The following is a 72,089-nucleotide window of genomic DNA, read 5'->3' on the forward strand; positions in this document are numbered from 1 at the left end:
TTGCAGAATGAATGTAGCAAGTTGTCATTTTAATATGTTTACAAAGAATGAGCATGGTTCTTTAGTTTCAAACATTGATGATGATTCCTTGAATTGGAGATGCATTTGCACAATTCAAGTGATTCAAGAGAATACTGAGGTCATGTTTTATTCTTCTGTATGCACCATATAATGTTAATGCAATCTTTTTAAATGAATGTAAGTTCTTTGCAAACTTAAAAGGTTTATTCTTTGTTGTAGCTAAAGTAAAAGAAATCTTTGGTGGTGCTAATTGGTGGCTGTTTTCATGTGTTTGTGGACATAGTCTTGATCAAGTGGATAATGTTTTCCATTGTCAAGTTTGTGACAGAGATGTTGACAATGCTATTGCAAAGTAATTATTTTTAGAAGTTAAAATATATCATTTCTTTCTTCGTTGATTTGATTTTCTATTATCAATTCAAACTTCTTTTTTTTCTCTTATATTAGTGATATTTTTTATTTTTAAAAATTTATCTTTACAGGTATAGAGTTAGGATTGTTGTTGAAGATAGAAATGCAACTGCTGTCTTTGTTCTTATGGATTCTGCTGCAACTAAATTGTTTGGAAAGACATGTTCTTCTGCATTGATGGATCATGAGAAAGAACTGAATGTGATTTAGATTCATTTTGTTTTTAAATATTATTTCTGTCTTTGTTCTCATTTAACATTTATTTGTTAACTCTTTTTCTAAAAACATTCCAGGATTTCAGTTATGCATTGTATCCTACCTTTTTTGATCTTTTTATTGGGAAAGAGCTAATTTTCAAAATTGACTGCAAAAAAGTAAGCAACGAGCCATACACTGGGACATTCAAAGTTATTTCAATCTTGAATGACAATCTACCACATGTTGAGTTGAAGCTTGATCCAAATATAAATGTATGTTTAAATGGTTTTGTTGATTTTATAGCACATCTTTTATATATATTAATTTTTTCACTTTTCCAAACTGAACTTAGTTTTTATTCAAGGTTATATTCATCTATTGAGTATAACATTTTGATTTATAATGTAGAGTGGTATTCAAGCACCTATCTATACTCCCATGTGTGAAGATTATCATCACTATGCAGAAGTTGAAAAATATAAAAGTCGAATTGCATGCGATGCTTTTATTCATGCTTGCAATGTTGATGACATGCTGCTTGATCCTTTTGCTGTGCGTTACTATCGTTCTACTCCAGAGCCAGTATGTAATTATATTTTAGTTTTTTTTTTTATATTTTTAGGATCAAATTAAGTTTAATTTTCATACGAAACTTTTTGGAAAATAATTTTTTTCTCCATTTTGGGTTCTTTTTCATTCTCTATTTTCTTCCTTTTGATATTGCCTTATTACTTATTTGACTTACAAAAAAAATCCATGTAGGATGTTTTCTGCTTAGTGCTTGGAAAGATCACATCTGTGTTAAAGGAGCAAAAATGGTGGTATTCTTCATGTCTTTGTGGTGCAGTTATTTATCCACAGAATGGACAATTTTTTTGTAGTATGTGTCAGCTTGAGTGTGTTAACGCTATTCCAAGGTTTAAAAAAAATTGGTTGCATTCTTATTATATTAACAAAATTAACTGTGATTACTTTTTTTATTTGCGAAATTCATCGTTCTGCATAGGTTTTTAGTTATTTCAATAATGTTTATTTTCTTTTGAATTTTTTAAAAAGCTATCGATTAAAGGTGGTGATTTCTCATGCAAGTGGTAGCAATGTATTCATTCTGCATGATCGTGAAGTTAGGCATATTATCAAGAAAGATTGTGGTGATTTGTTGAATGAAAAATCAAATTTCAAAGAGGTTTGTTTATTCTTTTTATTGTTTTTGCTGGATTTCCTCATGCATAGAAATCTTACCCTTATTATTTATTTCTCCATCTCATTCTTACTAGTTAAATTGTTTTTTGTGACTTACTTTTTCTGTATTTTTCTTTGAATTATATAGACTATTTATGAGCATAGAGTCCCGCCAACCATGTCTGACTGTTTAATTGGGAAGAAGATGGTTTTAATGATAGATCCTAGACCTGTTGGTTATGAGTATAAGACAACTGTGTATATAGTGCATCGTATTTGTGATGATGTTTCATTGGTCAATCTCTTTGAACATGCTTCTCCAATGCATGATAAAAAGGTTTGGTTGCAATGATAACATTTTGCTCATATTCTATCTTGTGTTTTTAAATTTAATTATGTTCTCATTCTTTATTGCAATTATATTATTGTCCTCTGTTAATCCTATTTAAATTTTTGAAATTCATTCATGTTTTATTCCAGTCAAGTAGTTTTCAAATTGAATTATCGGATTCTGTTCATGGTGCCAAAGTTGTTAGACCTTCAACCTCAGGAAGGTTAATAGCTGATTCATTCCAACCACGAAATCAGAAATTATATGATAAGGTTTAGCTAATTCTTCATTCACTCAAACGGTTTCAAAACTCAATTCTTGTGTCTCATGGTGTTGTATTTAATTATTTATCAGTGTATTATTAATTTTTCTTTTTCTTTCGGTTCATTTATGCAGCAATACTCCATGGATTTTGGTTGCACAACAGAGGCTACAGTTAATATGCAACAAAAGGTTTGCATTAAATTATACTATTAAATCATTTACTTTAAGTGATTTCCTTTAGTATTCATTAGCCTTTATTGATGATTTTTTATTTCTTTTGTTCTTACTCTGATGAGTGTTTTGTATTTTGTGATTTTTTGTAGCCTTGTGAATTTTCTGTTAACCAAGAGGTCAATTCTACTACCAGCGAGGTAAATTTGGCACATGAATTTTCTTCTGTTACAACTACAAATCAACTTCAAGATGCTTTCAAATTGTGTATCCACCGTCAATCAGAGTCCAATATCTGGCATTGAAGTGAAGAATTGGAAAGAGTCTTATATTTTGTTCGTGTTACATGTATTGTATTCAAGTATCTTTCTTGCTATTATACAATGATGAAGATGTTAGTGTTTAAGAGTTTTCTCAAACTGGTGTAGAATATTAGTAATATGTTGTGAACTTTGTAATGCTTTATGTTTAACTGTTGTTTCATCTTCTTTTGTATGGGTTTCTATATTTGAAGTTAATATTATGCTATTTCAGCCATTATGTCTTCACTTTTAATTTATTCTTCAATTTTTTAATAGTATACATCAGTAATAAGACTTTAATAATATTTAATTCATGTAACAGGTTAATCATGTTTTTGTTTGAGTCCAGAATTAGGATCGCTTTGTATTAGCGCTTTTTCTTTTTCTTTTTTATTCATTTTTGAATCAAAAATAGAATTCCAGTATTAAAGTATTTTTAAGATTATAGATAGATTTAAATTATAATATGGAATTAATTTATATTTATTTATATCTTCTCTTATAACTCATCACTAAAATTATAATGTTTAATTCATTATTTAAACTTGAATTTGATGTAGTTATTGCACTATACTTTTGTGCAGCGTTAATTATTCATATTGAGGGGTGTATTTGTAATTGTCTTTAACTTTTTTTTTTAATTACCTTTGTTACATTTGGGCCCAGATTCATTGTATCACTTTTTTACCAAATCTTCAAAGGGGTTTCTTTCTATGAGTCAAAATACCTAACGAAAACGGAGAAGAAGTTTTGATTAAATAAATTATTGAAATTCCTTTTGGATGGTGGAGTAGATTTAATGCAGTTTTGGAGTGTTCAAAAGAAGACTTCAGCAGTAGCATCTCCTCATTCGGTCTTGCACCATACCTTCTCCTTTCTCATCTCTTCCGCTCTTCTTCTTGCTGCCTCGCGTTGGGATAGCAACATCTCCTCCAATAATCTCGCAGTTACAATTTGTCTAAAATGTACTCCAAACTTGGACCAAAATGTTTGGCAGAAAATTTCTCATATTTGGTTAGTTGTTTTTTCTCTTTTTAAAAGATATATTTTAAACAAATGTTAGAAATTATGTTGGATCATTTATCAAGAGTAAGAGAGAAAAAATGAGTTTATTTCTTTCTTTATTAGTTTATAAAATGAGGAATTATTAAGTAATCTAAAGTTTTTTTTAAATTAAACTATCTTAACTTGTGTTTTCAATCCATGTGTAACTTCAAATCATTAAAATAATTCAAGTGAAAAAAATATAAGGAAAAAAAGTTATCGTTATTTTTTTCTAAATAATGGTTGTGTTTATGAGGATGTTGTGTCTTATCATATAAATTTCTTTCAGTTGTGAATATTATATTTTTTATTATTATTTATTTTTTTCTCTAGAAAATAAGTTAGGTCTTTCTTTTTTAATAAGTTATCTGATGTTTATAGGATTTGATTGCCTAATGACTATAATTTGTACACAAAAATTTATGTACTCAATCATGTATTCAACAGTCTTCTTAGAAAATAAAATAAAAGAATGGTATGTCAGATGTTAGGTATTAAGAGTTTAGACTAGCTATCATGTAACTTCTTATGGTAGGAATACATATTCATGAACACGCTGCTACAGTGTTGCATGAACGTGCTTTTGAAGCCTATTTTGGAGGTATCAATTCGAATTTCAAAAAATTGAAAACTTTCTGTGTTCTTCTCTTGATCTTTTATATATACCTATTATTTTTCTATCTTACCTGCCTCAAAGCCAAAGTTCATTTTCATCCGTCTTACTAGAAGTTGTTCCTCTTTTTCCTTTTTTCTCAATTTGTCAATATGAATCTTTTAATTGATCCAGTTAAAAACCTTTCTCCATGGAGAGAAGACTGGAACATTAAAGTTAAGGTTATTAGAATATGGGAAACATCATCTTTAATTCATAAGAAGAAACAAAGGGTTGTATAGATGCTTCTCATGGATGAGAATGTAAGTGTATTCATAATATAAGTGTTGTATTTTTCTAATCTCTGTAGAAGAAGTATTATTTTTGCAGTTGCTTGAATTTTTTCTAATATACATTATGTGTTTCTATCAAAAGATTAAAACAAGTTAATATCTTTACATTGCTTTATTGTAGCGTGATAAAATTCAAGCTACCATCAAAGATCATCTCATATCAAGTTTCAGTGGAAGGCTCAAAGAAGGAAATATGTATATCATTTCTAACTTAACAGTTTTACCAAATACTGGAGCAAGGAGAGTAACCAAACATCGATTTGAGCTTATCTTTCAGTATCAAACTTCTGTTGTGGAAAGCCTATCTTTTAGTATATCTGATTCTGGTTTCAGTTTGTATTCTATAGAAGAAATTCTTCAACAGTCTAATGATCATGAATTTCTGATAGGTAAATTTGCTTTTTGTTCTTTTTTATTCTAGATACATTTTTCAGGTCATTCTTGCGCAATGTCCAACTTTATTTTTATTCCTACGTCTTTTAGCTTCAATACACTGTGGTTGTGTATTATGCAGATTTTATTGGGATTCTCACATGTGTAGAAAGGCAAAAAGATGTAGAATGCGATGGGAAGATGATCAAAGTTGTTATTATTGAGCTTTATGCCGATAGGTTGTTCATTTAATTTTCTTGTCTTTATTTTCTATCTGGATAATTTTGTGCTGATTACTGTTATTTTGTGTTTATAAGATGTTATATTTTTATTATATTGTTATTCTCATTTGAATAATGTATTCTAATATAGGAAAAAATTCAATGCAACATTTTTGGTGATTCTTGTGAAGTTTTTAATATCCTTTCATTAAGGAAATATGAGAGAGCTCCTGTTGTTATTCTCCAATCTTTTGCGATAAAAACGAGAGGGGGTTAGTGCTGATTTATATTATGTGATATTTTTTTTGCTGCTATGTATGGTTTGGATTTCTAATTGTGTTATTTGCTTTTCATTTTGAATGCATTTTTTTTTTCAGAAAAAAATAGCTTATAAAATGTTATTGAGGTATCAAGAGTTTCAATCAATCCAGATATTCAGGAAACAGTTGACTTTCTCAATCGGTTTGTTGCATCTTCCTTTCATCTATTTACTTTTCTGTTAAGCTTATTTGTTTCGTATAAGAATTTTTAGTGTAGTATTGAAGAATCTACTTTTTTTAGATATAATATTGCGAAGTGCCACTTTCCAACCTTGACTCCTACTGAAACTGGATATCTCATTTGAAGGATTGATAATGAAGAGTGTGATTGGAAATTAATTAGAAATATCAAGAATTTGAAAGCTAATTCTGAGGTTTGTTGGCCTTGATTTTTCTTTGATTGTAGTCTTATTTTTTGTTGTTTATATATGTTATATGATGACATCATTATAAATAGGATGGTGAGTTTTTTGTTATTGGCAAAATTAAAGCGGTAATAGATGATCCGGATTGGTGGTTCTTTTCTTACATATGTGGTCATCCAGTTGTAGGAGATGATGGTGTATTTCATTGTCAGTTGTGTTCTCGAGATGTTGATCACATCATTGTAAGGTTAATATCATCTTTAAAATAATAAAATCCAAATAAATTTTATTAAAATTATGAATTTTCTTTCTATACTGATCTTCCATGCTTTTCTAGATATAGGATGAAATTGGTTATTGAAGATGGAACTTCTGCTGCCATCTTTGTTCTAATGGATAATGTTGCAACAAAACTATTTGGGAAAACTTGCTCTGATTGTTTCTTGCAATTAGAACAAGAGATTGAGGTTAATTTCTTCACAATATTATTATCTTATTTTTTGTATGATATATCTAATTACATCTAAAATTGTGCTAATTAATATTGTATTTTTTTCTATGTATATTAGAGAATTGATCCTCCATGCTATCAACACTTGTTCTATGATATTGTCGGGAAAGAAAAAATTTTCAAGATTCACACAAAGATAATTGGCAGTGAATAGTATTGTGGAACTTTTAAAGTTATTAATGTCTTGGGTGATATTCTTCTTTTGGAAAATAAGCAGCTTGATAATTCTATCAATGTAAGTTAACTATCAATTTTATATAATTAAGAAGGAAGTAAAAAGTGTGATATTCATAGTTAATGTTGAGTTAAGGTATTTTCAATTCTTTTTTTTTATGCTTAATATTTAGTTATAGGAAATTTAATGCATTGGTTACACAAAATTAAGTAATTTCATTAATATTACACATATTTTTGTAGAAAATTATCCGTGGTCAAGTATTCAGTCCAATATTTGAAGACTACTCACGCTATGAACAACTTGGTGATTATAAGAATCAAATCGTATCTGATCCTTCTATACAGTCAGAAAATATTGAGCGAATACTTACGGACCTTGTTTCAGCCAACTTATATCCTTTTACATCAAAATCTATACGAGTTAATATTATCTATATTTTTTTAAAAAATTATTTTTTAAATCGTTCTTCTTAAATATATATAAATTAATTTTATACTTGCTATCAGGAGACAAATTGCTTCCTTCTTGGAAACATAATATCTGTGGTGAAACATCAAAAGTGGTGGTTCTTACGGTGTCTTTGTGGTGCATCTATTAGTCATGTGAACAATGTATTTTATTGTAATATGTGTAGAGTTGAGTGTGTAGATGCGATCTCAAGGTATGTCTTCGTATTTAAAAGCTTGGAATTTTTTTTACTCCTTGTGCTTAATTTTTTTAATGTGTTTCTAATCTAATTCTTTTATTGGTTGATTTTAGTTATCATATCAAAGTTGTTGTTTCTCACGGAAATGGGCATAATATTTTTATACTCAATGATCGTGAGGTTGAACAAATACTCAAGAAAAGTTGCTCTGATCTTTTTAAAGAATATCCTGCTCTCTCACAAGTAATGTATTCCATGTATCTTATTGAATTTTTACTTCTATATATTGTGAAACTTTGCTTCTAGAATTTCATTCTCATGCCCTTTATTCTTTTTGTTTTCCTCATTTTCATACATCCTTGCAGGCTCTTTATGATTATACTATCCCAGTTCGAATTGTTTCTGAATTTATCAACAAGAAACTACTGTTTGTTGTTGATGCAAGAATTGTTGGATATGAGTTAAACACATCACTACATGTTGTTAATAGTGTTTGTGATGATATCTCATTTGTCAATTTTCTCGAGGATGCTGCTGCTATTTATGATCACAAGGTTTGTGTGTGTGATTTTTGTGCTATTTATGCTACTACTATTATTCTCTCATTTACGAACTATCATTGTAGTTATTCAACTTGGATGGTGAAACTCCTCACATTCCTTTAGAAAAAAGTTATGGTGTGCACATGTATTCTGATTCTCTGAACAATGCCATCTCAAATTCAAGTTATATCTCCTGTAATGGTTCACCAATTTCTGTTCTCAAATCAAATGTTTGGGTATATCAATCTTTAAAAATTTGTTCTCTTGATTTTGTATTGAAAGGAAAGAAGCATTTAATTTCTTTAGTTTTAGCCTAACTTTACTTTGTTTTTGTATTTTGAGTTTGAACATATGCAGAATTTGTCATAATTCAAGAATGGAGCATTAAGTAGTGAAGAATAAAACACAAGGTATCTTATTTAAATTGGTAAAATAAATCATATGATTTTTATTGTATTAATTCATTCAATTCTTTCAGCTTGATGAAGACAACAATTACTGTAACATCAAAATTTCAAATGACTCAGATAAAGTTGAAGACACAACCCTAGGATCATTATGCCTCAGCTAGATCTTTATGTTTGGAAAATCTTTGAATTGTCATTTTAACGAGTACATGGATGAATGCAGTGGTTAAAGTATGTGGTCTATTTTGATTAATTGTGTAATGTTCTAAAATTGTTTGAACTTTTTGACAAACTGTCTCATAATAGAGGTTAACCACTTCTCTCTGATAATTTTGTACTAACTTTGTTTTTTAATAGATATCAGCGACTTCTCTTTAATAATTATGTACTCAATGTTTGATTTGTGACCAGAAATAATTTTTACATGGATAATAAAAATAAAATTCAAACAAAAGATTGTTTTTTAATAATATTATAGCTTAATAATATTTAGACATGGAAAGATTTAGTTTTTTTTGTGGTAATAACTTAAAAATAAAAAGATTTAGTTTTTTCTTTCTAAATCTAAACAATAATATATGTTGCCGTGCGAATGCATGGGTTGCTCTGCTAGTAAAATAATAGAAAGAAATAGTGGTTGTGTTTTATTGGCTTCAATTATAAATAGAGCACAATATGTTGGAATTTTTATAATTTCTTAATTCAAGATCATCTATATTAAATTATCAAAAAAATACTTAAAATGTGAAAGTATATTTTAATTTATGAACATTATTGAGAGAATTTGACTCTTGTGGTTCTTTAATTTTTTCAAATAGAACTGAATCACAACTCTCGCAGTTTTGATGTGTTAAAAGATCAAAACCTTAAAGTCATTATTTATATTTGAGTGTGACACCCATTAAATCCTAAAATCCAAAATAGTATTTCTGATTTTATTTTTATTTAATTTTAAATCAAAATAATAATGATTTATTTAATTAAACATCTATAACAATAAATAAGATCACCATTATATAAGTTACTTGATGTGAAATAGCTTAATTTACGTATAATTAATATATGTATTACCCATAAATAGATTAGAAAATAATAATTTTCTAACAATATCCCACTTGAGCTATACATATATATTTTCTTAAGATAATCATCTTATAAACTTTATACGTGCATCTGAATGCTATTTCCTTAAGTATTTTAACAATTTGGTCTATCTCATATATACCAGTTATGAAATTATCGCAGTTTCTTTTATATTAGTGTCGCGATGAAACTACGATGATTACTATACTAATATACTCAATGACATAGATCAAATTAGATGGGAAAATTTAGAAATTATATGCGAAAATGATCTCATGCATGCCTATTTTCAACTAGTCAAACTTTAATAAACTATATGAGATCACAAGTCAAAGTGAAAACGAAACTGAATACTTTATTTCTGCAAAAAATATATATCTTTGTAAATTTGTCTAAACCATATGAACATCCAAATGCATACTCCTACTGAAACAATATATCATAAAATGATATGACATCCATATGAATAGTATCCACACGAAAGATCTTGGGTGTTTGTTTTTTATATATTGATAAAATATATGCATATATTTATGGAAGTTGTGCTAATTTGCTCATTACACACTTAACCATAGTTATTAAAACTGAACCGATAATCGACCCGGTGAAGCTATTGGGTTATTGGATTAGTGGTTCAACCAATGAATCAGTAGTCGAACTGTTTGACCCGAAAATAATTAAATAAATATATAAAACTATAATACAATATTTATTGAAAAATAAAAAGTAGTGTTTAATATTTCATATTATTTAAATTTAAATAAATTATATATAAATTTCATTAACTCATTGCTTTAATGTGATATATATAATTTATATAAATTATTAACCTTTAATTTAATGGGTCTAATGAAAAAAAATTAAAAAAAGTTACATATAAATAAAATTAAAAGTAAAAATAATTTGTTGATAAAAAAAGAAACAATAAAAATTTCAAAAGAGAAATAAACATGTATAAGTTGAATTACATGAGTAAACATGTGAGGTTAAAATTATTCTAATAAAATTTTATTTACACATATGAACTAGTATAAGGTTGCACCCTTAGAGCATTACTCATGTGAACTTGGTTATTATATATTCTATTATTAACCTACAATAGAATAAGGAATATGTCTGATTTAGTGGCAACAGAGTTTCACCTTTACACAAGGTTCACAGTTTAAGTAACATTTACTCCATTTTTGTAAATTAATTCACAAGGTGTCTTCTACTGTGATTTAGCATCTCCGCTGGTGCACTGTAGAGACAATGTGCTGGTCATGCCCCCTAATCGCACCGGTTCGTGTTGAACCGTTCGATTTTCAACAGATTTGATTATTATTGACCGGATTAATTGCAAAAGCAGTCTGATTTTTAAACCGAATCAGTCATACTATTGATTTATTAGTTTTATGGTTCGATTCGATTTTAATAACTATGACTTAAATACTCTGAACTCTCTTATTTAATAACAATTTAAAATATATACATGACATTAATATATCAAGAATTATTATATATGATAAATAATTTTTTAATAATCATTATATAGTTAATTTATGTGTAAATCATCTTTATAACATATGATTTATTGTACAATTTTTTTCTCTTAATATTTAATGAATTTAAGATACAAGATATTATTTATATTATTTAACATATAAAATAAGCAACTTAAGTTATCATCTAGGATAATAAGTATAATAGTACAAATATTTACTTGCTTATTATGACACATCATATTATCTTCCTAGTATGGGAGGTTAAAGAAAATACTCTTCTTCTTCTAATTTGAGTCACCCAAGTTGACATCTTTACCTGTTCTATCACGTCTGTCATCTTTTTGAATGAGACGTGAATATTTGATTGTTGCCTCAAGACATTCGTTTTAGACAACATCTTTGGAGATCCCTGTTCTATTTGCCCGTCAAATCTTAACTGGTCCAGCTTAAATTTATGTTCCTGACTTAGAAAATACCATTTTTGACTAAACGTGAGTTGTACCTTAGCATCCAAATTACAGGTAGGACATGCTAATTCACTGTGTGTATTTCACCCAGATAAGTTTTTCAATTCTAGAAAATCACTAATAGTCCACATCAATGCCGCAAACATCTTGAAAGTGCTTTTTTTTATTAGCATCATTAGTTTCAATACTATCCCATAATTGCCCAAAATTACAAGTAAATATCTATGTTATTACTTGGTCTTTTAGGTCCAGGAATAATCATAAATAGAATAAAATTAAAGATGTTTAATTCATACAAAGTCATGGAAAAAAAGTTGTACAGGATAAGAATCACAGGTTAAATGGAATACTTTGTACTCATATTCCCGAAAAGATTAAATTCATCGCTAGCTAAGGCTAAGCAAATACTGTGCGGATTTGATGAAAAAAAAGTATTATTCGCATTAAATTTTTCCATGCTTTAGCGTCCCTTGAATGCCTCAGAAAACCGTCGTTGTTGTGACCCTCTTTATGTCATAACATGTCTTTAGATGTTTTACTGCACATGAATAACTGTTGCTATCACAGAATGAGAGAAAGGTACCAAAGAGTCTTTGCTGGTATTGGTTCCCATTTCTCTTGACATGAGCTTTTAGCTTGAGAATAGAACCCTTCCGCGTCTTTTTCTTCCATCTTAAAGTCCCACATCGTTTGTACTTAATCAAGCCTTTATCATTATCCTGGTATAACATGCAATCATTTGACATACATCTATTTCCTTGTATTCAATTTCCAGTTTCCTAATCATCTTTTTGCCCTCATAGAATATCCTAGGAAGTTTAGCATGCTCAAATGCCTCTCACAACAAATCTAGGATCATTGACATTGCCTTGTCACTAATACCACGCATACACTTTATATGATAAAGCTTCATTAGAAATGATAGCTTTGAATATTTTGAGCATCCGAAATATAGTTGCTGCTCTCCATCTGCAAGTAAATTAGTAAAATCCCTCGCTGCGCGCCTTAGCCCGTCATATAAACTCGGAAATTCTTGTTCATCATCGTCAATATGTTCATCCATTGTGGTGTCATCGTTCCCGTGTTACATTAAGAAATCAAATGCCTCATTAACCATTTGCGTCATTGAATTTGGTTGGGATATTGGATTATCAGTTACGCGCTTGAACCTTGTGCCCTCGTCACAAGGTTTCTCACCATGACGAATCCAGACAGTGTACCTAGGAGAAAAGGGCCTCATCAACAGGTGGTCGTACGCGTCTTTTCTTGTTTGCATAAGTTGAAACCCATACTTTGGATATGGACATTTTGTCATTCTATCTGACAATGCATTAGCAAATGCAAAGTCTAAGAAATTATTCAATCTTTGCTCATATTTTACACTACCTCGTGGCTCTAAAATTCAACTTTTATCCATATCTAATATAAGTAAAAATATTTTACAATAATTAACAATTACATACCAATTATTGGAAAATTAAATATTTAAATAAATAATAATACATTATACATACACCTAATGCTTTTCAACTAATTTATAAGTCTTGTTTACATATTTAGTTTGTTTGGGTGTATTAGTAGTCAAAGTCTTTGTTGTGTATGTCATGAAATTGTTAGTTGATTTTACATAGATTGTAAACAAGAAATTTTATCCAATTGTTAGTTGATTGGTTTAAAATAACTTTGTTGGATTTAATCTCTTTAACTTTTTATGTTATTTTAACTTCTGAAATTTTGTTGAATACTTGAATAGTATTGAGGACACAAATATAATAGAACAATATTCGGTTCAACAAAGAGTGAAAGAAGAGTTGGTAGACTCTTGATTAGTTAGTTATTATGATTCAGGCCAATAGTTTCCGTATACATAGTGTAGACCATGTAGTTGGAAGTGTGATTCAGTTTTAACTTCAAAATAATATGATTAGTATGTATTGATTTTCAATGATTATGTTTTCAATTCTAAGTCTTTGAATTCATTTTTTTGTTTCTTTTATCACAATAATTTCTCTTTTTGAGTTATCACTATAGTTGTTAAAATCAGACCAAATTGACCGGTCGAATCGAAAAACTGGTGAACCGGTCATATATTTGATCCAGTGATGCATACAAATGGATAAGGAAGAAAACTGGTGGAATTGGTTTGAATTGGCCGGTTTGGTGAAAAACTGACAAATTGGTTGGATTTTAAAATCCAGAGCGATTCAAATTGAAAAAAATAAGTAAAAAAAGAGAACCCCATCCCCAAACGAAACCTTAGCACTACTCACTCTATTCTCCTTCCCTTTAGAGCTCATAGAGATTGAGACTCTCCCCCATCCTTGTCTCCTTCAAGTTTCAGCTTCACCTTGCTACTCTCTCCCATTCTCCTTCTTGACTTCGTTCTTCTTGGCCTCCTGAAGAATCGAACGGCTGAACCTTCCTTCCAAAATGGTAGCCACCCTAGCTCCATCTTTGTTACCTCAGTTCACTACCATGGCGCCACCGCACGCTCACATCCGCTTGCATATTGTGTCTCTTCTTCCGGCCGCCTACGTCTCACTCACGTCTTTGTTTCTGTCTCGAGCCGTGCTTCTTGCAGCCGTGATGAGCTGTTCTTTCCTAGTGTGCTCCACTTTTCCATTCTCTTTTCTACTGTGAGCGTATCCTTGTTTTTTCAGTTTTTTCCCCTGAAATTTCTTGTGTTACTTATGGGATTTTTTTTGTTGATTGGTTGATGAGATTATTAGAAATAAATATGACATGGTTGAATTGAAATGTTGAATTAGTTTTGAATTGTTGGATTAGTTGAATTGGTTTTGGATTCGTTTTGAATCAACTCTGAATTAGTGTATAAATCGCTGAATTGCTAAATTTCTGAGTATGTTGAATTGCTAAAATTTTGTTTTATTATTGTGAATTTTATTGTTATTTGGTTTATGAATTAATTAGAAATAATAAAGGTTATTAATTATGTTAATTACATAATAAAAAATTATGAATAATTTTTAAATATTAACAAAAAATAAGATTATTATTTTCACATACTACAAAATTTTTTAAAAATCAACTCTTAATAAATTATAGATTAGCCCTATCAAAAAAAATTAACAATTATAATTAGGTATTATTATTTATGTACTAATATATATTATATATTGATTATTAAGTTATAATTAATTTTTGATCTAATTTTTGGTGATTAAAATTGAAATAATTGACATCACTAAATGTTAAATATTTTGCACCTAACTAAATTTATTTTTGTTATTGAAATTAAAAAATCATGAATTGTTAATTAATTTTGAATTCAAATATAAATTTTGCGTAAAAAATAAAAAATAATTTTAAATTTTATCTCACTAACTAAAATAATTACTTTGCTGTCCTTTAATTATTGTAGGATAATGTGATCATTTGATATTTTTTAATGGTAAATATTGTCAAATAAAATGGTATAAGAAATTGAAAGAAAATATATTTACCAATCTAAGAAATAATATTTTATTTTTTAATAGAATAAATTATATATTGAATAACAAAGTTGTTATTGGTCTCTTCCCACAAACTAATACTCAATGATGATGTTCTGGTAATATTACTAAAAAATATTAATCAATCTAATAGCTTTTGTAATGGCATAAGTCTATAAATTTGAGAATTTGAAAATCACGTCATAAAATGTTAAGTTTTAATAGATAATAGCATTGACCGTATTGTTTTGACTTCAAGAATAAATATGTTATATATTAACAAATAAAACTGCCATAGGTAAATTTTAACAAAGACACATTTTCATATGTATTGTTTCAATGAAAAATTGTTCTACTTTAAAGGCAAATACTATTTTTTTATGGTATTTTCTAATTATGCAGGTCGAAAACTAATCCATCACGTATTGATGCCCTATTTATTAAGGAGTCTACCGCTAACCAATGAATTGCTATGCACACAAAGCGGGATTCGAACCCCTAATACTTGCTTAAGTGGACGAGTGAGATAAACCATTCAACCAATTCAAATTGGTTAAAACATAATATTTTTAATATTAAAAATTCTTAGAGTTTGATTTTAATTATAACTTTGTAAATATTTCTAGTAATAATTACCACATCATAATAATTTTTTATTTTAATTTTTGTAATAAAAAATTTTATATAATTTTATGTATTATCTCGTGCAAGACACAAAAACATACACTAATTCTATTATATAAAAAATTGAATTTTTATATTTAAAGATGGAGCTGAGAGTATTTTTCAATTTATTTCTTTTAACTCATTAAATTTAATTCATTATGATAAATTAATTATATCAACTATTAATTTATTAGATATTTAAATATCATACAATTTATTATAATTTATATCAATTAATTAATTATAATAAATAAATTATACAACTAATTGATTTAATTAATGCATATATCATATAGAACCCTAAATCAATTATAATCCATCATAATTAATGAGAAAACTGATAAATGTAGTTTCATCTTGAGAATATTTTTATTTTATTTAATTGATTAAACCAAATCAACTATAATTAATTATAATTAATTATTATTATATCAAGTATATAATTTAATGTGAATAATTTTTTTTTTACTAAAGATAGAAGACTCAAACCCACGACTTCTTAATTAAGTATGGAGAGACTATGCCATTTGAACTATAATTTATTGGTTGATGTGAATAATCTTTATAATAATCTTTATGCCTTTCATTTTTTTAGGATGATTCTTTTATTTTTCTTTCATTCTTTTAGAATATTCAAATAATATTTTATATTCTATCTTCTATCATTTTTTTTCTATTTTATAATTTCTCTATCATCTATCATTTTTCAATTTGATTAGTCAAAGTATTACATTTTCTTATTTCGAACTAGATTTTGAATTGATTAATGGATCCTTCCCCTTTCCCTAATTGATATTCTCTAATATTTTATTATAAATACTATTATATATTAGAGGTGTTTAAATCTAAATAAAATAATTTTTTAATCTAATTTAAATTAAAAATCGATTAAAATCACACTAATTTAAATTAGATTGAACTATATTCTTAACAAATTGCATAGAATGAATCACATTTTAAATCTACTTTTCAAAAGTGAACTATTCCAATCTTAATCGTACTATTATTATTTTATTATTAAATTTAATTACACATACATAATATATTATTTAATTTATTACATGGTTTGATCCTATTTATGTGTTATTATTATGGTTATTTAGTAAGAATTTTATAAATATAAAGCGATATTTATTTGTTAAAATTTTATTTGTTAAAAAATGAATAAACCAAATATGGATCATATTTAACAGTAAAATCAAATTGATACTATCCAAACTATAACAAATTATATACTTCAGGTCGGGTTGATTTTTTCTTTAATATCAATCCAAATCGCACCGTCCTATTATGTAAGAACTACTAATCCTTTATATATTGCAACTGCTTCTTATTAGACTATTTTAATTTTTTATGAAAAGAATTATTTGTGTCTTACATTCTTTACAAGTATTTTCAAATAACGTTAATATTGATTCTATTTTAGTCATTTTTAATGTGATATCACTTTTAATGTAAATATTATCTCCGCTAAAACAATAATATAATTTTCATTATAATCAATGAGGATTGTAAACACTAATTTTAAGATCGATATTCATACTCTTTTAAACCATTAAAATTATCTCAACAAACTTAATAATTTATTTAAGTGCTAACTCAATCTAATTAAGAAGAACTAAATGTACTCTAATTTCAGCACACTTTAAAAAGCAAAACACTTAAACAAAATATTAAAAATACTTTTATGTGTACTATCTTTTTTGTCTTTTGAATCTCTGAAAATAAGCTTGAATTAAAATAATTATAGAAATAAGAACACACTCAAGGAACAAGGAATAAGGATTGTGTGCTATGATACATAGACACTGACATGGACATGGGACACGACACGACATGACACGAAACACGCCGACACACGAATTTTAAAATCTTATAAGACACGGAAAACATGCATGCATATAAAATATAAAGTATTTTTTAAATAAATCTTAATGATATTTTGATATTTTATTGATATTAAATATATTTTAATTTTTTAAATTATTTTTGAAGGTTCTAGAAGGCTTAGAGAAGGGGGTTGAATCTATGGTCTTCTTTAACTTTGATTAAATAAGCCTTAAACACATAACTTTGAACTTGATTTTTGTTAGGTTTGCGCAGCGGATAATTTAGGAGACAATTTTGTTTTGTCTCGTAAAAACCAGAAAATAAAACTAAAGCAGAGAGGAAGAAGATGACACAGCCATGTATCCTGATTCAGTTGCCTTGTGCAATGCAACCTACATTCAGTCTCCACTACAATGTTGGTGGAATTTTCATTATAATCCAAGTATTACATACACCAATTTTCTAGGACACAATGTAATTCTATCTGGGGACACAAGCTTCAACTTGAACTTGACTTGGTTATGCTAATACCTAGACTCACCATACTAAGTGCTTACCCAACTTAGCAAGGATACTTCCCAGGAACATGACACAAGATAGAAAATACAATCAAAAGAAATCTGAAATCACTCTTAACTTTTCTCTCAAGCATTTCTCTCAGCCTTTTTCACTCTATGACTTTTTCTCAATGCCTCTCTTTCGTACCTTTTACCTCTCAAAGAAAACTAAAAATGATATACATTGAAACTAAAATACAAAATAGTAAAATATGAAGGAGATGATGAATAACAGCTTTGAATCTATGCACTAAATCCAGCATTTGAACTCATAACCTTGTTCTTTATCTTGGCGGAGTGCTCCCTTTAGCGTAGGTGCAATGCTTCCAAGACTTCAAACTTAGTAGTGAGGATTCATTTTTTGTTCTCTTTCTCGGGTTCTCCTCCTTTAGCTCTAATGAGATTCAACTTTTCTTTTGTACTTTAGTCAGAGGCACGATTAGAGTTTCTCCAAAATCAATTTCTTGAATCTTGGGCATTCAGAAATCATCCCTTCTCTTTCTTCAATCAACTCCAAAATTAGGGATTTCAAATCTAGTTTTATTTGACCAAAGAGTGTAGAGCAGCAGAGATGAGTTTACTTAGTGATAATCCTAAATCCAAACCTTTGAAAATGTGCTTTGACTCCAAACAATAACTTTAACCATTGATTTATAGCAGAGATTATCAACCACCATTTTTTTCATTTTTCTTTAAATGGCGCTCCTGAGCATAGGAGATGAAGTGAAAAAATCAACTTGTATGAAAATGGAAGGCGATTGAACTTTTGCTTTATTGATTAACCTTTCTCTTTCTTTCTTCTCTGGTGTATGTGAGTTTGAAGATGAAGCTCTCTTTCTCTCTCTCTCGTGGTTTTAACCAAAGTGTACTTGTAAGCTTTAACTTAGGTTTAATTCACTTACGGTTGGATGGCTTTAGAATTTGTTTGTGGAACAAAAATTCCTTTAGCAACGTAATTTCTTTGTTCCAATGGTTTGGGTTGCAACAATATACATTTTGGGCCTGCATCACTAAATAAAGCAATCAAATTCAATTGGGTGTTTAACCCAATAAATCAATATTTATCATCATTATTAAATTAATTATGTTTTTAATTCAACAATCTCTCTCTTGATAACAAATATAATTTCAAGGAATAGAATCAAAAGAATTGAAATAAATAATATTAAGGCACTTTCCTTTGATGACATCTAATAGTTTTGATGTGCTCCTCCTTTTTTCTCAATGATTGCTCCCCTGACTTTGTGCTCATCTTTTTTTTTCCAATTCAAATATTCATATTGAGAATACAACTATACAACATACAAATAGCACAATTTTCACAATATACACAAGCTTGTACAAACAAAATTTGATCCAACATTTTCAACCAATGTAACCAAACACCTGATTATGGTCCAAGTGTATCATCAACACTTGTTTAAAAAGAAACGCAACAATTATCAAGGAATAGAGCAATCATAAATAATTTCAAACCATACTACACGAAAATTAATCATTTCAAAACCTAGCATTAAGCCAAAACAGAGCATGAAAAAATATTTTAAAATAGGATATGCCATATTACTTGCAACAACATAAAATTTATGAAACCCAAAAATTATAAGCTATTCATTTCATTCAATTCTACTTCTATTTCTACTAAACTATTCAATTCATTCAATTCTACTTCTACTTCTACTACTCCCCTTTTGTCATCAAGGGAGAAGCCAGAAGCAATGTGAGCCTGCAAAAATGGTTAGCGTTCCAAGTTTATAGAAACTTGATTAAAACTAAAAGTAAAATATAATAGTTTTTAAAGTTTACATTCATCTAAAATAAAACATAGTCTAAAACAAACTACAATAGTTTCAAGAGACAAAAGTCCAAATAACCGAGATCAACAACAAAAGACATTCTCAAGCATCCGAACCATCCTCTTCAAAATCAAGTCGTTCTTCTTGGCTAGTGACCATGATTTTATCCTCTTGAATGTTGTCAACATACTTCATAAGGACATCCACTCTATCTGTTGACTTTTTGAGGGCATTTTCATGTTTGATCACAAGCTTTCTTTCTTGTTTGCTTGTAGAGAATAGATGGTTGGATAGGTTCATAAACTCTTGCAGAACATCCTTCACAATTCTAAAGAGGAATGATTTGTGACCAGTTGAGCCTGAAGTTCCTAAGGTAGAGGGAGGATGAATGTCATCGAGTTCATTATCATCAATATCGCCAAAGACCACCTTTTCAGTTCTCGTAAGTCCCTTTTTGTGTTGTTTTACTGAACTACCTCTTTTTAGATATAAGTGTCTATTTTTATATGATTCATTTGAAAGTTCAATACCAAATTGTTCAAATATGCAAGTTAAAAATATGCCATAAGGAAGAGCCACATTTTTGTCACTCTTTATGCAGTTAAACATATGCCTCACCATTAAATATATAAAAAAATTTCATTTTTAATGATGATAGCATATAAAATCAAAGTATCACTGAAAGTCACCCTCTGATATGAACCGCTTTGAGGTAGAATAATATGGTTCACTATACGATGCAACTGCACACGAAGAGAGCCGAGGGCTTTGTGAGTAGGTGTAAGGCAATCAATCAGAAAAATGTTCTCACACACATGAGCCAGAGCTTCTTTATATGATACACCCAAGCCCTCTTCCCACTTACCCGCAGTATAAGCATAGACACCAACATCAATGTATTCTAATGAGTCACTAATGGATTTACTATTCAAAATAATTTCATGACCTTTAACATAAGAGTGAATGCTTCCCTTATGGTAGGTCAGAATTGCATAAAACTCTCGAACTAAAATAGAATAAATAGGCTTTTTAATTTTGAAAAATTGATTTCAGTTCAGAAATTTAAGATTTTTAAAAAATGTAAAACCTTTCTTTTTCAGATTTGGTAAGTCAGCTAAAAAAGTGGAACATATAGGATGATAAACAATAACACCTTCATAAAAGTCATGGTTCATGGCTAAGCGAAAATGGTGAGGATTGTAGTTGGAGTGGGAGGTCATAAACTGAGATTTGTGTTCAAAAGGATCAATATTGTGAGGCTTCTTAACCGATTTAAGAGGGACACAGAGATTACCTCTTTGTGAACGTTGAGGGATTGACCTAGACTTAGATCTCGAGGGTTCATGGTTAACCTTTCTTTTTCTTTCTTATCTGGTGTATGAATTTGAGGATGAAGTTCTCTTTCTCTCTCTCTTTCGTGTGTTTACCCGAAGTGCATTTATGAACTCTTGCTGAGATTTGATTCAATGATGCTTGGTTATGATTGGGCTTGGTTTGTGGATCAATATTCCATTTAGCATACTTGAGTCCGTTAAGCTTCATTATTTTGGGCTGCTATATAATCATTTAGGCCTGTATCACTCAAATAAAACAATCCAAACTCAATTGGGTGTTTAACTCAATAACTCGATGTTTGTCATCATCATTAAATTAATTGTATTCTAAACTCAACAGTTTTTTTTCAATTATTTGGAATATTTGGCTAAAAAAGAATGGACGAATCTTTCATAACAAAGAATCATGTAGATTTTTTTTATTTTTTTATTTGTCACGGCATTTTCAAACCTGGAAGGTCAAGAACTAATGTGATTTTTTTTAACGGTTTATCGTCAGTCAATAAATTATTACATGTATAAAATAAAATTTAAATTCCGACATTTATTTAAGCAGATAATTAAATATGATCAATTCAAGTTAAGTTTTAAAATATTTTTTATTTATCTCTTTTGTATATTTTTTATGATATAAAAGACATAATTTTTTATTTAAATTAAATAATATAATATTTATTAAAATGCGTAACATATGAATAACTTACAATTTTAAATATGCGTACACATCTTGAGTACCGTACAAAAAAATCTTTAAAAATTCAAATTGGGTACACAGTATTCGAAATATAATAGAAGTTTAAAAAAATATATCTTAAGTGCATCTTAGAAATATGACACAACTAGAAAGTTGTGCATAAATTGATATTGAGTACTCGAAATATGTGCATAACGAATTTAATAACGTATTCAGAATATGTGTATTGTTGTAATAATTTAATTACAATATTAGATACTTCACATACTTGTATTATTATACTTATATGGTTAATTAAATATTTAATTTTAAAAAATTAACAATTTTATTTCAATTTTATTTATATGATTAATTGTAGGGTTGTCAAAAGAGTTAACTCAGTCTATTTAGGTTTAGTTCATTAAATTTGTGGGTTAAATGGGCTGATCCGTTTAAGTCCGTTTTATTTGTGGACTAGAATTTTCTAACTCAGACCATTTATGGTCAGCTCAATGGGTTAAATGGGTTGCGGGTCAGCTCGTTTATTATTTAATTTTATTTTTTGAAAAATATTTTGATAAAAAATATTACTTTTAAGTAAAAAAAACCTTTAAAAATATTTTTTTTAGTTGATGAGTCGAATTTTTGAGTCGGATCGGAATAAATATCGACTAAAAATACTGTTTTTTTTTTAAATGTAAAGAAAATAAACGGACTACCTATTTAGCTCGTGGATTGCCCATTTAACCCGTCATTTTTTTCGGGTTAATCGAGTTCAGCCCGTTTACCTCGAAATTTAAACGAATTTAATTTTAGAAACAAAATCTGTCTATTTAAATGAGTAAATAGACTAACCTGATAAGTTTAACCCATTTTAACGTCTTAGTTAATTATATTTGTATTATTATACTGTATATGTCAAACCTTTTAACACGTAGATATAAAGTGTTGATTTGATTTTTATTTTTTTATTTTATCCAATTTTATTCAAATAATTTAAAATTACAAAATATTTAATTCAAATAAATTCGTTATACCCATGGCTCATATACTCATCATCTGATTTATGTACAACTTTCCAATGTCATATGCCCGACACCCAAAATATTTTGTTTTTTAAACTTCTATTATATCCCGGATATCCAATTTGTATCTTTAAAGATTTCTTTGCCACAGTATATTTGCGTATTTAAAATTATAAATTATTTTCGCATTAGGTATTTATTTAAAAAAAATCTAAAGACCAATAATTTTATAAATTTTAATTACAAAAATGAGTAATTTTATATTATTAGATAAAATCTCACACCAATAAAAATATTATTGATAACTACTTAATGACTACAAATCACAAAAATTACTGATCCTGTTACTTCTTATTATTTATTTAAAATTTAAATAAGAAATCCCTATAAAAGACAACCTTATTATCTTCTCTCATTTATTATCAATTATTTTTAATACTAAAAGCAGAAATACAAGGTTAGCTAGGATAAAAAAAGGCATTGTATTTAACTTTATTAATATATGCTAGTATATATATATATATATATATATATATATATATATATATATATATATATATATATATATATATATTGCTTATATGATGGGAGAATTCTAATCAACCTGTTCGGAGAACAAATTATTATGACTCATTATTCTCATCCCCAATATATAATTCAGCCATTAATACAAGCTTATCATTATAAAAACATGCTTCTGTTAAGTTCTATGGATAGATCTCAATGAGAGACATTAATCCATGAATCGGAGTTATTTTATAGCGAGTAAAACCAGCAGAAAAAATTAAGTTAGTCCATTCTATTCTATTTCTCTCTTTTCCAGAGAACAACACCATCATAAGCATGTCAGAGAAGAGCTGACTTTCAAGTGATCGGTCATAATCTTTCTTGTTATCATCCTCCACCACCATGTCTATAATAACGACCTTTCCTCCTTTGTCTTCGTGCATGATTGCCTCCTTGCATCTCTTTAATATTTTCACACATTCCTCATCGTTCCAGTCATGTAAAATCCACTACATCGTATTCAAAGCAAAATAAAATTACTTGTCTAAACTTAATTCATATATTTGTATAAGTTTTGAAAAGGAAGAATAGTTTGAATTAAAATATATTTTTTGTATTTTTTTACAAATAAAAACTCAATTTAATTCTTCTCTATATAACTTTACGAAATACAAAAGAGCCCATACTTTTTTTAAGGAGACCACTTTAATAAAGACACTAAAAATATTTTTTTAAAAACATTTACATATGACATAATATTATTGGACATTTTTATTAAACTGGTTAATAATTTATTTTTTAATAAATCAGAACAAAATCGGTTTATTATAGTAACAATAATAAATCCAATTGTCCGCATTATAATTATTAGACCCGATTTGATCTGATCGATTTACACAATCTAAACTGAATCATGTTTAAATTTTTGATAAAAAAAACAAATATATCCCTGATTTTTGTTAAAAAAACCATAGTCCAATAAATTTTGTAAATTGATCGGTTCGACCGAATTTAATAACAATTGGGTTTATTATTATTATTATAAAATAATCGATTTTATTCTGATTTATTAAAAAATTCAAAAATAACCAATTCATTAATACATCCAATAATAATATAACACATAAATATCTTTACAAAAAACGTTTTACGCGTCTTCTCGGAACATCCTCCTTTTCACAAACAATGTTATTTTAGATTAAAAAAAATCAGTATATTTCAAAAAGTAAACCATTAAGTATTTCTTTGCCATTCTTTTTATATATAGAGTGGATAGTATTTGAAATAACCAACAGATATCGGTGGTGGAGTATTTATTCGTTTTTTACCTTCAACAAAATTGCATGAGAAGGAGGAATAGGATCAACAAACATGTCGCCTGCAATGTATTTAAGGTTGTCAGTTCCTTGCAAACCATCAACAACACATGGGAGATCAAATACAGAGCACTTCAAGTTTGGGAATGATTCGGCGATGGCCTTTGCAACAGTTCCAGTGCCTCCACCAACATCAACCACCGATTCCAATCCCTCAAACACTCCCTTCCACTTATCATCAAGTAACAGACTACTAACAACTCGAGCATCACTTGCCATGCCGTCAATGAAGGATTTGCGATATTCAGGCTCGCGGTCAATATACTCCCAGAACGTCATTCCATGTGCAGTCTCAAATGGTGTGAGATCGTCGTTCTTGAACCAATCAGACAAATGATGCCATGCCTTTGTCCCGGTGGGACCAAGGTTCATCAGAATCAAAGTTGTCACACTGAAGGGGTTGTTCTTAAGTAGGAAAATACATGAATCAGTCAGAACATACCCAATTTCAACCTCGTTATTTTTATTGGTGACATCTTCGGTAACGAATATGCCGGAATGGATCAAGATTCTCATCAAGCGATGGATGAAGGAGGTTTTTGACGGATGAATTGGCAATGAAGCAATGAGTTGTGAGAGGGGCATGGGTTTGCCGTAATTGTGTATTGCATCGGGTATGCCTAATTCAACAGCACATTTCAGTGACATAGAGTTTATGAAACTGAAAGTATGATTCCAAATGTGGCTTTGAGCTTTAACAAGTTTGGCATTATCAGATTGTTCTCCACCTTGGAATTCCATAATAAAGTTTGTGTATAAAATGATCGATTAATAATTTTTCCAAAAAAACTGAACAACTAGATCATTTCTCCATGAAACCATATACTATCTAGTTGGATCTATTTATAAAGCAATTCAGTGAGCACTGTTTCTCCCAATCTATAATTTTTTAGAAAACGGTGAAATTGTTCTTAAAAGATTATTTGTTTTTTAAATTATTTTTCAAAAATTTTTAATTAAATTTATCGTTTAAAATTTTGAAATTGGTCATATTAATCAACGTCACTTTCATTACTCATGCAGTCGACTTCACATGAAGTTAATACTTAAGAGCTATTAGATGAAAATTTAGTCCGTCAAATTATCTAACGATTTTCAAGTATCAACTTTAAGTAAAGTCGACTGCACCTGAGTTTTTACTGAATTTGTTAATATATCAGGTTAATAAGTGACATTAGTACATACTTAAAAATCTTAATTAGCTATTTATATATATATATATATATATATATATATATATATATATAATTATAAAAATAAAAAATATTTTTATATTTTTAATTAATCGAAAACTTATTTACGATAAAAAATTAAAAATTTATTTATCGTTTACTGAAAATTATATTAAGAGTAATCACATGCTACATATGTCAAGGGTCAATTAGTTAGGTATTTAGTTATTTATTATCCCTTTAGGCAGGTTCATTAATTATATATGACTAGATGTGTCGGTGATTAACATCATATATATGACAAAGAGGATCTAGCTTACCAAAAGAAACATCATCTACCAAATTATGCCTAATTTTAAATTTCCATTTTTAACATATTTAACGCATGCTTATAATTATTCTTACGGGCCTGCTACACATACAAGCAACCAAGTTGGCCCAACCCAAACACGAATCACGCGCATGAAAGAGAGATAAGATGCCGCGTCCAAATCACGCGCTCAGCATTCGAACAGTTACGTATGGGAGACTCTTCCACTTCTTCCACTTCTTCCATTTCTCAAGGCACTTTCAAAACAACGAAACCCTTTCATTTTCGAGCGAAAATCAAGTTTCAAAATATAGAAATCGTAGTTCGAAAACTGCATCAAAACACCATCAACCTCTCTGTGAAGAATCTGAAGAAAAAACAATCCAAGAATACTCAACGTAAGTCCATTAAAATACTGTATATTTTACTTTTCTTCTACGTCGTTCTGCTAGGGTTTACTATTACTGTTGCTTCTTTGTTATACGTCGTTCTTCTAAGTTATACGTCGTTCTTCTAAGTTCTACGTCGTTCTACATTGTTATTCTAAGTTCTCCTGCTATTTTTGTTGATTTTTGGGGATTTATTCGGTAGATTCGGGGGTGTAAACTGCTTAACCTTGTAATGTGGCTTTATATTGAAGCATGGTTGAGTGATATCTGTCTGATATTTATATGGATGTATCTGAATAATATCTATGGGTGTATCTCACTGTAATCAATGGGTGTATCTTGTTTGACATCTTTGGGTGTATCTGAATAATATCTATGGGTGTATCTCACTGTTATGAATGGGTGTATCTTGCGAATATCTGGCTGTATCTGACTCATATATATGGGTGTATCTTACTGTTATCAATGGGTGTATCTTAATTGTTATCAATGGGTGTATCTGAGTCATATATATATGGGTGTATATTACTGATATCTTTGGGTGTATTTTTAGTTTCAGAGAAAATGGCAGCAAGAAACCAAACCAAAGACATGAAATGTGCCACACACCTCCTGAATGATAAGTTCAGAAACATGACTGAGGAGAAGAAGGCAATTGTCAGGGATCTTGGATTCGGTGGGTTGATGCACATCCCACCACTGAGGGTGGATCACCAACTCTTAAGGGAGCTGGCAAAAAACTTCAAACTTGGGGAGAACAAACTGAAGACAGGATATGGTTCTTTCCATATAACACCAAAAAAAAATGGTGATGCGCTTGGCATCAATGCAACAGGTAATTATCTCAAAATTATAGATGTATATTAAGTTGTTGCTTGGGTGTATATTAACCTGATGCTTGGGTGTATTTTAACCGACTTGGGTGCTTTGTTGTCTTCCTTTTTGTAGGAGATCTATTTCCTGAGAAAGTTGACTATAAGAAACTTTCTGATGATGACAAAATAATTTATAGAAGATTCCAGGGTAAGACCCTCAAAAGTCTTACCGATGAAATGATGGAAATCGGCGTTGGCAACGAAGAGGAACGCCTGATGTTCAAGAGGATATTCATCCTCTACATACAGATGGCGTTCCTTTTGCCAACGACGATAAACAAAATATTGCCCGTGCACCTGGTCCCGATTTTTAAGATGGATGGCATAGAGGAGAGAAACTGGGGGGGGCATGTTTTGACCTTCATGATCAGGGGCATAACAGACTACCAGGAGAAGAAGAAGAAGGCAATCAATGGCTGCCTCTTCGCCCTGATGATAATCTACTTTCACCTTTCAAAAAACAAACGCAAGAACAGAGTTGAAAGACCACCAAAGCCATGGATTGCCAACTGGACTAAGGAGCAGTTGGTGAAAAGAATGAATGAAGAGAGAGAGGAAATTTTGGTGAGTAATCATAATAAGTTGGTGTACTTTATTTACCCGAATGGTGCTAACTAAAATATCTCATGTTTCAGGGGATTTTGAATTTGGCAGAGACAAAAGAAAAAATGAGAAAAAAAGAAAAAAAACAAAAAGAAGAAGAAATAAAAAAAACAAAAAAAAAGGAAGGCGAGCTCAACATCGTCTTCGGAGACAGAAACTACCGATAGTGACACTTCTACCTCTGAGTCTGAGGCTCAAGAAGACTCGGAGGATTCGGGAATTAAACACCCCGGTAAAAAGGGGAAAAAGTAAGTACCATACTTGGGTGTAATTTCTTTTTCGAGTTGGGTGTATTTTATTTGATCACGTTGGGTGTATGTAGTTTATTAAGCAGGGTGCGTTTCGTTTGCTGCGTTGGGTGTATATTGTATACTCAGTTGGGTGTATCTCGTGAATTCATTTGGGTGTATTTTTAATATGTTGTAAATGATGATTGTTTGCCTGCAGAATGGACTCAAGAAAAAGAAAGCAGAGGGAAGAGGAGTCAGATTCTGATTCAGAATCTGAATCTGAACCAAGTGATGAGTAATGTCCTGAAATTATTACTCCTTTCTTTTGACTTCTTTATAAAGATTTCGTGTATTAACTGAAGTGTCTATTATTAACTTATAGGAGCGAAGAATCATCACCTGGGAAGAAGGAGAAGAAAAAGAAAGAAACAAAAACAACACCAAAAGAGTAAGCACTTCTTTCATTAATATTCTGTGATAAAATTAATTTTTTATTTCTGATTGGTACTGTTTTTTTTTTCACCCAGAACACCACAAAAAAAGAAAAAAGTAGTTGTGGAGGATTCACCTCCTGAAGAAGATCAATACTTTGACGGGTACAGTACCTCGTAAGCTATACTACGGTCTATCATCGTAATTATTTTTGTTAACGTCTTATTTTATGAATGTAGTGAGAGATATGAAATATCGAGTGACGAACTCGATGAATGGCTAGGGGAAAACGTTCATAAATCTGCTGCAGAGGGGTATGTCTTGCTGGGCTGTGTATTTCAGATTTTGGTGTCTTTTGTTTGCTAATAATTGTATCTTGTTTCGCAGGGACAACCAGGCTGACCTGCGATCGACAGAAGGTCGCTATGTGTCCTCTGAAACGTAAGAAGCTTTATTATTTAATAAAATCTTGTTTACTAAGTTGGATGTATCTTGTTTACTAAGTTGGATGTATATTTCGTTTGAATAACATGAAATCTGTTTAGACTACCGGCTGTGAACTTGGGAAGTGATGATCCTTCCTCTCAAGGACGCACAGAACAGAGTAGTGTAAACCAGCCGTCTCAAAGCATGTAATTTCTCTTTCAAATAACCGTTACTTTTGTTCTTCTAATAACTTCTACTTCTAATTCTGTATGTATTTTTTTTAGAAAAAAAAGCCCTTTATTATTTTATTCAAGAAAAAAAAGGCAGCAAAAAAAAGCAAAAACTGCAATTATGTAAGTTCTCAAAAAACAAAGCCCGTCTTCTTTTTGAATTGTTCGGGTGTATTTTTTGACCTTCTTTGGGTGTATTTTAGGTTGACTCCGGATGATTCGAATGTGATGGTTGTTAGGGAACAAACGCCGTCGGAAGCGCTTGCAATGTGAGTTATCCAAGAATATTTCAACCTTATAACCTTATTATTTTCAAATACGTTGTTAACCTTTCATTTTTATTCTTGTTTAGAGTCCCGATCCAGTTTTTTGTGCCGCCATCCCAGCAAACAACCACTGAGGCAGATTCCGAACCAACCCCTATGCTACAGATTGAAGGGGCTAGAGAAACGTAAGAAAATAGTATTGGGTGTATATTTGTTTAGGGTTTGGGTGTATATTTGCTAACAGTTTGGGTGTATACTCTTCCTGATCGATTTTTTGTCACTGTGCAGCACTCTTGAAACCCGCAAACAACATCAAGAAACAACACCCAAGCTTCCCCCAGCTCCAACAAAAATGTAAGTTAATTAGACTAGAATCAATCTTTGCTTGTCATCCGTATATTCTTATTCTTACTCTTATTCTTATACATAATGATGCAGTCATCCAGACGCCGAGGAAGCTGCTGCCCTGTTGATGATGGCACGGACAGCAAGCTATGTTCCTAAAACAGATCTGCCGATGCCATCATTCAGCCTCGGATTGACAGATTCAAGCCAGGAGGGGGCGTCGACGCAGGAGACAGAAAGGGAAAAATCTCCAGAAGCTGCAACAATGCTGGAACAATTGGACAGTTTGGTCCAAAAGTTAGCAAGCAGTGCGTCAAAGGGAAAAGACGAAAGTCCACAAATTCGGAGGGAGACTGGGGGAGAAAGTTCTGCTAAGTTTGAAACACCGGGGGGAATAAATCAAATTCCGGATGATATGAAAGAAAAGTGCTACATCTGGGGGACGAGACTGAAGGAAGATGCAAAGGGCGATACTAACGAGTTTGAGGAGATATGCACTCTGACTGGCCAAGGAGAATACATTTTGATGAGAACGCACCTTGCATCCCTCCAGGCAAACAGTGATATAGAATGTCAGGTAATTTTAGACTAACATTAATGTTTTTACACCAAAGTCAACTGCAATGTTTAATAATTTAAAATTGATTTCTAGGTTGTATCTGCCATCTGCCTCATCCTAAACCACAAAAAGGAAAAGAGGTTTCATGCACAAATATACTGTCTCCCCCCCCCGATATTGTGGTAAGTGTTACTTCTATGAACTTTGGGTGTATTTTATGCATTGGTTTGGGTGTATTTTTTAGCTTAGATTGGGTGTAAGTTGTTTATTTTCATGTTTTCATTTCTTGTATTGCAATTCTTGCAGAGCATGGCACTTTCGGATCACCCAAGGGGGGAATTCATATCTCCGAAAACAAACAGAGAATTCAGGGTGGAAGCCTACCCCAATTTCATTCCCTTCATAGATAGAAGAAAATTAAGTTCGCATCCATATGTAAGTTTTTGTTTCGTAAATTTGTTAGTACGCTTATTTACTTATATGCCAAATAAAATAACAGACTGTTGAAATGTGGCAATCCTTCAGATTTTTGCTCCTGTTTCCCACTCGGGACATTGGTGGTTATGGCTAATAAATACAAGAACGCGGAAATGTCAAATACTTGACCCGCTACACAAAAAAGCTCCAAGCCCTGAGAGAAAGGAAATTAATAAATTCACTGTAAGTTTCCTCTGTCTTCTTTATTTTAATAGATAGGTCTATTTTGAAATTTGAGTTGGGTGTATATTCTATATTAAGTTGGGTGTGTCTTGTCAATTGATTCGGGTGTATTACTGACTTGTTTTGGTATTTAAGGGATATGTATTTTCAAGATTGATAGCATATGCCGGCGGGAAACCTCTCGAGAAAGGCGAGAAGGAGAAGGAAATTAAAGCGCCATATGTTAAAATTTCAGGCCAAAAAACAAGGTACAGATTTGTGACTCTGAACCTTAAACTTTCCTAAATGAGATTTGTAATTTTTTTTCTTCGTTTTCAGCTATGACTGCGCTATTTACGTAATGAAGTGGCTTGAGTTAATAGAGCCGGAAAACATTAAAAAGGGGAAGTATGAATGGGATAATTGGACACAGGTAACTGTCTTTAGAACTATATAACTCTGTATTACTTATCTGAATTAATATTTCTGTTTAAACATAACATACTTTTTAATTGTAGGAGGAGGTGGACCACTATAGAGTGGAGTATGCTTCCCGGATACTATTCAGTGAGTTGAATAGACAGAGAGATCGGGCAATTAAAGAGAGTAGTGCTATAAGACTGTCGAAGCCATCCTCTGTATTATTGAGTCCGTTTTGTCAGATTAATTCTGCTGATATAGAAACTGGGTAGTTTGTAAATTGAACAAATGATGTAAATGTTTGTGATGTATATTTTTTCCATGTATATTTTTTCCCATACTTAAACTATCTGTGCTGATAAACTGTCTGTGAAGTATTCAAAAACTGTATTACAGGTGGTAAAACATAAAGCAAAAAATCAAAGCATACGCATATTATAAATTGTTACACCCAACGCTAGTCTAATAATACACCCGAGGTTGAGTAAAAATATACACCCAATTGTTTGTCCTGTGTTCAAAATGAATGAATTACATCTACTAAAATATGAAAAAAAACATCAACTGAAATATACGCCCATAACCTGTGAATTTTTACAGCTTTTGTTCTATATGTATCTATATATGTGTCTATGTAAATTGTCTATTAACAAAAATACACCCAAGGGTAACAGGGATTTTACACCCATACTCCCTATAACTATACACCCAAAGAGTTATCCCCTGCTGCTGGTACCCTGAACTGATAATTTATAACTTGTCCCTGGTATTGGCTGCAACTTGAATGCGCCGCTGATGCAGCATCAAACAGGTTTATCTGAATATAACACTCACGCATTAGCTAAACAATTAACTAGAAAAATAAACTCAATCGCCACAGATTTAAAGAACATTACATTTACCTCGCTTAAAACTTTTGTCTTCTTCTTCTTTGTGGCATTTGCAATCTGTTTCTCCAGCTTTGAACCTAGCCTATTTTTTAGACGTCCTCTTGTTCGAATCCTTGGCGGGCTTTGAAGCTCGTTAACGGATTCCAAGTTGGCGTCTTCGTGGGATAAAGAAGATGTCCCCTTCCTTTTGGCTTTTACTGCTTCCATCTCGGCCATGACGTTATCGTACGCACGGTGCAGAATTGCAGTCAGCTCCTCCGATTCGGAGGCAAATTCGCAAATATTTTGCGAACGAAAAACCAATTGGTCGAACCTCTTGCTTCTTGGCTCCATTAGTGGCTCGTCGTGGCTGCTCTTGATGTGTGTGTGTCGCCTCTTTACCTTCTTGCTCCATCGTTCCAGTATGTATCTAGGGGACACTTGGCTTACCTGTTCGAAGCTTAACACGCTTAGTGCGTGACGGCACAGTATCCCTCTCGACTCGAATAATAAGCATTGGCATTTTACCTCGGCTGCAACTGAGTCGTAGGTAACCGCGAACTTGTCCAATATTGAGATGGAAACTTGTTCTCCGACTTCGTATACTGAATAGCCTAGAGCAGAATTCTTTAATCTGGTGATGCAATTCGCCTTTCCTCTGAATTGGGCTTGGACTTCCCTAAACTTTGCTTGGGTGTACTCATCTTGAAACTGAGTTTCGATGGAGGATTTGGTTGCACATGGTATGACCGTATGAAAATCTGCAGCATCTGATTCTCTCTCTGCTTGCTCCCTGCTTCCGAGGCAATTATCGTACTGTTTGACGAACTGAATGAGCGAGCTGTTACGTGTGATGTACTTGTTAAAAAATGAATGCATGCTCTCGCTCCTTTGTGTGCTTCTCATCCCTGCCCAGAAGTGGTGGTCCAGATAGATAGGAACCCATATGTGACGGTCTTCGTACAGATCTGCATAATACACCCAATCACACACAGTAAAATACACCCGAGAGATCGTACAATTTACACCTCTGCTGCAGAATTTAAAAACACATTACCTGAGAGCCACTTGTTGTCCGCAAGACCAAAATTCACCAGAAAATCGTTCCAATTCCTATCGAATGAGTCTTTGCTGTGAGAGTTCCAAACAACATGGCTCATTTGTTGTTCGATATCGGCGTGTCCCTTGTACCCGTTTAATTTGCTTGGAATCTTCTTCATGATGTGCCAAATACACCAGCGGTGAACTGTTGTTGGCATACAGGCCTCTAAAGCCCTTTTCATTGATGCGCACTGATCGGTGAGAAACCCTTTCGGAGCGTTTCCTCCCACGCAACGAAGCCAGCATTGAAATAACCATTTGAATGATTCAATTTCTTCGTTCTTCATCAAAGAGCATCCGAGAAGTGTTGACTGACCGTGGTGATTCACCCCGACAAAAGAACCACAGACCAAATTATACCTGAAACGAATTACCATGGTCCAGAATGCAAAATCATTAGGTACACCCCAACAAATGCTTAGAATACACCCAATGGCACTGCCAATATACACCTCTGCTGCGGATTAGTAAAAATAAATTAATTTAGCATCATAAAAAGGGACAGTTTGTTACCTGTTTGTATTGTAGGTGGTGTCGAATGAAATGACGTCTCCGAAATACTCACAGGCAGCTCTACTTCTTGCGTCGGCCCAAAAGGCCAGCTTAATCGATTGATCCTCCTCGAGTTCGAGCTCAAAAAAGAAATTCGGATTCTTCTCTTTCATCCTTAAGAAATATTTCCCGAATTCCTTTGCATCTTCTTGTTCGAAAACATTCCGCACTTCCCTGGTAATGTAATTCCTCACGTCCTTTTCGATGAAATTTAACTCGCGGTGACCCCCGGCAGCCGCAACAAATGATTGGTAGGTTTTGCTTGGTCTGATGCTGGCCTCGTCGTTATTCTCTATCGTACGACGAATGGACATGCTTAGTTCCCTGTGCTGTTTGAGCATCTCTGCTTTGCTTGGACAGCAGGGGTGTGAATGATCCAGCACAACCTTTGAAATGATCCAAGCACCGACATCCTTCAATGTGTGTATATAAATTCTTGCAGGACAGTTTAAACCGGCTGTCGGATTGGTCTTCTCGGTTGGAGATATTTTAGATTTCTATTTTCCCTCTCTGCTACATGTAATCAGTTGATTCTTAATCTCGTTTCCCTTCCTATTTGTGCACCGAACTCTTGTAGAGAAACCTGCAGCCTTGGCGTAATTCCTGTAAAATTTTTCGGCATCTTCAAGGGTCGTAAAGGTCATTCCGACCTTCGGAACAAGCTCGTCATCAACAACAGAGAGAGGCTGCACAATAAACCGTGTCAGAACTGTGAATACACCCATAGATATGATACAAATACACCCAATCATGTCTTATATGATACACCCGAACCGAAACAACTCAACTACAGAATGACCTTTAAAGCCATAAACTGTGAATACACAGACTGCAGAATACACCATGTCAAAAACTAAAAACACACACAATCATGTCTGATATAATACAACTGAACAACAACAACTCAATTAAAAATAACAAAAAACCAGTAAAGTGTATATACACCCACACTTATAGCTAAAATACACCCAAAGAAGAAATTGATCTACACCCGAGCGTCTGCTATAAATTCCAGGTAATTAAGCAATGTTCAGCAATTTTTAAACTACACAATGCTGTACAAATTACTGTAAATCAAACCTCAGGAACTTCGTTAGATTCAAATTCATAATCCACATCGCCTGGATTCAGCGCAGAATCTGAGCTTGAAGGATCCATTATCTTCAAAACGAGTTGGAACTTTGATTTCAGAAAACAACAAATCAACAGAGAAAACGAAGCTCGAGTTGCAGAGAGAGAAAAAGAGAACGTAGACGAAGAACATACCAGTGAGAAAAGAAGAGGAAAAGATCGATGGAGAAGAATGAGGGAAAACGCGCGAGAAGAAGAACAACCAAATCTCAAAATAACGAAAACGAAGAAGGAAACAAATATTTTAAATTTGGAAGTTAGATATACGCGGCATATTATATAGCGCGTGTAATCAACGTAGCTGGAGGAGCGAGTATTTTAAATTTATTATTTAATAAACTTGTAAAGCATACAAGCCCTAATGGCTTGTATGCAGAGCTTTTCCGTTATTCTTATTAGTAATTTATTATTACATGCCATTTTTAGTTGTTTTCTTAACAATTGAATAAAGTCCAGTTTAGGTAAACAATTTAAATAAATTTTTTTAGAAAAAAATTTAAAGTATAAGGATTTTTATTAGGTGGATTTTATGGTGTAGAAAGGAAATTGTTTCTATATGTGTAGAATGATAGGTGTCAATGCATTAGTAGTTTATGTTGATGGCTCTTGGATGGGGAAGAATTAATTAGAGTACACAATTGTTGATTCATTAGACCCACAAAAAAAAGAGAGTGTGTGACATTATATCTGTGTCATAGAGACAACTTATTAGGTTTTTTTATTTTAATAAATTAAATAAATATTTTATTTATTAAAATAAAAAATTTAAAAAATTATTACCATGTAGACGATATATATGTATTTATAAATATAAAAATATATTTTATAAAAATAATAAAAATATTAATAATTTAAATTAGACTAAATTCTTAAAAATAGAACATTTCAATTAATATGGAAGGTGGACGATCTTAACCGTACTACTTCTATCCACCGGCGTTTTTTATTATAATTTACACTAAATCAATTCAAATAATAACAAGGCGGGATTCGAATCCCCAACACTTGCTTAAGCAAACTAGTGAGCTAACCACTAGACCAAGTTCATTAATTAGTTAGTTAAAACCGCCTATTTCTTATATTATTTTGAAACTACTCATCTTTTCTATTATTTGAAACTGCTTATCTTTCTTATTATTTAAAATATTCTATTTTTAAGAGTTTGATTTAATTTAAATTATTAATATTTTTTATTATTTTTAAAAATTATATTTTTATATTTAGAAATACACATATCTCGTTTACAGTAAGGAGATATATAAAAATTGAAAAAATACACATATCTCGACATGGATAAAATTATCTCGTTTACAGTATAAACAAGATAAGAGATGCTGATGTATTTTTCTAATAATTTTTAAAATTATTTATTTCAGAAAATAAAACATTTATTTAATTTATTAAAATAAAAAATTCCCACATATTATTTGATTTATTGTTAATAAATATGTATATCACTAATCAAATTAGAATTAAGTCCATTAGATGAAAAAATTTTTGAAAAAAATAATATTTTTTTAATATTAACCAAAATATTTTTCATAGAATTTAAAAAAGAAAAAGATTTGGAAACTAATTTACTTTCACTCTTAAAATTATTACTATTAAAAACGAAAAAATGTATAATTTAAGTAATAGGTAATTACTATTTATTTACTGTGGTTAACAAATTTAATTTGTTTTTATAATTATATGTCCTAAATATATTACTAATTATTTTTATATTTTTAATATTTTACATGTTTTAATTTATAAATTAAATTGATATTTTACTATTATTAAAGGTATCCATTTTTTAGAAGAAAATATTTAACTTTGAACAAAAGACTAAATTAGAACGATATAAAATGTTTTAGAACTTAGTTCCAATATTATGGACCAAAACAATATTTTTTCAATTGTAAATTGTTATTTATTTTCAAATATTTAATAATAGGGTAAAATATACTTTTGTCCTTAATGTCTTTAATGTTTTCGATTCATTCAATTACAATTGAAAAAATATTTTATTTTTGTCTAAAACATTTTATATCATTCTAATTTAGTCTTTTGTTCAAAGTTAAATATTTTCTTCTAAAAAAATGAGATACCTTTAAATATAGTAAATTATCAATTCAATTTATAAATTAAAACATGTAAAATATTAAAAATATAAAAATAATTAGTAATATATTTAGGACATATAATTATAAAAATAAATTAAATTTGTTAACCACGGTAAATGAATAGTAATTACCTATTACTTAAATTATACATTCTTTCGTTTTTAATAGTAATAATTTTAAGAGTGAAAGTAAGTTAGTCTCCAAATCTTTTTCTTTTTTAATTTCTATGAAAAATATTTTGGTTGATATTAAAAAAATATTATTTTTTTCAAAATTTTTTTCATCTAATGGACTTAATTCTAATTTGATTAGTGATATACATATTTATTAACAATAAATCAAATAATATGTGGGAATTTTTTATTTTAATAAATTAAATAAATATTTTATTTTTTGAAATAAATAATTTTAAAAATTATTAGGAAAATATATCAGCATCTCTTATCTTGTTTATACTGTAAACGAGATAATTTTATCCGTATCGAGATATGTGTATTTTTTCAATTTTCATATATCTCCTTACTGTAAACGAGATATGTATATTTGTAAATATAAAAATATAATTTTTGAAAATAATAAAAAATATTAATAATTTAAATTAAATCAAACTCTTAAAATAGAATATTTCAAATAATAAGAAAGATAAGCAGTTTTAAATAATAGAAAAGATGAGCAGTTTCAAAATAATAGAAGAAATAGGTGGTTTTAACTAACTAATTAATGAACTTGGTCTAGTGGTTAGCTCACTAGTTTACTTAAGCAAGTGTTGGGGATTCGAATCCCGCCTTGTTATTATTTGAATTGATTTAGTGTAAATTCTAATAAAAAACGCCGGTGGATGGAAGTAGTACGATTAAGATCGTCCACCTTCCATATTAATTGAAATGTTATATTTTTAAGAGTTTGGTCTAATTTAAATTATTAATATTTTTATTATTTTTATAAAATATATTTTTATATTTATAAATACATATATATCGTCTACATGGTAATAATTTTTAAAATTATTTAATTTAATAAATAAAATATTTATTTAATTTATTAAAATAAAAAAACCTAATAAGTTGTCTCAGACACAGATATAATGTCACACACTCTCTTTTTTTGTGGGTTCAATGAATCAACAATTGTGTACTCTAATTAATTCTTTCTCATCCAAGAGCCATCAACATAAACTACTAATTTATTGACACCTATCCTTCTACACATGTAGAAACAATTTTCTTTCTATACCATAGAATCCACCTTTTTATTAATAGTAACTTATAAATAAGTTATTTTGTATTTAAATTTTTAGTTGTAGAAGTACTTATTTTAAAATTGTAGCGTTTGGATAAATAACTCAAAAATATAATTTTTTTTTTACAAAAAATAGATATTAAAACAACAATAGTAACAAATACTTTTTAATATTGAATGTTGATTTTCTATAACCTAATTACTAAAATTACAATTGTTTAAGCAATTAATTCTTTGTTTGCTCCCTTATTACTTCTATTTTTTGGGTGGAAACTGGTTCTTCTACTTCATCTCTACCCATAATGGTGTTCTTATATGTGGTAAATAGTAATAAAATTTTAATTCACAATAATCTTGATGGCAATGCCAAAGAAATTATTGTGTAGTTAGTGTTTGCTGTTTTATTGTGTATGATATGGTAGATAAAAATAAAAAATAAATGTGAAATGTATCTCAATGTATATTTTGTTGTTGTTTTTATTTTTTTTTATTTCTATTAGAATTCTCTCCTCTTTTTTTGGGGTCAAAAACTTGCTATAACTAACTATAAAAATAATAGTAGCTATATAAAAATAAAATGACATGGGAAAAAAATAAAATTAAAACTGAGATTTTATACCACACGCAATGTTAAACACAAATTTAATAATAAAAATAAAGTGGTAAAATGATAAGAAAAAAACTAGAAAGAATATATGCAATAGGTGGTTCAGATGGAACATTGTTTTAAAATGTTGGTGGATGATCAATATTTTCAGCAGATAAATCATTACGTGAAAATGATGGTAGAAGGCCAATGCTTCTAGTAGATGGAACCTTAGGTGAAAATGGTGGTGGGGCTAGTATTTTCAGTATTTTTTTACAGAGCCAATAATGAAAGTAGATTTTTTTTATTTTGAGGTCATTTTTTTTATGGAAATGAAAGAATGACTTATCAAGGAGGAGAAGTCATATATTTCTATTTTTTCAAAAAGCTATGAATTAACTTTCAACAATGCTAGGGAACCAAAAGGGTATTAGCAAAAAACTAGCCAAATACTTTTCATATTAAATGGATGTTCTTTTATATATTTTTTGAATTTTTTTGTATTACAAATTTGAATGTCTTTATTTCTTTAAAAATTTCATAATTTTTTTAAATTTTATAGATATTTAATTATTTTGCTAAAATATAACTGCATATTTTTTTTGTTAAGTATTAGATATTTTTTTTCATATTAAATGAATATTTTTTTATATTTCTGTAATTGTTCAAGGACTCCTTTTGGCTAAGATCAAGTGCGTAGTTTGCAATCTCTTTAATCATCAAGTGTCCATGCTTCTTCCATCTTTGTTTTGGTGTGGCTCATAGATGTTTCCCCAAATACGCGGAACAATCGGAATGAGCAATCATGATTCCGTCAACAGGCCTGTAATCATCAAGAAACGAATTTATGGTGGTCTCCCAATACACAGCATCTTCTCCATTGTTCTGAATCCGAGTGAGATGAGAGTCTTCCAAGTGTACAAGAAGTCATGTTTTCTGACTGAAGTAACCAAACAAAACATGCCTTATTATCCCAGCTGGACCTTCGCTCCTGGCTTTTAGTGTGGAGGGATCTGCACAAACTTGAGAATAAAACAGTCATCTCCATTGATATTCTTCTCCCTGATACATCTTGCATTGATAAATATTCTAGCAGTTGTTCTTGGATCAAGACCCTGTTAACAAATTGAATTAGAATGGGAAGTGTGTAATGAGAAAAAAGAAACTGAATTGTTCTTGTCGACGGTGGTGAATCCGACAAGTCAGATGTTGGTGATAGAAGAGGAGTCAGTCGCGGTAGGGAGGCGGAGAGGGCCTGACGGTGAGAGAGAGGGGTTTGTGTGTGTGATTGTTAGAGGTGGGTAGGTTAATGTGAGAGAGAAGATGAAGATTTTTATAGGTTTTAATTAGGTTTACTTAATCAATTTTAAATTTTTTAAATTTTGAATTTAAAAAATTTAAAATTAATCAATTATTAATATAAATTAATGTGATTTTGTTTAGTTTTTTGCTGGTAACCTCTTGGTTCCATATATTTTTTCATTAACTTTTCGGAAACTTAAAAGTTCTTTTTAAAATATTACCAAACACGCATACGGTGACTTTTCATAATTCAAAAGTAAAAAAAAATAGCTTCTGTTACTTCCCAAACGGGGCTCTAAAAACTCAATATTTGATATAGATGAAACAAATGATACAGCACATTTAAAATCTATTAAAGAATACATAAAATCTAAAATAAAAACAAAAAATTTATCAAATTTAACAATACTTAATTTAAATGAGTTTTTTCTTACTTAAAAAATCTATTATACAAAAAATTAACAGAAAAAATAAAAAATACACCAAATTCTAAAATTTATAGGGAAATAGATTACAAAACACATTAAAGAATGTAAAAACGATACAGCGTATTATGTATTACACAAGAATAAATTACCATTTGTATCTATAAATTTTACTTACGCTAACAAAAGTACCCATCAAACAAGAAAACTAATGTTTTACTCATGAAAGATGGTTCCTGCGACAATAATACACAAACCCTGATTTTTCGTTGACTTTTTAATAAAATTTCCAAATTACCTCACCTATTTTTTTCTCCAAATTTCAAATTTCACAACTCTTACCCTTCGTCTTCTTTTGCCACCGCCAGTCACCATTCCCTCGAGACCCTAGCACCTGATGTCATCCTCCAACCTTTATCCTCAACCTCCATCTCTCTTTATTCCAATCCTAATTTGTTCTCCAAATCTAAATCCAAATCAACTTTAACATCATTACCCTTGTTGTTTCTTTTTTCTTTGGATGCAACAACAACACTCAGAAAGCATACCCTTTTCAACCTCTTCAACTTGAATATTGTTGTTCTTCTTATTCCAAAGCAATAAGTAGCAGAGTTCAGCAACCACAGCCAACAAGATGCCAGTGTCCATGGTCTCTTTCCAACAGTGACTCCAAACACTGCTCAGCACCGTCGATCTGTAGAAAAAGTGGCTGCTGTTAGAGTATCTTTATGCCATTTGGTGGATTGATATTCGCATCGCAGCCACCGTCGCTGCTCAAGCTAGGCTTCCGAGGCCACCGTATAACCCTCTAGAAGGTTGTGGTGGTAATAACGTTATTGTTGAATGATCTTATTTCACTTTGAGTACTGAAGAACAAGGATGGATGATGGTGGTGGAGTACATTGATGAGGATGAGCTTCTGAACATACCGAGTATGATCGAAGACATGGCCAGGGAAATGCAGGGTGAAGAAGGACCCACACTCCCAAGTCCGCCTTCAACGATGACATCATCAGAGTCTGCTCCTTCGATGAGTTCCCAGCGAAGCTTCTCCTCTGCAACAAATGCGACCGAGGCTATCACATCTTCTGTCTCGAACCTATCCTTCCTTTTGTTCCCAAATGCTCTTGGTTCTGTCCCTCTTGTTCCTACAGTGACACCAAGAAACCAAAATGTATATTTTTTTATTAATTTCAAACTTCTTTTTCTTTTTCTGCACCAGATCTACAAATCCATAATATTTGAACAATAACCTTAGATAATTGATAATCCACCATTTTTAATTTTTTTTTTAATTTTTTGGTGGATGTCAGCGGCAGAGGAAGACGAAGGGTGAGGATAGTGAATGTTTGAAATTTGGGAAAGAAGATAAAAGGGATAATTTGGGAATTTTATTAAAAAGTCAACAAAAAATCAGAGTTTGAGTACTATTGTCACAGGAAACCAATCTTTTATGGACACAACGTTAATTTTTTCGTTTGATGAATATTTTTGTCAACATTCGCAAAATTTATGGATACAAATAATAATTTATTCATTACAGTTTTAAAAAATATCGCACTCAAATGATAATATAATATATACATTCTAACTGATGCTCACACAGTTTGGATCCATAACTACTTTAAAATTATACAAAAACATTTAATTATATTAAAAATGGAAACAAGTAATACTATTTTATTACTGCTAGTCATCAAGATTTGATTTATTATCCAATGATGAGAAACATAATAAATAACTTTTTATTATACTTATTTTTCTTATGAGTATTATAGGTAGGGAAGTTTTATGATGGCATAGAAAGTAGTGACTAAAAGTGACTAAAGTTGACTAACTTATAAGAAGAAGATATATGATGATATAATGAGTTGAAGACAAATGTATGATGCTCCAGCTCTCTATCTTGTTTCATATTGTTTCATATGCTCTGGCAACTTTCATATGCTCCAGCACTAAAGATTCGAACCTTTGTTTTAATGGATATAAGGAAGGTGACTGTACCACTGTACTAAAATGTTTCTTATTATTTCATAGACAAATTATAATATATATAACAATTTTTTATTTTACTTATATTCAATTTATTTTAATTTTAAAGTCACTCATTTTAAAATTAATTATATTTTATTTAAATATAAATTTTATTAAATATATACAAATTAAAAAGATAAACAAAAAAATTTATTAATCACAATTTATTTTTTTGTGATTATATGATACTATTAATATTATTTTTTCAATAAATGCTTGTAGTATATAATAATAGATAAAGACTCACATGCAGTTGTCTTCATAAGAAGTTAATAGTTGAAAAATTTTAGATGATATTTAGTCAAACTTGTTAAATCATCTAACAGTTCTTAAATATCAACTTCACATGAACATAACTGTATGTGAGTTTTTACCTATAACAATATAATAATACAATAAATATAAACTAATTAATAAAATATTAAAATTTGAAAATGATAGTTATTTTTATAAAAACAAAATAAAAGTACTTATAATAAAAAAATAATTAAATTTTATATAATTATTTAATTATACCAGGTTAACCGGTTTGAACAGTAACTCATCGATTGAACCAATAACCGAGTGACCCAGTAGACTTACACTGGTTCGGTTCTGACGTCCATTAGGCTGGTGTGGAGCACAATAATTTGCATGAGTTTAAATATTATCTAAAATTTTTCAACTATTAACTTCATATGAAGACAACTGCATGTGAGCATTTACCTATTATTATATACTACAAGTATTTATTGAAAAAATAATATCAATAGATATTATATAGTCATAAAAAAATAAATTGTGATTAATAAATTTTTTGTTTATCTTTTTAATTTGTATATATTTAATAAAATTTATAGTTAAATAAAATATAATTAATTTTAAAATGAGTGACTTTAAAATTAAAATAGATTGAATATAAATAAAATAAAAGATTGTTATATATATTATAATTTATCTATATAATAATAAGATGCATTCCAGCATAGTGGTATGTTCACCTTCCTTGTATCCTTAAGTGCATGGGTTCGAATCTCTTTAAAAAAAATTTCTCCAAATAAGTTTGGACTTTGGATTTTAGACACACCTAAATACTAAGACGTATCATGGGTTCGAATCTCTTTAAAAAAAATTTCTCCAAATAAGTTTGGACTTTGGATTTTAGACACACCTAAATACTAAGACGTATCAGCGTGTCCAATCTTATTATTAACATATATTTTTGAAATAAATTTAGATATAGTATATATTATTATTCATTAAAACAAAAAATATTTTAAATACTTGATATAATTAAAATAAGACATTAAAAATTGATGGGTTCGAATCTCTTTAAAAAAATTTTCTCCAAATAAGTTTGGACTTTGGATTTTAGACACACCTAAATACTAAGATGTATCAGCGTGTCCAATCTTATTATTAACATATATTCTTGAAATAAATTTAGATATAGTATATATTATTATTCATTAAAACAAAAAATATTTTAAATACTTGATATAATTAAAATAAGACATTAAAAATTGTTGAGTTGAGAATATAATTAATTTAATAATGATGACAAATATTAATTTATTGGGTTAAACACCCAATTGGATTTGATTACTTTGTTTAATGATGCAGGCCAAAATGTATATTGTTGCAGCCTAAACCATTGGAACAAAAAATTAATGCTGTTAAAGGAATTTTTGTTACACAAACAAAGTCCAAAGCCATCCAACCGTAAGTGAATCAAACTTAAGCTGATAAAATGTGTGAGAAGTGTGTGAGTATGTTGTGTACCTAGGATTAGGGGTTGTCCAATCCATTGGAGTACCTAGGATTGGGGGTTGTCCAATCCACCGACCAAAAAAAAAACTTAAGCTAAAGCTGCAGCCGAGGCCTGGGTCAGATGGCAACTTTGTTTGTCTCACATAGAGCTGCATCGGATTCAAATCCCCTTGGAGGAATATAGAACCATGCTAATAGTGTGTACCCATGTAGTGTGTGTGAGTGTGTTATGTGAATGTGTAGTGCATGGGTGTAATGCCTAAGATTGGGGGTTGTCTAATCTACTTGACCAAAAAAAAAAGCTAAAGCTCACAAGTACACTTCGCTTAAAATATAAGAGAAAGCGAAAGAGAGCTTCATCTTCAAGCTCGCATGCACCAGAGAAGAAAGAAAGAGAAAGGTTAATCAATAAAGCAAAAGTCCAATTGCCCAAATCAAACCATGTTAAGCTAAGTCAAAGGTTAAAGGTAAATAATTTTCATTTGTATACAAGTTTATTTCTTCACTTCAACTGCTATGCTCTGAACGCCATTTAAAAGAAAATAAAGAAAATGGTGGTTGATAATCTTTGCTATGAATCAACGGTTAAAGTTATTACTTAGAGTCAAAGCACATTTTCAAGTGTTTGGATTTGGGATTATCACTGAGCAAACTCATCTCTGCTGCTCTACACTCCTCGGTCAAACAAGAACCATAGTTGAAATTTCTAACTTTGGGGGTTGATTGAAAAAAGAGAAGGGATAATTTTTGAAAGCCCAATATTCAAGAAGTTGACTCTGGAGGAACCCTAATGGTGACTCTGACTAAAGTACAAAAGAAAAGTTGAATCTCATTAGAGCTAAAGGAGAGAGAACCCGAGAAAGAGAGTAAAGAGTGAATCCTCATAATGAGTTTGCAGTCTTGGAAGAATTGCACCTACGCTAAAGGGAGCACTCCGCCAAGATGAAGAGCAAGGTTATGAGTTCAAATGCTAGGTTCAGTTCATAGATTCAAAGTTGTTATTTATCATTTTCTTCATGTTTTACTATTTTGTATTTCAGTTTCAATGTATATCTTTCTTTGTTTTCTTTAAGAGATAAAAGGCAAGAAAAGAGAGGCATTGAGAAAAAGCCATAGAGTGAAAAAGGATGAGAGAAACACTTGAGAAAAAAGCCAAGATTTATTTCAGATTTTTTTGTTGTATTTTTCGTCTTGTGTTATGTACTTGAGAAGTATCCTTTGCTAAGTTGGATAAGCATTTAGTGTGGTGAGTCTAGGTATTAGCATAACCAAGTCAAGTTTATGTTGAAACTTGTGCGCCCAGATAGGATTGTGATGAGTTCTAGGGAATTGGTGTATGTAATACTTGGATTATAATAAAAATTCACCAACCTTGTGGTAGAGCCTGGATGCAGGTTGCATTGCATAAGGCAACTGAACCAGGATATATGGCTGTGTCATCTTCTTCCTCTCTAATTAAGTTTGGTTTTCTGGTTTTTATAAGACAAAACGAAATTGTCTCCTGAATTATTCGTTCCACAAACTTAACAGAAATCAAGTTCAAAGATTTGTGATTAAGGCTTAATTATTCAAAGTTAAAAAAGGTAATAGATTCAACCCCCCTTCTCTAAGCCTTTTGGAACCTTCAATTGGTATCAAGAATCAAACTTAACAGATTGGAGCAAAGGTCCAATGGCGAACAACTTGGACACAATCACCGTGGCCTACACGTTAACAGAGGGTCAATCAAACAACAGGCTTCCTTTCTTCAAGGGAAGAACTATACTTACTGAAAAAAGAGGATGAGGATCTTCATTCAATCAATAAACTACAATATATGAAAGATAGTGGTGAATGGTCCCAAAATTCCAACAAAGACTAGTGCTGATGGAGTGGTGACTCCAAAAGAGGAAGCTGAATGGAACGATGACGACAAAAAAAGGTAGAATTGAATGCTAAAGTTATTAACCTGCTACATTGTGCTATCAGCTTCGAGGAGTACCAAAAGGTGATTAGATGCAAGATCGCCAAAGAAATCTAGGAGAAATTCTAGGTTACATACGAAAGCACCAAACAAGTCAAAGAAACAAGAATTTATATGCTGCAAAAAGAGTATGAGATGTTTACCATGAAAGATGGAGAAAGCATTGATGAGATGTTTGAGAGATTCTCAATCATCATCAACAGCCTTGATGCTATGGGCTTAATACACACTGAACAAATTCTAGTGAAAAAAGTTCTTAGAAGCCTCACAAAAGAGTGAAAAACAAAAGTCACAGTCCTAGTTGAGAGTAACAACCTGAGTCCTATAACCTTTGATGAGCTAAGAGAAAAACTTATTGCTTATGAAACCACACACACAAGTCAAGACTAAAAGAAAAAGGGAATAGCCCATAAAATCAAAAGTAGAACTAAATGAAAGTGAATCTAGTGATAGTTTTTCAGATGACGAACTTGTATTTTTTGCTAGGAGGTTAAGGAGGCTAATAAGGAACAAAGGCAGGTACAAGGGCTCAATCTCAAAAGAATACAAGAAGGATTTGAGCAAAGTGATGATATGTCCCTACAAGGAAGCTGGACATTTTAAGTACAACTGCCCAAAACTCAAGAAAGAAGAAAAAGGGAAGAAAGAAAAGAAAAGAGTGCTCATGCCATATTGGGAGAATCTTGAGAACGATTCGGATGAGGAAGAGGACTCCGAATACAAAGCTCAAGTCTGCTTCATGACTGGTGAAGATCAACTGGATGAAATAAATTACTGTGACTTATCCATGGATGATTTACATATTATTATTGATGATCTCACCCACCACTCTGACAAATTGCTAAAAAAAAATTAAACTAAAACAAAGAAAGTCTTTAAAAAGATCAAATATCATGAATAAAATAAAATATACTAACTAATTCAACAAAAAATTTCTTAATTTAAATCAGGAAAAACATATACTCTAGATATCAATCACTCATGTTGTTATCACTAAAGCCTGTTCCAACTCATCTTTCACAAGAATAGACAATGTTGAAAGATCTATCATTGAATCATACCTAATTGAGGAGATTTCTCACTTTTGTGAGTACTATTCTAACCATACTAGCATCGACACAAAGTAAAATAATGAGGGATGATGATTCAATGCAACCAACTTTGTCTATTTTGAATTTGCCTGGTTGTTTGGCTAGTGAATGCAAAACTCGTTATTTAGATGACAAAGAATTCAGTACAGCCATGTATCATATACTAATAAATTGTGATGAAATTAAGCCATATATTGAGTGAGTATTTATCTTTCTATATATATTTTTACATGCTAATAATATTTTCTTATATTAATAATTTTAATTTCTTTGAGATTCATATACTATAGGATCTTTGTGGACTTCATACGCAAAGATCATATTACTTTAAGTGATGAACAAGTTGATCAATTTATTGAAGTGGATTTTGCAAAGTGGTTTAAAAATTATGTAAGTCAACATGATATGGTAATCTTATTGTACACACAATTTTTGGTAGATGACATATTGTATTCTAACTTATTGGTTCTTATTTAATATAGGTTCATGATCCTTTAAATGATGTGATAGATTTGAATATTCATTCCTTGGTATGGGGTTCTTTAAGAATTATTAAATATTTGCCTATCTACAAAGTCAATGGCTTTAAGTTTCACACAAGATCTCACTCAAGTAAAAAGTCAACTCAAAATTATGGAATATGTGTCAAAGACACAGGTTATGATGAATATAAAAATGATTTCTATGGCCAGCTTGATGAAATTATTTAAGATGAGTATACTGGATTACCACTAAAAAGAGTTGTACTATTTAAATGTGAATGGTTTGATCCCATGATTGGCAAAGGAACAAAGATAAACAAAGAGTATGAAAACATACAGATTTAAAAGAATTGACGATATGGTAAATATGATCTATTTATCATTGCACATAAAGTAATCTAAGTATATTTTGCACCTCATCCAATAAGCAACACCAGAAAAAAAAAGCAAAATAGTGATTTGTATTCAAAACTAAAGTAGGAGGTGAGATTAAAATTGAAACAATAAAGAATTCTGCATATCAAAAAAATGTCAAAAATTAATCTAATAATCATATCTCAAATGATATTGACATTATTGTTGATTTGTTGGATACTAATAGTATAATATATGAAGAAGATGATGATAATAGTAATGATGAAACACTTGGGGATGAGGACCAAGATATGGACGAGGATGAGGATGAGAAAAAAAACAATGAGGATGAAGATCAAAATGAATAGTATGAAAAAGTGCACTATGAATGTATTCATTTGTATTTTTTTAATTTTCAATATACCTTAATCTTATAAAATAGTATATAATTTTTTTATTTTACGTAATTTTTTATTATATTTTATTTTTACTATATTTTTAGAAGATTGGATATAATTTATTTTTAAGTTTTTATATACATGATTCTTTTAAATACACTTTATCTTAAATTTGTTACAAAATTAAATTTTAAATTATTTTAACGTAAATAATTAAAAGAATAAATAAAAAAATAATATGTGGTAACTAAAAAAATAAAAATTAAATATAACATGGAATATAACAATTTGTATTATAAATTTAATATTAAATATAATAAAAATAAAAGAATAGAAAATGTTCATAAATATGATTAAATCTAACAAAAAAAATAAAGAATAAATTGAAAAAAAATAATGTTTTTGAAAATAACAAAAAATATGAGTGTTATCTATGTATATGTATTCTATCAAATTTTGTTTAGTTTTATTTTTATTTTATTTTATTCTATATTTTTATGTGAATTAAAAAATAATGTTACTAACATATGAATAATGTTAAAACATATTAAACTAATTTTGTAAAGAAAAAATTAGTTGCTATAAAAGATGGGTGCATAAATAAGCATTAACATATTTATTAATCCAATTTTTGAAAATATGTATAATAATAAATGAGATGTTAATTAGTATGATGATTATTTTATATTTTGATCAAGAAGTTTTGAAATTGAATCTTAGAAACAAAAAAGTACCTTTTTATAAGTTATATATAATTAAGGTTATTTTAGAAAAAAGAAATTTTATTTTAAAATAGTAAAAATATTTGGGATAAATCATAGACTAATTTAAAATATAAACAATATTTTTATACTAAATGTTAAAATTTTTTAATAAACATTTAAAATTCGTTTGAAAACTTATGCACTTTCAAATAGAATTTACAAATGATATTATTTTCGTCCCAAATTTGTGGGCAAAAACTTTAGCTACTTCAAAAGGTTAGCTATAGTAAAAATATTTAAGACTAATTATATAGACAAATTTGGGATAATTAACATTTTTTAAAATGCGTTCCAAATCTGTCTGAAGTTATTACGCATATTCAGATGGAATACGGACAAATTATAGTTTTTGTTCAAAATGTATTGCTAATCTATATGAAAATTTTGGCGCTATCCAAAAAAAAATTTGGCGCCAAAATTTGGGACAAAATTTAGACAAATTTAGGACAAAATACCTTATTCGAATGTCTCTACTAAAAGTTGTTCAACACTTGTCTCAAATTTGTCCGAAATTAAAAAGTCATTCAGGCAGAATAAATTTTGTCTGAAACTTTTGTCCGAAAAAGTCCTATTTCTAGTAGTGATTCCTATTTGCAAGTATTTTTTTACTTTGATGGTATTCCCTTCTCTAATGGAAACTGAGTACGATATTCTCACTCCCCTATAGAACTTCTTTTTTAGTGACAGGTTCAGAAAGTTTTGACGCGAAGTCGTGACCGAACTACGGATCTTTAGGTATATACATGTTTTCATTTTCTGTATTTGTTTTAGTCTTAGATTTTAATTTTTCCTCTTCGTTTATTGTTTTGAATTTTAGAGGGGTAGGACTTGTATTTGAGGAATATTATATAAGTCTATGTATTTAATATTATGTAAATATAATTGTGTGATTAAGTGGTTTAAAGTGAAGGCTTTTCGAGTTCTTAAGTAAAAATCTGGTTTATATTCGCGAAAGTTCAATATTAAATAAATATAGTATGAAATTAAGGGAGTTTAAAGGTAAGTAACACTTAAATTATTAGTACGATAACGAAGTGCTAAAAATTAGAATGATATAAAATACATATGCATGCCAAAAGTAATTACTGTGTTCTAAGATAGCTTTCTAGAAGACAAAAAATACTAGAAGAAACAAGCACATTTGATTGGAATGTCATTAAAAACAAACATCCTATCACACACAGCATGGTGTATGAAGATTCTGACAGCAACCGAAACATTGAAAGAGTCTACCATTTTATTCATCAGAATACTACAATGCAAATCTGACAACTCCAAAGCCTATTCGCTAATGCCCCTGTAATGATAAGAATATAGCTAATGTTGAGTATGCACAAATTGTGGACACAAGGAAGAAAAAACTATTTAACACTTAAAATTAGTGTGACATTAGCAGAGATTCCCTAATTACTGACAGGTGCATTAAACTCATAGTTGCATCTTTTATTAATTTTTCATCGTTCAAAAATATTGTTGGTTACGTATACTTTTTTTTTGTTCAATGGCATCAAAATGAACACAACCAACTTCATTAACAAGGCATCTGTGAGGAAAAAAAAAAGAGATAAAAAGAAAGGAAATTATACCATTAAATCATAAAAACAAAATCTAATATTTTTAAACAAAACATCTATTAAATCATAAAAAAATTTAAAATCTCTGCTACAAACATTTAAACATAGCTAAATAAACATAAAAAAATAACCCCATCCATAAAAAAAATCCAATATAAATAAATTAAACATCCAACTTTATGAAAAAAAACTCCAAAACATCAAAAAAATACAAAATATCTAACACACCTTCATTTGAACCTAGAAAATTAATATAACGAGAAACATAAAATTAAAATAGCACTGCAGAGAAGAGATTATTGTGTTGGTGGGCGTCCGTTGGGGGAGTAGGGTCGCAAGCCCGGTGGCGAGTAAGAGAGAAGTCGTTGAGCAGCATGAGGTGGCAAACGTGCCTTTGATGAAGGGGCGGCATGACGATGCTGCGGCAGTGGGCTTCAATGGTGATGGGGCCTCGCGAACGATGGTCGGTGCCGCGGCGGCGTGGTTGAGTACGACATGAGGGAGGACGCACCCACTGAGACGCGCAATTGAGGAGCGCATGCGAGGAGGGGCGGCACAATGCAGGACGGCGACGCGATGGAGGAAGAAGCGACGCCGGCGCTGAGAAGAAAGAAGAAGAATGTCGCTGAAAGAGAATCAGAATTAGGGTAAGTGCTCAAAAAGCTGAAAAAAAATCAGATTATATATCATTAATTAAAAATCTTATTTTTAAAATTGAAATTAACTTTCCTTTTTTAATTGGTAGATTATGGTGAAATTAGAAATAATTATACGTAGTGTAAATATGTTTAATTGCTAATCCTAATTTTTCAAATTTTAAAATCTAAAAAATTAAATAATTAATTAAAAATTAGATTTTTAATTTTTAATTTATCTTTTCTTTTTTAAATTCATTGTTCACATTATTTACAATCATCATTGTTTTTCTATACTTTTTCATTTTTTTTCTTTTTTCATATCTCATCTGTCTTATTTGTATTACCAAACAAACTTGTAAAATGATAAATGAAAAAGGCTATAGACATTTGATTTTGTAAATTTCGAATTTAAGGAAATTTTTTATTTTTTAGTAATTAATTTTAATATATTTATATTTTGTACGATAATAATAATAATTGTTGATAAAAATAATTTTAAAATTTTAGAAAAAAAAATGAAGGTTATTACCTCTAAAAGAATAAGTATAATATAATTAAAAAAAATCTTAAAGTTTTAGTGGTAACTAAAAGCGAATAATGTTACAATTTTAAAATTATTTTTAGTGGCCATATAAATTGAGAATAAAATAGAGTTTAACGGCAGTAGTAATGACATCTAAAAGTGACTAATGTTATAATTTTAAAAGTATTTTTAGCGGTCATATAAATTGCCAAGAAAATAGCCGCTAAAAATTATATACTTTTTGCTGTTATTAGAAAGGTCTTTACCGGCAAATGTTATAATAGCCGCTAAAACCTTTTAGCGACATAACATTAGACGGCTAATGTCTAATTGTCGATATATATATATATATATATATATATATATATATATATATATATATATATATATGTATATATATATATATGTATATATATATATATGTATATATATTAGTGTTTAATCTTATTGATGCTAAAAGCAAAATAAATGGCCACTAAAAATGATTTTTCTAATAGTAATGTGATGAGTTTGGAAAACTATAAATTAAATTGATGATGATCAAACATTATTAACAGCAAAATTATTAATCTAATTTTGATCTATATATGTTAATTAAATTAATTTTGCTGTGCAGGGTTTATTTGGGCCAAAAAATAATTCTGGTACAAGCCCAATTATATTTAGCTTTGGTTTGATAGATGAGTATGGATAAATTGATTATTATGTCACTTGGGCCAAACTAATCCATTGTTATCACAAGCCCAAGTTGAACATGCTTTGCTATATGCCCTCGTGCATAAGCCGAAAAATAACTCATCAGGAAAGCAAATGTTATCAATTGCCATATGAATGATGGATGAAACAAATGGGCCAGTTTTTATTAAACTTCAACATTAAGCCCATATCAAACCAAAGATCCAATGCTTGGTCCGAAACATAATGAAAGAAAGCAAATTGGCTCCATGCTTTCCAACGGATTTCATTTCTCATTGAGGAATGGATTTCAAAATTTAATCTGCAAGCATTGGAAACATAAACGAGAGAGAGAGAGTATGAGTGACATGATTGATTTGATCAATGTAACACGCTACTCAAACAAATGAAGTAAAAGCAATCCATTTAATTTGTTTCATTTCAATTAATTGCTTTTATTCTTTATTCTCTCTCATCTTTTCTTCTTCCTCTTCTGTCAATGTCCAGGAAACAATGGAAGCTATGTTCAGATACCAAAAGAAAGAAGGAGATGCATGCATCAAGACCATCAAGCTAATGATGGCAAGAAAACATAACAAAATAAAAGTATGCTGTGGCTGAGATTATCACCAAAAGTGGTAAGATTTGGTGAGGTAATCTCATATCCTTCATACTCAAAAAGAAAGAAGGAGATTCGGCCAGCAAGGAGGAGATTCTTGGAGGCATGGCTTGTCTCTGATTCTGCTCAACCACCACAGGAAGTAGCTAGAGTGGCGAAGTGATGGAAGAGGCAGAGATTGGAGAAGATGAAGCCATCATCATCATGAAGCATCAAGGGCCAGAAATCCATCTTGGAGAGCAAGCCAAGGATGGAGCGCTCGGATTGATGAAGAGTGATGACCAAGGAAGAACTAGAGGTATTTGCATGTTGGGTTTTGCATGAGTTACCTCTTCTCTTTATGTGGCCGAACCGGATCTATTTTGAAGGAAAAGAAGTTAAGTTTGGTTTTTGTTTGAACTGTGAAGGCTTCACTTCTCTATAAAAGGAGTGAACAGTCACGGTTTAATTCAAGGAGAAAGTTTGAGAGTACAAGGCACAGAAGTCTCATAGCTACCTAAGCTTACAGATTTTCTTCTCCTTCAATGTATTCTATTTTGTAATTTTTCTGTTTAATTTTGCCATGTCTTGAGTCTCATGAAAAAAGGCAAACAGTGAGGTTTGTATTAGGGGTGTTCAAAACCGATCCGAACCGAACAAAATCGACCAACCGAACCGAAAAAACTGAAAACCGAATAAACCGAAAACCGAAAAAACCAAAAAAATGACATTTTGCAGTTTTTTCTGCGGTTCGGTTCGGTTTTCGGTTCGTTCAGTGAAAACCCTAACCAAACCGAACCGGTTCACTTAAAAACCCTAATATATAAAGCCCCCTCCCTCAAGCAGATAACCTAGCTAGCCGCCCTCTCTCCACTCGACCACTCCACAGCGCCAGAACTCCTCCTCCCACCCTCCTCTTTGCATCTGACTCACCGGACAGCACCGTCAAGGCGGCCCTTCCGCATCGCGCTCCCTCTTCTCATCGCAGTTTTTTCTCTGCCTCCCTTGCTCGTCGCGCTTCCTTCTCGTCGTTTGACACTAACCCTCAGTTAGAGAGCGAGCCCAGACCCAGGTTGCTGATTGCAGCATCGTAATCGTCCTCCACTACTCTGCCATACGTCTCAGTCCAGTCCAGGAGTGTCGTCGTCCTTCTCAAGCTAGTCTCATCCCCTCCGTAGCAGTCGCCGACCCACCTGTCTCACTGTCCAGCATCTCCGTCTTCTTTAGTAGGATTTTTTTAATTCTAATAATTTTGGGTTTCAACTTGTGTTTATGATTCTGAATTTTTATTTCTATTTTGATGATTCTGTGATTCAAATTCTGTGTTTAGGGTTCTGATTTTTTATTGTATTTTCAAAATCTGTTATAATTATGCAGTTATGGGACTTGGTGTTAAACCTCTTTTATTGTTGATTTGTTTTTTATTGATTATTATTCCCTATTGACTTCTAACTATGGGTCGAGGTACTTCTGTATTACAGGTGAAGCGTTTGCCGACAGAAGCAATTTGATGAAAGATGAAACAATAACATGGTCATCATCTTTGCCTTAAAGGTCCCCAAGAAAAAGATGTGGCCTTACTCTCTCATGGTAATATTTTAGACAGAATTGTCAAGTTAAGGAGATCGATCAAACAGTGGAATGTCGTCCAACAAGCCAAGCTAAGCTGATGTTATATTATGGTTTGCAGATTGAAATGCAGGCCAAGATGGAATGGTTTTGCATGTGTCTATCTCACAATTTATAAGCTTTCATTACCATCAATATCATAAAGAATACACGAGCCCACTTACTTATAAAATATTCCTTGTTGATATTGCAAGTGTCTATTTCAGAATTTATTTAATGTTTAGTGTCTAACCATATATATGGAATATAAAAACAGAATGATTATCACACATGAATGATAGAGTATTTTAGATTGATCGAAAATATATGTTCAGTTCTAATTATGTATATATGGATTAAAATATTATTAGAAATAATTAATATCAAAGTAAGTTACATATGTTTTTGCAAGTTATCCTTGTAAGTATTGAGTATTTATTGTTGATTTTTTGGAAATGTTATTGATTATTTGTTGAACTTATTTTATTTTGTTGTTCTGCTGCTTCTGTTAAACTTTTATATGATTCTTTGTTTCCAATTTTGATTTTTAATGCATATATCCTCGAACTCCCAAGTATATCTCCTTGTTTATCTGTAGCTCTGGCCGACTCTCATGGTATCTCAAATAGTCATGAATGTTGCAACTGAGTGGATTTGTTTGAATTTCTGCTTTTGTTTGACTAATTTATGTTCTATGTTCAGTATATCTTGAAATTGTTAATTGTTGTCGATTGTTGTATTTGTTTATGCAGTTTGTTGTATTTGGGGGTTTTAGCTTATGAATGTGTATTATTTCTAATTGTTAGGGTTCTAGGTTCTGATTGTTAAAGAAGGTGTGTTTTTTAGTGTTAAGGTTCTAGGTTCTAATTGTTGTATTTGGGGGTTTTAGCTTATGAATGTGTATATTTATTTGATTAGGGAAATTGCTTTTGATTGTTCAATGTATTTGTTTAGGGAAATTGGTTCTGTGGTTCACTATTCAATGTATTTGTTTAGGAAAATTATTTCTGATTGTTCAATGTATTTGTTTAGGAAAATTCCTTTCTTATTGTTTAAAAATCTGTAGAAATTTACAGGATACAAAAACAAAAAATAGCATATAAATGGTCATGAAAGAGATTTTGTGTTATGATGATGGATTGGTGCTGTGCCAGTTCCTCATGGTATTTTTTTAAATTGATTGAAAAATCGAACAAACCGAACCAAACCAAACAAAATTTAATTGGTTTGGTTTGGTTCGGATGGTCTTAATAAAAAAACGGAACCAAACCGAACTGCATATTAATTAAACAATTGGATCGGATGACTTTTCTCTAAAAAACCGAACCAAACCGCACCGCGAACACCCCTAGTTTGTATGAAAAAGCCATAGAGCGAAAAAAGACAGAGAGTGCAAAATTAAAAGAAAAAGCCATAGATGTCCTTAGAGTTCCTTTGTTCATCTATGTTGTGTTTCATGATTCTGTGGGAATTCTCTTGTAAGTTGGGTTAGCACTTTACAGTTTGTAATCTGGATGATTATAGTGAAATTTCATCATTGTTGTGATGGAGACTGGATGTAGGCTGCATTGCACTTAGCAGCTGAACCAGGATATATCTGGGTGTAATCTTCTCTCTCTACTTCTTCATTTCTGTTTCTGCTGCACAGGAGCTAAATCGAAAATGTCTCATGCCAAGTGACGAGACAAAAGTAAAAAGTCTCGTGGCTAGGGACGAGACAAAAACAGAAAAGTCTCCTCAAAGACTAGAAAGTGTAATCAAGAAAAAGGGGGCTAAGATTCAACCCCCCTTCTCTTAGCCACTGAAACCATCAATTGGTATCAGAGCTTGGTCTCAAAGAGATCAAGCTTTGCAGCTTGGAGAAAAGATCCTCATGGCAGAAAGCAGTGGCTCAAATCTGGTATCGTGCAATCTCACAGAAGGGCAATCAAGCAACAGACCACCTCCTTTCAATGGAAAAAATATACCTATTGGAAAGAGAAAATGAAGATCTTTGTGCAAGCAGTAGACTACAGGCTTTGGAAGATCATCCTAGAAGGACCACAGTTTCCTACTAACACTAGTGCTGAAGGAGTAGTCACTCTTAAACCAGAAGCAAGCTGGATAGAGGAAGATAGGAAGGAAGTGGAGCTAAATGCCAAGGCCATAAATCTACTCAACTGTGCTATCAGCTTCGAGGAGTACCGACGGGTATCACGATGCACAACGGCAAAGGAAATCTGGGATAAATTACAAATCATTCATGAAGGAACCACCATTGTAAAGAAGACTCGGATAGACATGTTAAACAGGGAATATGAAATGTTTACAATGAAGGAAGGAGAATCCATTGATGAACTGTTCGAACGGTTCAACACCATCACTGTTGGCTTGGATGCTCTTGGAGTAACACATTCTGATTCTGTGCTTGTGAGAAGAGTGCTGAGATGTCTCACTAAAGAGTGGGAAACAAAAGCTTTAATTATTTCTGAGAGCAGTAATCTTGATTCCATGACACTTGATGATTTGAGAGGAAACCTTCTTGCTTTTGAAAACACTTATTTAAAAAAGGAGTAAAAAAAGAAAGGAATTGCTTTTTTCTTCTGTAACTAACCCTCTGGATGATGAATCAAGTGATAACTCATCTGAAAATGAATTTGTGTTGTTTGTCAAAAAATTCAGGAAAATGGTGAAGTTCAAAGGCAAAGACAGCAGCTCAAGGAAAATGAAGAAAGACCTTAGCAAAGTGACTTGTTTCAACTGCAAGGAAATGGGGCATTACAAATCTGATTGTCCTAAGTTAAAAAGGGAGGAGAAGAAAAAATGAGGGAAGAAGAAGGGTTTAATGGCATCATGGGAAGACTTGGAAAATGACTCAGACAGTGATGAAGAATCTGAGACCAAGTCACAGCCTTGTCTCATGGCAAATCATGTAGATCATGTATTTTTTCAAAATCCTGACACTGAAGACCTTCATCTTATGATAGATCATCTTTATGAAAAAATAAGATGTTTTCTCACTGATAATCAAGATCTTGAACAACAAATTTTCGTTCTTAAAGCTGAAAATGATTTTCTCAAAGAAAAGCTAAGGGAGGCTGAAACTGCTTGTGATCTTGTGGAAGAAAATAAGCAGTTGAAAGCTCAACTTAGAAGTTGTGAAAGTGATCACTCTGTAGTTGCATATGTAAACTGTTTTAAGGAAAATGAAGAGTTGCTAAAAAGGGTCAAAAGTCTTGAACATGACTTAGCCAAATTTACTCAAAGTTCTGAAAATTTAAATCAAATTTTGGCTAGTCAAAAACCACTCTTTGATAAAGCTGGTTTGAGATTTTATAAATCTGATGGGAAACCTTCCTTTAAAGATAAAGCTTCTTCATCCAATGACACAAGGTTTCAAGATCCTACCTACTTTAACAAAACAGCAACTCCAAGGTTTTGTAGATTGTGTAACCGAAGTGGTCATTTTCCAGTTCAATGTTTCTTTGGTGAAAGAATGATTGGTGATAAAGTTTACAAGGTTGTTTTTTATTACAATGATTTGGGACATAAGAGATGGTTTAACGTGAAAGGATCCAAGAAAATTTGGATACCTAAGGTCACTTGAGCTTATTTTGTAGGTATGCCTAGCATCCAAGAGGAAGGAAAATATGTGGTATATGGACAGCGGATGCTCTAGGCATATGACCGGAAAGACAACCTTCTTCATAAAGCTTGATGAATATGATGGAGGACTTGTCACTTTCGGTGATGATGGAAAAGGAAAGATAGTGGCTGTTGGAAAAGTTGGTAAAAACTTTTCATCTTGTATAAATGATGTTCTTCTTGTTAATGGTTTGAAACATAATTTACTTAGTGTAAGTCAATTGTGTGATTTAGGATTTGAAGTAATTTTTAGAAAATTTGTATGCTTGGTTGTTTGTGAAAAAATTGGGGATATTCTTTTTGATGCCAAGAGATGCAACAATGTGTATGGATTAACTCTTGAGGACTTGAAAGAACAAAATGTAACATGTTTTACATCTCTTGACTCTGAAAAATGGTTATGGCATAGAAAGTTGGGTCATGCTAGCATGTACCAAATTTCTAAGCTAGTGAAGAAAAATCTGGTTAGAGGAATTCCTAAAATTAAATTTGATAAGGATCTTACTTGTGATGCTTGTCAATTAGGCAAACAAGTCAAATCCTCTTTTAAACCAAAAGATGAAATTTCAAGCAAAAGGCCATTAGAGATGTTACACATTGATCTTTTTGGTCCAACTAGAACACAAAGTCTAGGAGGTAAACATTATGGTTTGGTAGTGGTAGATGATTACTCTAGATTTGGTTGGGTACTTTTTCTTGCTCATAAAAATGATGCTTTCCATGCTTTCTCAACCCTTTGCAAGAAAATTCAAAATGAAAAAGATTTAAAAGTAGCTCATTTGAGAAGTGATCACGGAAAAGAATTTGAAAACCAAGACTTTGAAAAATTCTGTGATGATTTTGGAATTTCTCATAATTTTTTATGCCCTAGAACACCTCAACAAAATGGGGTTGTTGAAAGAAGGAATAGAAGCCTTCAAGAAATGACTAGGGCTATGTTATGTGAGAATGAAGTTCCTAAATTTCTATGGGTTGAAGTTGTAAATACAGCATGTTATATTTTGAATAGGACAATAATTAGAAAATAGTTGAAAAGAACTCCTTATGAGCTATGGAAAGGAACCCCTCTAAATCTTAAGTACTTTCATGTTTTTGGATGCAAATGTTTTGTGCTTAACAACAAAGAAAATCTTGGTAAGTTTGATCCAAAATCTTATGAAGGAATGTTTGTTGGATATTCCACCACTAGCAAAGCCTATAGAATTTACCTTAAAGAACATAGAACCATAGAGGAATCCATACATGTTACTTTTTGTGATTATAACTTAATTCCCAGTACTGTGATAGATAGTGATTCAGATTGTGAAGGAGCTGGAACAAGCAAAGAAAATCTCAAGTCTGTCCAAATTGAAGAATCTGCCAGTCCAGAATTGTCTCGTCAGATTGGAGGAGACATTTCCATTTTGTCTCCTAAGCCAGCACGAGAAACTAAAACAGTGAGACCAGCAGAAACTCATCAAAGTTCAACACCACAAAGGAAGCCTAGAGAATGGAAGTCTATGAGGGGTTATCCTCATGACTTCATCATTGGTGATTCCTCCCAAGGAGTGACAACAAGATCCTCAACCAAAAGACAATCCGAACTAAGCGACTTTGCATTTTTGTCACAAATGGAGCCCAATAATGTGAAGGAAGCTCTTGAAGATCCATCATGGGTCAAGGCCATGCAAGAGAAACTCGCTCAATTCGACAAAAATGAGGTTTGGACATTAGTACCTCATCTGGATGGTAAGAAAGTTACGGGTACTAAGTGGGTGTTTAAAAATAAACTTGGTGAGGATGGACAAGTTGTTCGTAACAAGGCTAGATTAGTGGCCCAAGGTTACGATCAAGAAGAGGGAATAGATTTTGATGAGTCTTTTGCTCCGGTAGCTAGAATGGAAGCAATTAGGTTGCTTCTTGCCTATGCTGCCCATAAGGGTTTCAAAATGTTTCAAATGGATGTCAAATGTGCTTTCCTTAATGGCTTTATTGATAAAGAAGTGTATGTGGCACAACCCCCCAGTTTTGAACATAAAGATTTTTCAAATCATGTTTTCAAACTTTCAAAGGCTCTTTATGGCCTTAGGCAAGCTCCAAGAGCTTGGTATGAAAGGCTTAGTGCCTTCCTATTAGAAAATCAATTTCAAAGGGGTACCACGGATACGACTTTATTTATTAAAGCATCTAATGATGATATTCTTCTAGTTCAAGTTTATGTGGATGACATTGTGTTTGGTTCGGCCAATGAATCCTTGTGTGAAGAGTTTGAAAAACTCATGACTAGTGAGTTTGAGATGAGTTTAATGGGAGAGCTTACTTTCTTTCTTGGTCTCCAAATTAAACAAACTCCTAGTGGTACTTTTATTCACCAAGAAAAGTATGCAAAAGAACTTATCAAAAAATTTGGTCTAGAAAATTCTAAACCAATGGGAACACCAATGCATCCAAACAATAAACTTGAAAAGGATGATAATGGCAAAGATGTGGATGAAACACGGTATAGGGGAATGATTGGTTCATTAATGTATCTTACCTCCTCTAGACCGGATATTGTTCAAAGTGTGGGTGTATGTTCAAGATTTCAATCTCACCCAAAAGAATCCCATCTTTCGGCTGTTAAACGCATCATTAGATATATTAAGAGAACATGTGATTATGGCTTGTGGTATCCAAAATCTGATGATTTTTGTGCAGTTGGATTTTGTGATGCAGATTATGCAGGAAATAGAGTGGATAGAAGAAGCACGTCCGGCATGTGTTGTTTCCTTGGAAGCTCACTCAACATGTGGTCAAGCAAGAAACAAGCCACAGTTGCTCTATCCACAGCTGAAGCTGAATATATATCCGCATCTGCTTGTTGTTCACAATTAATTTGGTTAAAAACGCAGTTGGAAGATTACAAATTAAAGATCAATAGTATACCACTATTTTGTGATAACATGAGTGCAATAAATATTTCAAAAAATCCTGTTTTGCACTCAAGAACAAAGCACATTGAAATCAAATATCATTTTATTAGAGAACATGTGCAAAAGGGTACTATTGATATTCAATTTGTAAAATCTGAAGATCAACTTGCTGACATTTTTACAAAACCCCTCTGTGAAGACAGATTCTGTTCTCTAAGAAAGAGCTTGGGAATGTTTGATTTAAGCTTTGTTGAAAATCTGTGAAATTCTAACTCTGCTCAGTTTTATCTCGTAGGAATGGACGAGATAAATTTCAAGCATGATGGAGAAGCTGTAATTAAGGGGGAGGCTGCGCAGACGTCATTCCTCATGGGCCCCACTAAATCTCTTTAACCCCACCTTGAATTTTTTATTGATCCCTCATTTTATGATGATCAAGATCTTTTTATTGTCATGTCAAATCCTATTGGAAGTGGTTATTGTCAAATCAAATCCCTCTCTCCATCTAATCCCTTGATTCTAGGAAACCACTTTTTCAAAACCCCTTGGTTAATAACCGCGCCATGTTGATCATTAACTTCCCTTTCCAATCAACATTTAATGCACCACTAACCTCTCTCCACTCTCCACACTCTTTGGTCCTTTCCTCTTCTTCCAACTCCATATCTTCTCTTCATCATGAAGAAGAAAATGGCCTCTAGAAAAAGTGAACGCATTCGGCTTTCTCAGAAGACTCCCTCTCCACAAACCCACACTCATATCCACATTCATTCTACATCTTCATCTTCTCATTCTCCACCATCCAAACGCACTTCCACCATGAGATAGAAAGTGATTGCCCAGAAAAGCTCAGGCCGAGGCAAAAACAAGGAGCCAAGTGTTGAGGAAGAATCATCTCACACTTCACCCATCACATCACCACCACCATCACCGAAGAAAGCCACACCCGGGAAGAGTGGTCAGAAATCAAAGGGCTTCACTCTAAACAACACCATGGAACCGACAAATCTGGAATCCTTGGAGTTCAAAAATAAATTTGCAAAGAATCACTCCCACTTCGATCCTGCTAGATTCAACTCTTACACTTCCTATGAATTCCACAAGGAGGTCATACAAAAGCGTCATCTCTGTTTGATGTACCTTGTCAACCTTAAGAATCTCGTAAACAAGGGAGTAAATGTCTCCCCACTCTTCGAACTGCTTCAATGGACTCTTCTGCTTCAAATCCAGAAACCAGTTTATCCAGGTCTGGTTCGTGAATTCTACGCCAACATGTGTCTTATTGATGGCACCATCCATTCATATGTGAAAAGAGTTCACATTACTCTTAACACTGCCACCATTGGAACTGCCTTGGGATACAAGGATGAAGGACCGAGAGCATACATGGCCGAACGGTGGGACTCACAAATCAGTGTCACTCATACCGTGGTTCTTCAACACATATGTGAGCATCTCTTAGGCTTGGATGGAAATATTCCTACTCACAAGGCTTTAGGCTCCACCAATTCATTGCTCCACAGGATCATCACCCACATCCTCACTCCTCAAAGTGGGTCTCACAACAGAGTAACATATTCTGATTCCCTCATCTTATTTGCACTTGTTACATTTACTCCCATTTCTTTTGGTTATATTATGATTCGCCACATGTGGGACTCGGTCAGGAGCACCAAAAAGGCAAATCTTCCCTATGGTATGTTCTTAACCAGTATCTTTGAATTCTTTAAAGTTGACCTTTTGAATGAGAAAGTAGAGAACAAAGTGTCAATGGTCAAAGGAGGCGGAGCAGTGAAAGGAACCAAAAGCAAGAAATCCATGGCTTCAGAAAGCGAGTTTGAGGGCAGACCTGAGTCCTCTAAAACCGCCAAGTCCATCAAAGAAATTCTCACATAATTTTCAAATATGTCAGAAGTCATGGTGCAATCTCATAAGGCTGCACGAAAACTGGCATATGAAACTGAAAAGGCATGGATGAGATGCAAAGATAGAGTGGGTCTAATGCTGGAAAACTTGGAGAATGATTTGGGAGTTGATAATGAAGATGATGAAGGAGATTCTGATCTCAATTTGTCTGATGATTAATTCTCTGTTTTAAGTGTAGGATATTGGCTTAAGTAGGCTCAATCTGGTACTTTATTTTGTTGGGTTGGATATTCTTATAACTCTGAGATACTCTGTGATACTCTGATGTGTTTGACTATATTTTGAATATTTTGCTTGCTATATCAAAACTGTTTGCAGGTGACCCTTTGATGACAAAAGGGGGAGAAAAATAAAAAAATTGAAATTGAAAAACAGGGGTTGAAATTTTCTCTTGAGAATTCATGATCACCCATGTTAAAGAGGATTGATGCTTGATTGATGTATCTGTTTTAATTGTGATCATGTTTTTGAATGATGCATCTGCTTTGAATACACTGCTACCATCATTTGATTTTTATCTTGGTAAAATGTGTTTACTGTGTTTATGATACATTTAAATTACCTTGATAAAATGCTTAATGTTGGACTTATTTTTGGCAGTTCTCTTAATTTTTAATGGAAATAGTTGCTGTATTTGGAAAGATTATATCTTGCTTGAAAAATATTTTTCCTACCATAACTATGATTGCTCTGATTTGTTGGAAAATATTTTTTTAATTTGAACAGCAAAAATTATTTCTGTTTGATTATGTTGTGTGCATTGAGCAGAAAATAAGTTTATGATGTCAAATAAGTTTTGATTATCAATTTAAACTACTCATAGATCAAGCATTTAGCTTCATGGAATGAAAATGCTAAATAACATTGTTACTTAAAGCTTGATTAAATTGTTACATGTATAAAGTTTCCCTTGATAAAAATGGCATATATTAAGGGGGAGCCATGTGACAATTTGAAAGGGAGAGAAATTCAAATTTAAAGGAAGTATTCTTTACTCAATCTTTTAATTTCTTTCCTTTTCAATTTTTTAATAATGTTTGTCATCAAGGGGGAGATTGATGAGTTTGGAAAACTATAAATTAAATTGATGATGATCAAACATTATTAACAGCAAAATTATTAATCTAATTTTGATCTATATATGTTAATTACATTAATTTTGCTGTGCAGGGTTTATTTGGGCCGAAAAATAATTCTGGTACAAGCCCAATTATATTTAGCTTTGGTTTGATAGATGAGTATGGATAAATTGATTATTATGTCACTTGGGCCAAACTAATCCATTGTTATCACAAGCCCAAGTTGAACATGCTTTGCTATATGCCCTCGTGCATAAGCCGAAAAACAACTCATCAGGAAAGTAAATGTTATCAATTGCCATATGAATGATGGATGAAACAAATGGGCCAGTTTTTATTAAACTTCAACATTAAGCCCATATCAAACCAAAGATCCAATGCTTGGTCCGAAACATAATGAAAGAAAGCAAATTGGCCCTATGCTTTCCAACGGATTTCATTTCTCATTGAGGAATGGATTTCAAAATTTAATCTGCAAGCATTGAAAACATAAATGAGAGAGAGAGAGTATGAGTGACATGATTGATTTGATCAATGTAACACGCTACTCAAGCAAAGGAAGTAAAAACAATCCATTTAATTTGTTTCATTTCAATTAATTGTTTTTATTCTTCATTCTATCTCATCTTTTCTTTTTCCTCTTCTGTCAATGTCCAGGAAACAATGGAAGCTATGTTCAGATACCAAAAGAAAGAAGGAGCTGCATGCATCAAGACCATCAAGCTAATGATGGCAAGAAAACATAACAAAATAAAAGTATGCTGTGTTTGAGATTATCACCAAAAGTGGTAAGATTTGGTGAGGTAATCTCGGATCCTTCATACTCAAAAAGAAAGAAGGAGATTCGGCCAGCAAGGAGGAGATTCTTGGAGGCATGGCTTGTCTCTGATTCTGCTCAACCACCACAGGAAGTAGCTAGAGTGGCGAAGTGATAGAAGAGGCAGAGATTGGAGCAGATGAAGCCATCATCATCATGAAGCATCAAGGGTCAGAAATCCATCTTGGAGAGCAAGCCAAGGATGGAGCGCTCGGATTGATGAAGAGTGATGACCAAGGAAGAACTAGAGGTATTTGCATGTTGGGTTTTGCATGAGTTACCTCTTCTCTCTGTGTGGCCGAACCGGATCTGTTTTGAAGGAAAAGAAGTTAAGCTTGGTTTTTGTTTGAACTGTGAAGGCTTCACTTCTCTATAAAAGGGGTGAACAGTCACGGTTTGATTCAAGGAGAAAGCTTGAGAGTGCAAGGCACAGAAGTCTCACAGCTACCTAAGCTTACAGATTTTCTTCTCCTTCAATGTATTCTGTTTTGTAATTTTTCTGTTTAATTTTGTCATGTCTTGAGTCTCATGGAAAAAGGCAAACAGTGAGGTTTGTATGAAAAAGCCATAGAGCGGAAAAAGGCAGAGAGTGCAAAATTAAAAGAAAAAGCCATAGATGTCCTTAGAGTTCCTTTGTTTATCTACATTGTGTTTCATGATTTTGTGGGAATTCCCTTGTAAGTTGGGTTAGCACTTTACAATTTGTAATCTGGATGATTATAGTGAAATTCCATCATTGTTGTGATGGAGACTGGATGTAGGCTGCATTGCACTTAGCAGCTGAACCAGGATATATCTGGGTGTAATCTTCTCTCTCTACTTCTTCATTTCTGTTTCTGCTGCACAGGAGCTAAAATCGAAAATGTCTTGTGTCAAGTGACGAGACAAAAGTAAAAAATCTCGTGGCTAGGGACGAGACAAAAACAGAAAAGTCTCCTCAAAGACCAGAAAGTATAATCAAGAAAAAGGGGGCTAAGATTCAACCCCCCTTCTCTTAGCCACTGAAACCATCATAATGTTATAACAATAATTATTGAATAATTAAGATACTACACAGCACCAACCACGATAATACATCTTACAGAAAAACGACTAAATTAATCATGACGAACATATTGATTTTTAGAAAATTATAACATAACTAACTATGTAATAGGATATGCTCACTTGAACTTGACCCGTTACGATAAGGGCATCGACTGTGCGTGGCTATGTCTCCTGCAAGAGTTGCATCATTGTAGACCACGCATCTGGTGAGCATCTATTTCATTTAAATATCGAGTTGATTTGGGTCGATCTTTATTTATTTTTAGTAGCAAAGAGATTAAGGATAAAATATATATATTTTTACAAAAAATGCTTATATAATTTAAATTTAATTCTTTTTATTGATGCTTATAATTTTACTAAATTTTATATTAATTCCTTATATTTACAATTTTAAATTTAATTAAATCTTTATACTATATAAAATTTGTTAATTGGCCCTTACTAATAATTATCTTTTGGTAAATATAATAATCCTAAAATATTTTTTTAGACTATTCTACAATAATTCATTATAAAATGGTTAGAAAAGGCATAAAAAATGAAAATTTTTATTTAATATATAAAAATTAAATTATAAAATTTTGAATTATAAAAATTTTTTATTAAAATTATAGAGATAGACAAAATTAACTAAGCCTATCATGTATGTAACTATATATATAAACAAGAATGAAATTCAATATTTTACCTAATAACATACATTACCATATCCAAGTGGCACTAACTCTATATATTTTATTAGTTCCTTTAATCAACAAACTAATTAAGGAACAATTCAAAGCTTTTTAACTAATAAGTCTACTCCAAATTCAGGCTCCACAACCAACTTAAGAGAAGGTGAATGGATGTATTCAGGGGAAAGGGAAAAGGAAAAATTACACAAAATGAGACTTAACAATATCTTGAGTTCAGTGATGGCCAAATCTCTTCCAAGACAAACTCTTGGTCCCATTCCAAAGGGCATATACATGTGTGGCAATTTGCATGCACCACTAACTCCATTTGCAAACCTTTCTGGCTTGAATTTGTAGGCATCAAGTCCCCATATATCTGTATCTGTATGTGAGGTTAATGTCATTGCCCAAATTATTACACCTTTTGGAACATTAAGGTTACCAAATTTCATATCCTTTAAGGCTTCCCTTGAAATAACAGGTATTGGGGAGTAAAGGCGTAATGTTTCATGAATAACCATTGTTAACTGCCAACAAAAACAAATGTAAGTTACAATTAGTGACAAATTAAATTCCTTGATGTCATGAGAAAACATTAAGGATACAGTTTTTTTTTTTTTTTCATTTCCAATATTTTTACTTTTTAGAATTTTAGAAAACCAACTTAGTTATTTTTTGAAACTAATATTTGATCAACTAAAGTTAGGTCTGAAATCTTTGTTAATTGAAAATTTTATTATTTTGACTTTTAAAATTAAGTTTAATTTTGATAAATTGACAGTAATGTAAATTATTTTACATAGTCGTTAAATCATGTCTATTTCTTTGAATAAACATTCACGCGTTGAATATGAAAGTAATTATTTTTGCTAATATATAAATATTTTTTGCCTTAATGTATTAAAACCAAAGTTTTATTTATTTATTTTTACTCCTATTATATAATTCTTTTACAAATTTTAAAACCAAAAATATTAAAAAATTAGAAAACAAAAACATAAAAAAAAACAAACTGCTTAGTGATTCACATATACCTGTTTCATCTTACTTAGCATGTTAGAATCTGGGACTTTACCCTTGCAAATTTGGAGTGCCTCAGCTCGAACGAGATCTTGCCACTTTTGATTTGAGGCCAACAAAAGGAGGCACCATGCAGCAGAGACTGCAGTGGTCTCATAACCTGCCAAGTATATATTCTTGCAGTTATCAACAATGAAGTTTTCAATGCCCTCTTCACTCAGTTTACTGTCTTTGGTAGCTTCAAGAACCATTTGCAACATGTCTTTCTCATCATCACCTGATTCCTTTCTCTTCTTCACCACTTGGAGTATACAGTTTCTCACTTCCTTTTCTAGTGCTTTTGCTTCTCTGTTGTTCTTTGTTGGAAGGTATCTATAACATATAAATCATCATCAATTAGTCATAAAATATATATTCAATTTTCTCCCAGAAAATATTAGTAGAATAATTTTTTTTACATGAATATTCAATTATATATTATCGTATAAGTAAAAATTATGGTTTTAAGAATTAGATAAAATTGGGCGGTTCAATCGGATTAACCAAAAGCTTACCACAAGATCAGTAAATTGATCAATCTGTCTAATTTTTTAGTCGTTATCTTTTAAAATAAATAATTTTATTATATTTGATTTAACTCCATTTGTATCTTAATTGAACTTTAAACCTTTGAACTTTTAATTTTACCTGTTTAATTATTGGTTCAATTTTCATAGTCTTGGTAAAAATAATTAATTTTTGCATCTATGATATGAATATGAGTATCCAATAAACTATTTCTTACCTCATTCCTGGAATCCATGTAGCCATAGCATTCTTGGACATGACCTCTTGGAGAGCTCCAAGTTTTGAGAAAATTTCTTCTCCCTTGGAAAAATTGCTACCAAAGCATGCTCTTGAAATAACATCCCCAGAAAATTTTCTAAAGTACTTATCAACTTTTATATTTGCACTTCCACCCTTTGCCTCTATTCTATTACTCCATGAGTTTACCAAAGAAATAGCAGACTCCCCGATTATAGTCATCATTCCCTTTGGAGAACATTTGAAAACATAAAGCAAGCTAAGAGGCCAAATTAATTTATAAAAATATATACCAACACAAATCAAACTTAAAAACTTAGGCTAAGTTTCGTTTGCGTTTTCATTTTCAATATTCAATTTTCACTTATTTTTCTCGTAAAATTTTAAAAGCAAAAAATACTGAAAATGAAAACGCAAACTAAACACGCTGTAGAGATAATGAAGAACAATTTGTGGTTTATTAATATACCTTAACCTTTTCCATGTATAGCTCTGGAGCTAGGATCTTTCTTTGGTTTGCCCATATGGTTCCATTTGATGTTATGATTCCCTTACCAAGCAATGGTCCTAACTCTCTCCTCTGATATGAAGGCTTTCCCAAGTCCAAGGATGTACATGTAATAATGTCTCTTATTATCTCAGGTTTGTCCACAAACAATATTTGTGTGTTCCCAAGAGAAAACATGAACAATTTACCTGTTTTCTCAAATAATTTAGCTTAAAAGCTGTTCTAGGACATAATAGAGGCAAGGAACAGAGATGAAAACATAAATAATAAGAGGAAATAAATAATAATAATTCAAATAAATTGAGTACCATATTTTTGCCTCCATTTCTCAATGAAAGGGAAGTTAAGTGAAGCACAATCATGGACATCAATGGGTTGTAGAGAATGAGATTTTGGAGTAGTTGTAAGCTGCTTGGCCTTCTTTATTTCCCTAATATTTCCAAGTATAAAAGTTGTAGGTGGACCATTTATACCTTGCCTAATTAACTTAGATCTAAGTCTCTTTGGCTTCCCAACTAGGCTATTGTACAAAACTAACAAGAGAAACAACACAAAAGAGCCTACCGATAATACAATACATGTGAAAATCTCGGAATCAAATAAGAGCTGCATGGTTAAAGGATTTGTAGTATTAGCCATGAAAATCTAAGTTACTATCTTATTTCTATGGTCATTTTCCCACAAGAGAAGTGAATTTCTTCTTTAAATGGCTCACTAAGGATGGATATGTTACTGGTAGGGGAAAAAGAATTAAAATAACAATAATAATTTTATAAGGTATTAAACTCACACAACTTGCATGAATTGCATGAACAGTAAAGAGTAAACTGTCAAAATGGTACCGAAAGTTCACACAGTTGATAAAAAAACCCACAAAAAATGCTAACGATAAATAAGTTTTTGAAAGATTTAAAAATGCGATAAAAAGAATTGGATATTAAATATATATTTGAAATAATGAATTTAGAGATCAAATTTTGATACAAATTTTTGCAATCATTATTAGAAAAATAAGATATTTTTATCTTCAAAATTTGGTAATTTTTTGTTAAATGATATTTTTAAAAAAATATTGTGAAAGATCACATTGTTTTGAAAAATGAAAAGAAAAATCTAGAGATCAAATTTTATTCTAAATTTTTTGTAGACCTTCTAAATATTTATTTAAATATTGCCACAAAAATTTAGATCAATTAGATAAGTCGTTTACTAAATATGAAAGTTTTTTTGTTATTTATAAAAAATATAATATTTACTGATTCTTTTTATCGTATTTTTAAATCATTATCGATAACTTCTTTTAAGAACATTTTGTCTGTGGCTGAATTTTTTAAATACTGAATTATAGTTAATTCAATAGTAAAAATAAGCAAATATTTTGGGTATTAGAGTAATAAAATAGACTAACACAATTAAAATTTTAAGATGAGAAAGAGAATAGAACTAAACACAATTTTTATCTTTAAACAATTTTAAGAATATTATTACTAAGTAAAAAATTTACCAGCTCTCAATTTCAAAAAAAAAATAAATAAATAAATAAAAAATTATAACACCCTTTTGTTGCTCTCTTTTACTCTCTCCGACAATGCACGTTACACATCCACTTACTTTTGTAGTTGTTGCACCTTCACTTACACACACATTAGTTAATTGTTCACTCACTTGTTACACACCCAACAATATATTCACATGCCATAATTTTTCAGTTTGTAAGGTTTATGATCAACCCAGTAAATTAAATGAGATGGGCCGATTATTTTTTTATTTTAAGTTTTAAAAATATTTTGACAAAAAATATTATTTTTTTAGTTGTTAGATTGAATTTTCGACTTGGATTACCAAAGTTAGTGGTAGTAGATAATTATATAATAAATCAAAGATAAAAATATAAAATTATAAATTCAAATAAAATAAATTCTTGTTAAATTGTAATCCAATCCAAACATATAATTGTACAATAAATTCTTGTTAAATTAAGTGAATCATTATTTACATGAATGATCTTATACACAATAATTTATTCTCAATTCAATTATTTTAAATAAAATCAAATAATTCCAAAATTATTTTATTCCAAACACACTCAAAATTTAGGGTTGTGGTTAGTTGAAAAAATAACTTCCGTATTACATTAGTTGTTATTTTCCTTCACACTATTTAGATTCACTAGAAAAAGGCCAATTCCTTGCAAGAACCTAGCTACTCATATATTTTATATGAATTTTCTGCTTAAAAAATTTAAGTAGGTGAGTAAGGGGGCAAACGAGTATTAATATATCTTAAGATAGGTTTTTTTTTTATAACTACATTTGATATATAAAAAAAATATTAAGATAATTAATCATGTAAGGGGTA

The 72,089-nt window shown here is 31.1% G+C and overlaps 2 protein-coding genes and 1 long non-coding RNA gene across 3 annotated transcripts; 1 reads left to right on the forward strand and 2 right to left on the reverse strand.

Annotated features, from left to right (window-relative positions):
• Positions 1–23,383: 23,383 nt before the first annotated feature.
• Positions 23,384–25,474, reverse strand: LOC112702653 (trans-resveratrol di-O-methyltransferase). The gene is made up of 2 exons (XM_025753781.3): positions 24,634–25,474; positions 23,384–23,814 (listed from the first exon to the last, which is right to left on the reverse strand). Exons 1-2 carry the CDS (start codon positions 25,420–25,422, stop codon positions 23,506–23,508), a joined length of 1,098 nt encoding a protein of 365 aa, XP_025609566.1. The 5' UTR covers positions 25,423–25,474; the 3' UTR covers positions 23,384–23,505.
• A 29,108-nt stretch (positions 25,475–54,582) lies between these two features.
• LOC112702658 (uncharacterized) lies at positions 54,583–55,630 on the forward strand. Its single transcript, XR_011863784.1, has 3 exons — positions 54,583–54,956; positions 55,212–55,320; positions 55,421–55,630. It is a non-coding gene; the product is annotated as an uncharacterized lncRNA (long non-coding RNA).
• An 11,739-nt stretch (positions 55,631–67,369) lies between these two features.
• Positions 67,370–70,343, reverse strand: LOC112702651 (cytochrome P450 714C2). Its single transcript, XM_025753780.3, has 5 exons — positions 70,040–70,343; positions 69,693–69,919; positions 69,204–69,451; positions 68,434–68,791; positions 67,370–67,926 (listed from the first exon to the last, which is right to left on the reverse strand). Exons 1-5 carry the CDS (start codon positions 70,341–70,343, stop codon positions 67,501–67,503), a joined length of 1,563 nt encoding a protein of 520 aa, XP_025609565.2. The 3' UTR covers positions 67,370–67,500.
• Between the last annotated feature and the right edge of the window lie 1,746 nt (positions 70,344–72,089).

Source organism: Arachis hypogaea, chromosome 7 (genome assembly GCF_003086295.3).
Source record: "Arachis hypogaea cultivar Tifrunner chromosome 7, arahy.Tifrunner.gnm2.J5K5, whole genome shotgun sequence".
Classification (NCBI taxonomy): domain Eukaryota; kingdom Viridiplantae; phylum Streptophyta; class Magnoliopsida; order Fabales; family Fabaceae; genus Arachis; species Arachis hypogaea.

Bases quoted from the DNA above. Each gene is read 5' to 3' on its own strand.
- LOC112702653 (XM_025753781.3), bottom strand. From the start codon at position 25,422: ATGGAATTCCAAGGTGGAGAACAATCTGATAATGCCAAACTTGTTAAA. The intron at 23,815-24,633 runs GTAAAAAACGAA...AATACGATGTAG, and splicing joins CTCATGCAATTTTGTTGAAG to TGGATTTTACATGACTGGAA.
- LOC112702651 (XM_025753780.3), bottom strand. From the start codon at position 70,343: ATGCAGCTCTTATTTGATTCCGAGATTTTCACATGTATTGTATTATCG. The intron at 68,792-69,203 runs GTAAGAAATAGT...TATATGTTATAG, and splicing joins ACATGGATTCCAGGAATGAG to ATACCTTCCAACAAAGAACA. The intron at 67,927-68,433 runs GTATATGTGAAT...TTTTGTTGGCAG, and splicing joins TGCTAAGTAAGATGAAACAG to TTAACAATGGTTATTCATGA.